At 46.9% G+C, this 72,089-nt stretch overlaps 1 long non-coding RNA gene across 2 annotated transcripts; it reads left to right on the plus strand.

Annotated features, from left to right (window-relative positions):
* The first annotated feature begins 40,692 nt into the window (after nucleotides 1-40,692).
* On the plus strand, nucleotides 40,693-44,285 carry LOC123052926 (uncharacterized). Of its 2 annotated transcripts, XR_006425176.1 has the most exons (4): nucleotides 40,693-41,107; nucleotides 41,289-41,463; nucleotides 42,649-42,746; nucleotides 43,766-44,285. It is a non-coding gene; the product is annotated as an uncharacterized lncRNA (long non-coding RNA). The 2 variants fall into 2 exon arrangements; XR_006425175.1 differs by having other exon boundaries at nucleotides 40,695-41,107; nucleotides 42,649-44,285.
* Nucleotides 44,286-72,089: the final 27,804 nt, after the last annotated feature.

The raw sequence follows: 72,089 nt of genomic DNA on the forward strand, positions 1-72,089 counted from the left end.
ACAATTCTTGCTTCAGTTGTGGGCAAAACGGACATTATGCCAGACAATGCCCCAAGAACAGCAAGGCGAATGCCCTATTCAGGCCACAAGTCAACTTTATGGAGTCATGCCCGAACTAGCAAAATTTTACTGGGCACGTGCATCACCTCTCCGCCGATGAAGCCCAAGAGAACCCCGAAGTCGTCATTGGTATGTTTTCTGTTAATAACATACCTGCAGTAATTTTATTTGACTCTGGGGCTTCCCACTCTTTTATTTCTCGGAGTTTTGTCGCCCAAAACAAATTTCCTTGTTCGCTTTTGGGCAAAAATATGCTGGTACAAACCCCGGGATTCTTAATCAAGAGCAATCTGGTCTACCGTAATATGGAAATCAATATCAATGGAGTCGGTTTCCAACTTCTTTGATAATTATTGAGTCCGCCAAGTTGGATGTTATATTGGGTATGAATTGGTTGACCGAATATCAAGTTTGCATAAACTGCGTGACCCGAGAAATCACTTTGACTAGTCAGAATGGGCAGACTACAAAATTCTATGCTCGCAAAAGTATACCCAAGAAATAAATGGTCTTCACCGCGGTGACTGGTGAATTGGAATTAATTCCTGTGGTCAGCGAGTATCCTGATGTATTTCCAGAAGAACTGCCAGGCATGCCACCAGATCGAGAGCTTGAGTTTGCAATAGATCTTGTGCCCAGAACCGCATTGTTATACAAGAAGTATTACCGGATGCCCTCATCGGAATTAGTGGAGCTAAAGAAACGATGAACTGCTCCAGAAAGGATATATCCGTCCCAGCTCTTCACCATGGGGATCACCTGCTATTTTCGTGGACAAAAAGGATGGCAGCCTCCGCATGTGTGTGGATTACTGTCAGCTGAATGAGGTCACCATCAAAAATAAATATCCGCTGCCAAGGATTGATGATATGTTTGATCAGCTCAGTGGGGCCAACGTATTCTCTAAGATTGATTTACGGACGGGATATCATCAGCTCAAGATTAAAAAGGAAGATATTCCTAAGACCGCATTCACTACTCGGTACGGTCTTTATGAATATACAGTTATGTCCTTTGGTCTCACCAATGCCCCTGCCTTTTTCATGCATATGATGAACAAAGTATTCATGGACTTCCTCGATAAGTTCGTGGTAGTCTTCATCGATGACATACTCATTTACTCCAAGAGTGAAGAAGATCACAAGGATCACCTCCGAGCAGTGCTACAACGACTCCGCGACCATCAGTTGTACGCCAAATTCAGTAAGTGTGAGTTTTGGCTCAAGCAAGTTGGATTTCTTGGACATGTACTATCTGCCGAAGGTATAGCCGTGGACCCGAGCAACGTAAAGGATGTGCTCGATTTGTTGCCACCCACGACCGTAACACAGATCCGGAGTTTCCTTGGATTAGCCGGATATTATCGTCGTTTCATTGAAGGATTTTCCAAGATTGCTAAACCCATGACGGAGCTGATCAAAAAGGATAAGAAGTTTGAATGGACCGAGGACTGTGAGAAAAGTTTCAATGAGCTAAAGATACGGCTGACAACCACACCTGTATTGACTCTTCCAGATATCTACCGCAGTTTTGATGTGTACTGTGATGCCTCCAGACAAGGACTTGGATGCGTACTTATGCAAGACGGCAAGGTAGTAGCATGCATCGCGATAGCTACGACCCCACGAGGGAAATTATCCTACTCATGATTTGGAATTGGCCGCGGTGGTTCATGCTCTAAAAATTTGGAGGCACTACCTCATCGGGAAGAGGTGCCAAATTTTTACCGATCACAAAAGTCTCAGGTATATATTTACTCAGCCGGATTTAAATCTCCGTCAGCGAAGATGGCTTGAGTTGATCAAGGATAATGATCTTGGATTAAATTACCACCCGGGTAAGGCCAACGTGGTTGCCGATGCACTCAGTTGAAAGCATGTCAGCCTAAATGTCATATTGAAATCCTTGCCTCCTGAACTTCAAGAGGAGATCGCTCAGCTCAACCTGGTCATAGTCGATGCTGGCCTCGTTAATATTTTGGAAGTTACCCCCACACTTGAGGAAGAAATCCGCAAGGCCCAGCCAGCTGACATCGATCTACAGAAACGTGTCAAGAGCACGATGGCAGGACAGACTTCAGAGTTCTCAAAGGATAAATTCGGTACCCTCCGGTTCCGTGGAAGGATTTGTGTACCCAATCAGTCGGACTTAAAGAAGAAAATCCTGTCAGAAGCACACGAATCCTCATATTCTATTCACCCTGGAGGTACGAAAATGTATGAAGACCTTCGACAAATATTCTGGTGGGATGGAATGAAGAAAGACAATGCCTATTTTGTAGCCTGTTGCGACATATGCAACAAGGTGAAGGCAGAGCATCAGAAGCCAGCCGGACTTCTCCAACCACTGCCAGTTTCGCAATGGAAATGGGATGACGTTTGCATGGATTTCATCACCGGACTACCTAAGACTCAGCGAGGCAATGATGCAATATGGGTCATAGTGGACACCTTAACCAAGGTTGCTCACTTTATCCCGATCAGAACCACATATCGAGCGGATCAACTTGCACAGCAGTATGTATCCAGAATAGTCAGTCTGCATGGAGTACCCCGAACCATCACTTCCGACCGAGGTTCACTCTTTACCTCCTCTTTTTGGTCACGTCTCCATCAAGCCTTGGGGACAGCACTGAAATACAGTACCGCTTATCATCCTCAGACAGATGGACAGACAGAGCAGGTAAACCAAATACTCAAAGATATGCTACGAGCCTGCGTCTTGGCCCAAGGGCCTAAATGGGAAGACTGCTTGCCGTATGCCGAGTTTTCTTATAACAACAGCTTCCAAACCAGTCTAAAAATGTCACCGTATGAAGCCTTGTATGGCCGTAAGTGCTGCACTCCTTTAAATTGTTCCCAAACTAGAGATAGCCGTACTTCGGAATAGATCTCATGATGGAAGCTGAGAAACAAGTTAAGGAGATCAGAGACAGATTGCAATTGGCCAAATCTCGATAGAAGAGTTATTATGATGCAAAGCACCGACAAATCAGTTTTGAACCCGGAGAACACGTATACCTCCGAGTCACTCCTATGAAAGGAGTCAAGAGATTCCAGACACGTGGAAAGTTGGCACCCAGATTTATTGGTCCATTTCCAGTTATGTCTCGAGTGGGTACTATTGCATATCAGTTGGAACTACCCCCTGAATTGTCGGACATGCACAACATGTTTCATAGTTGAGGCGATGCTTATCGCCGCCTGAGAAAAAGGCTGCTATGACTGAGATAGAGTTGGCAAGGGATTTAACATATGAAGAGAGACCGGTTAGAATTTTGGATCAGATGGAAAGAGTCACTCCCAGTAAAGTAAGGAAGTTTTACAAACTTCAGTGGGAGCATCACACGGAGTCAGAATCAACGTGGGAACGGGAAGAATTTCTAAGGGCACATTATCCAGAATGGTTTTCCCAAGCAACCGAGTCTCGAGGACGAGATTCATTCTAAGTGGGGGAGGTTTGTGACAGCCTGGTTTTTGCCCTCCTTTATTTGCCTGGTTTTCATTTGGATTGATTTTTAATTTGGAGTTTTTGAATCTTTTCATATGGACTTAAACACTTGGGTACCCCTTGTCTTTCACCCAAGTGCCTCATTTCACTCTCTAATCATCATTCCCTCTCTAGTTCACCCCAAAATAATATTTGGAATATTTTTCTTTAATGAAAAATATTCATTTTCCTCTCTAAAACCCTAGCTAGCTCAATGTGCTCCAAAGCAACCCCAATTTTTCTTGCCCACAAAAATCTGACAAAATTCACAAGTATTCTTCGAACCCTAGGCCACCTTCCTGAGCAAAAATATTGCATAAATTTTTGGAATATTTTTGCTACAGAAAATATTATCTGTTCTAGACAGAAATGGTGGTTTCTACAGCAACTACCATTTTACTTGCTCCAATGAGGCTGATCTTTCTTGTGCATCATCACCTTAGTAGATGATTGCTAGCCTCCAAAGCACATCCCCCAACTCCCAGCCATTTGACCTCAGTAACCTCTCAAAGTTACTAATCAGAAACTTACTTGGCTTGTGAAATCTTTTCTACTGCATCTAGATCCAAACCAAAGCGGGGTAATCTTCAAAACTACCACGAACAACAAGCCAGACATGAACTTTGGACGTAGGTCGGCCTGAGGGCAAAGTTCACGTGGTGACCACGCATGTACATGATGCCAGCCTGCGTGTCGACGCGCTCTGAGTGCCGCCGAGCGCTCTGTTTCGCGCGTGCTCGCTTCCCCGACTGCCAAAGCATGCCAAACCTCGCCACCATCCTCGTCCTAACCCCCTTAACTCTCCCTTGGCACTCGCCAACACCGGAGCTCGCCACAGCGAGCACGGGCGCGGTCCGGCCAACGCAACAGTGCGCTCTGCACTGTGCTCGTCGCCTTCCTCTCGATCCTGTGCTCGTCCCCGTTCGCCCACAGTCCCCGCGTGAGCTGCGTCGCCTTCTCCCCCTCTCACTGACGCCGCTCGTCGCCCGGCGCCGTGTCCAGGTGTCCACTGGCGGAGCCCGAACCCCCCCCCTCGGTGCTCGCCTATAAATGGAGCCCTCCCCAGCCTCCTCGAGCATCATCCTCCACTCCCACACACTCCACAACCTCGTAGGAAACCGTAGCCCGGCCGGGCAGGCCGCGAGCCGCCGTCCCCGAGGTCGAGCTCGCCGGCGATCCCCTCGGGTCGTCGCGGTAGCTCCAGCCCCTCCCTGGCCTGGGCGACCCTTCCAGAGCCTCCGCCACTCTTTGGTGAAGCCGTTTTTTCCACTTGGAGCCCCTGGAGTTGCCTCTGTTCGCCGTCGTCTTCGTCTCCGGCGACCACCGCTCTCTGTCTCCGCTAGAGAGGACGATTCTGACGCTGTCCGATCACCCCTAGCTACTCTACGGGTACGGGCAGGTGCGCCTCCGTCTCCTCTCTCGATCCCTCCCTCTCGTTTTGGCCAAGGAGCCCTCGCCGCCGGCATGAGCTCCGGCGAAGCCGCGCCACTCTCTTTTCCCCTCTCCCCCTCCACCTCACCTGACTAGCGGGGCCCGCTAGTCAGCCACTCAGTACGCGCGCGAAGCAGTACGTGTGGTGGCGCCCCGAGGCTTTACGCCTTCGACGTCACCCCCCCTAGTTTGTTTTATTTAAATTCAAATTTATATATATTTTCCAGAGAGCTTCAAACAGCTATAACTCTTCAACCATAAGTCCAAATGAATTGGTTCTTTTTGCATTGTGTTCTTTGCAAATAAATCTAGTAGCTCACCAAAAATGAAATTTTTCTGTGCTGTCTAGATTTTCTGGTGATTTTCAGAAGGGTTCTTGATATTTTCTTCTTGTGTTTAAAATTATTTTCAGAGGGTGAGGCTTGTCTTGAGGATCACCAGAAGGCTTGTGAACCTCATCTGCACTAAGGCAAGCCACATCAACATTTTCATGGTGCCATTTCAATATTTATGATTTTCTTACTTGAATGGAAGATTTAATCCATGGATTTAAATAACTATTATGTTATTTATATTCTCTTAAGTGCTTGTTTTAGTTAATATGCTTGATTTACAGAATGTTTGAAACTAACTTAGTTGGTAAAGAAACTAGGATTCATTTGTGGTGATGAAAGAATAATATTGTTATGCATATGAGTAATTACTTGAAGTTATTTTCTTGCATGAGTAAAATAATAAAATTTGCTAGAAAATATTCTGTTTAAAGTGAGGTTTATCCTAACCAGAAAAGTGGCATGAGTTGTTGATGTTTATGCTTAGTGTGAATATAGTTGACTCAGTCATTTCCTTTAATATGTGATGCATATGTAGTGTTGCATTTTCATGGCATGCGATGACACCGGTCATTTTTACTTTAAGTTGAACCTGAATATAACTCAACATGAATATATCGTTGGCCGGGTCATGGTGCCACTGAATCAAGTTTTTCCCAGTGCAACCACATTTGCCTTTATGGGAAGGCCTTGATTGGGCCTATTGTCATGCCTCTAGTCGGTGCCTCCAATTAGGGAAGGTTATGGGCATGCTTACCCTGGCCCGGTAAGCAGACATAACCTTGTGTGCCCGTTGTTGAGATTATGGTACCGGGTCCCCTTGTGGGATCGTTTTGGCCACGACGGTGGTCGTTGTGTCTTTGGTAGACACGGGGCCACCCAGGACTAGCCCGATGGGGAGTGAGTCGGAGTGGCCGGAGAGTGTCATGGCAATGGAGGGGTTTCGTCAGAATGCCGTTGGTCCACCCGAATGGGAGTGCGAGGCCATGGGTTCTGTGGTGTGGGTACAGTGTGCTACCTCTGCAGAGTGTAATAATCTATCGATAGCCGAGTCCACGTTTACGGACACGCTCGTAGTAGGTCACACCATGGGTCAACGTTTAATAAATTTTGCACACTAAGTTATGAACTTTGCACTGTTGATGGTGGTGGGAAAGCCATCGAGATGTTCGAGACCAAGTATTGGTCGTGGTTGTGATCGCCGTAAGGATCACGAGATGCCCCTAGTCAAGACCACGATGGTGGTACATATGTGATCCAAGAACGATCACGGTTGGTAAGCCAGTCCCGAGGGACTTTTATCACAAGAGCATGATCACAGCATGTTGAAACATTATTGCATTATTAATTGGTTAATTATCATGATATTGTTTGTCATTATGATTATGCCTGTTGTGAGCTTGCAAGTACATTCCATGTACTGACCTGGCGTGTCATGCCAGATCTCAGGGAAGTCTCGTTGGAAAGGAGTGCTGCTCGAGTCTAGTTCGTGTCCACATTGGTGTCCCTGTGCTACGGAGTTTCGGCTACGACGTTGTTCCGCTGCCGCGTAGTTGTTGTGATCGAGGCCCTTTTATGTTCGCTAAATAATGTACATATTGTTCAGTCGCACCGTGTGTGCCGCTTGGCCTCGACACCTGTTGTAATATAAACTTTGATCCGCTAGCTTCAATAAAGCGAATGTTTTCTGTACCAAGATGTTGTGTGTTGCTAGAAGACATGGTCTCTGGGCTGGCAATGCATGGTAAACAGGTCGCTCTGAGCCGGGGTGCCACAGTCAACTTAGTCAATATGAAAGATTCTAGCTCCCGTGACCGTACGATGTCCATCCAACGGCCGTAGTGCTTCTTCAACCTCTGGTCTTGTTGCTCCAGCCGCCCAAAGCAGCGCCGGTCGTGCCGCATGCTCCTGCCTCCCGTGGCCGACTGTGCTGCCGCGGAGGCCTCACCGCCCCCTACTATTCCCACCGCTGGCCAGGCCCTGCGCCGACGGCAGCCTTACACCGCAGACAAACCAGTGAACCCTCATACTCCTCGCCGTGCGGGCTTCCACTACCGCGTCTTCCCCGGCTCCGCGTCGTCCCCTTCCTAGGCCTCGCCGTCGTCCACCGCCCTGGTGCTCTCGGCGCGGCGCAGTCAACGTGGTCAAGGAACGGCTTCCATCGGATGTGGACTGTACGTTGAGAGGCTGACAGCTGGGTCCACGGCCGCAGCAAGGAAGTGCCTCCTTATTACGCGCAAAATAATTATTTCTCCACCTGACAGCGGGGACCCACCGGACGGGCCACCGTATTTCGTGAAAAAAACATTTCCCCCTGACTACTGGGACCCACCAGCTACATCTTCGCATGCAAGGAAGTGCGTCCGGGCAAAAACAAAAAAACGATTCGCCCCCCTGACTGCTGGGACCCACCAGCTATATCTTCGCTGCAAGGAAGTGCCTGACAGTCGGGACCCACCTGGTCGAAGCATACATAGCGTGGTCATTCTGGTCGCGAACGTGTACGTACATACTGGTCGATGTAGAGGCGCGCACATGTCGTAGTAGAGGCACGCATGTAGCATGTACACGTACGTACAGCGGCCAGTGTGCAAGAAAGAAAATACGGTGACGTACGTACATACGGGCGGGGTCTCGAACGCCTACTCACGCGTACGTACGGCCAGGGCTCGTGTACATGGATGGGTCAGAACAGAGAAACAGCGTCGTTGTCGTGTTCATGGGGAGCCAACCGGCTGGGTCGGAACGGAATGCATCGTCGTGTTCATCGGGAGGGCTTGGGCGGAACAGCCGATGGAAACGAGGCCTGGCGTACCGCAGAACGGAGGAAACGGCCTTGTGTTCGATCGGCCACGTTCGAAACGGGATCCTGTTCATCGGAAGGGGCCTGGCGTACCGCAAAACGGAGGAAACAGACCTCCTACAGTCGAAACGGGGGTCCTGTTGATCGGGAGGGGTGTGCCGTACCGCAAAACGGTGGAAACGGACTTGTGTTGGAGCGCTACGGTCGAAACAGGGGTCCTTTTCATCGGGAGGGGTGTGGCGTACCGCAAAACGGGACTCCAAGGGATACTGTTCATCTCCACCGTCGACCCCCTCCAGCCTCCTCGGGCTACTGTCCATCCACCGTCGACCTCCTCCAGCCTCCACCTGCGACTGTTCATCCACGGGCTCCTGTTCATCCAGCCTCCACCGCGCGCTACTCCACCGGCTACTGTTCAACCAGCCCTCTCCACGGGCTCCTGTTCAACCACCCCTCCACGGGCTACTGTTCATCCAGGCTCCACCGTCTACTGTTCATCCTGCCCTCCACGGGGTGGTCCTGTTCATCCTGCCCTCCACAGGGTGGTCCTGTTCATCCAGCCCCAACCGGCTCGATCAATCGGCGTCCTGTTCATCCAGAGGCAACACCACGGGGTCCTGTTCATCCACCCCCACCGGGAACTGTTCATCCAAACCCCCTAGCAACGCTCACTGTTCATCCAGAGGCAGCATCGATCGGATTCAGTTAGCAGCAGTAGCAAAGGAATCGCTCAATCGGGTTCAGTTAACAGGCATGGATCGATCGCTCGGGTTCAGTAACGCATAGCCTGCAGTGCAATCGCTCGGGTTCAGTTAGAGCCCAACGCCTCGCACCCACGCGCGTGCATGTATGAGAGAAACGCGCATCGCTCGGCCCCGACCACCCACCGTAACCGAGAACACCCTGATATTTTCCTCGCCCTCGCTTCTACCACGGTTTTTCCGTCATGGACGGCCCAAGGAATGTCATGCAGCTGCGTCTCCGGCCCGCCCAGGACGAAAAGCCCATTTTCTGTCATGATTTTTTCTCATAGAAGTAGGACCCCACCACATCTATGATGATACCGTGTTTTGTCATAATTATTGTCATAGAAGTGTCATAAGTATGACAGAAATTTTTTCGTTCGGCCCAAAATGTCACGGATGTGTCTTTTTTTGTAGTGGCCATGCGGGAGTCCAGACCGCTTCCAAGCCCGCTTCTGACCGCCCTGGTCCACCAAACCCCCCCCCTCCACCCCACCACCTCCCTGCGCGCGCTCCCCCTCAGACGCCAGCTGCCCCCATTCATAGCAAGTATTACCAGTAAAAACCTGGGCTATAAGGGCATGTACAATGGTTGAGAAGATAGTCTTATCATAAATCTTGCATGTAATTTAGAGATGACAAAAAAACATGTGTACAATGGATCATCTCTTAGCCTTAACTTCAATAACTAGTTATTCCTAAAAACATGGTGAAACATATTGTGCTAAGAGATCATCTCTTGTCTTCTCTTAAATAAGAGAAGACAAGCCTTTTCTTATGATTTCTCTTTTCTCCACCTCATCATTTATCCTATGTGGCATCCCTACAATAGAACCATTGTACATGCCCTAAGCCCGCTTATGTGGAGGAGAGAGAGGCATTGACAAAGTCAATGAGTGGGATCTGCAGGAGCCCGTCTCTACACGTGCTTCTAGGTATAAAAAAGCTAATTCTAAAAAAAAGAGGCATAAAAAACAATTGTGTCTAAAAAAGAAAGGTAAAAAACATTTGAGAGGAAATAGATAGAGAGAAAGTGATAAAAAGTTGTAACCTTATAGCCAACCTTATAGTCAACACTATGGTAGTGTTACATGAGGAAGGAGGGAGTGGTGCACATGCCAAGTTCACTGGGCTGCCGTGTTTCACACTCCTGCGTCGTAACAGTGGAGACAATAGCTTTCATAAAAAATAAACAATGAATACTCGTTGCTCGTCCACTATATCGGAAAGAATACTTTCATTCGCCGACATGTGGGACGTCGACCATCCTGGTCCACCTGCCATGCACAAAATTATCCTGGTCCACCCCGGTCGTAGCGCAGGCCCAACCTTTCCCACTATAAGTTGGTCGGACGAAGGAACCATCATGACTTCGTTGAATTCCGCTTCTTCAAGAAACTTACTGTACCCGCAGTACTGCTACCACACGCGAAGACTGGACGGCACTGTACCACGTCATATCACTGAAACCCACTAGGCCAAACTAGCCCGCCTAGGATTTGTACTCCCTCCGTTACAAAGTTAGTAGTACAAAGTTGAGTCATCTATTTTGGAACGGAGGGAGTACGTCTCTGTACTACTATGATTTTGTGTTGTACGTCTCTGTACTTTTGCTACGATTTTCCTACCCTATGAACCAAATGAGGCATGAATGTATCTGTGTCGACTATTGTCTGATCGATCACTAAGCCTACAATTTTAGGAGCTTGGGCTATTGGCCGATCAACGACGGATCAGTATAAGCGTACCACGAGCTCATCAGCCCCAACGTTTCTCTTCGGTGAGTGTTTTGCAAGTACTACAGCTTGCACAGTAGCTAGCCTACTAACACCAAGAATCATCAAACAAGCCCTGCTGATATGATAAACAGTTCAAACTTACATCTAAGCATGCCTTATATTACATCAAAAGCTGGTGAGGATACATCTGTTTCCACAACTCGGAGAGGGTTCGCATGATTCACTATCAAACAAAAGTAGCAAGTACCGCCCACACAAGATAATGCACTAACCCTAAGATGGTTTGATAACACGCACCGTTTTGGTAATTAAACACAATGCAAACTACCCTGAAGGATTAGCGCGACCAACTATTTCTTGTCATCGATTTGTTGGGAAATGACCATAGGACGGACACCGGCATGGGAATCGATCTCTAGGGCGATGTCCACCGCGACATCGGAATCGATCTCTGGGGCGATGTCCAAAGGATGGACAGCGGCATCGGAATCGATCTCCGGGGCGATGTCAACAGATGGACCGCAACATCGAAAACGATCTCTGGGGAGTTGTCCACAGGACGGGCTGCGACATCGGAATCATCAAGGACGTCCACCGGCACCTGCACAACCCTAACATATTAGCAAGCACATTGCAAATAATCAAAAACCACAACTATGGTAAGCCATTATTTTTTACCTTGTGCAACTCACCGGGGGATCCCATCCCTCCGGGGGCCATCTCCTCGTCCTCGATGGGGGCCATCACCTTGCGAGGGGAATACTGATTCTCAACGACGACTATCTCCTCAAACTCAGCCTTGAGCCTCGCATAGGTGGCCATTAGAGTTTCTGGGGTAGGCACGGTGGGGCCCTTGCTGTTCTTCCAACTTCCTTTGAGGAGTTCGTCCGCCAACGTCGTCAACTCTTTGGCCAGTGCTTGTTTCTTGGAGTTCTTCGTCTCCATGGGTTGGCCCACCAACATGGTCAACTCGTTGGTCGGTGCTTGCTTCCTGGAGAGCGCTGTCTCCAGTGGGTTGTCCGCCGGCAACTCTTTTCCTAGTGCTCCAGGATCCATCAATGAATTGACAAACAAAAAGCAATCAAAAGGAAACCACAATCGCAATGAAAACGGGAAAAGAATAGGCTGTGAGAACCGGTCGATGTTTCACAAAAAGAAGATTCTTAGAATGAAAATATAGTAGCGTCACTGATTCGCCCACCTTTCGTTCGTCGGTACAGAAGAAAAATGGTAGAAGTGAGTAGCCTGGAGTGAGGTTTTCTTCAAGAAAGGGCTTCAATGAGCGTTCTAGTGAAATGATGGTTGCTTCGTCCAGTCCAACTTCGAGGCCACTTTACCACTGCCGGTAAAGGTGTTGGTTTTGTGATATGATGGGTCATGACGGCCACACCGGGGTGACCGGTGAGTCTCAACTATAGCACCTCGCTGTGATTTGGTGGATGGCACGCGGGCCCGGATGCTTTAATGTCCCGCATGTAGATAGAGTGGCTAGTCATATAGGAGTACTCAATATTGTGCACCGCGACCATGGCGGAGAGGAAACGAGAGAACTACGCATTTAATGACGGTGTAGATTCACTCATTTTTGCTCTAGTACTACTCATTTAGGGTGTAGTCTAGTCACTTGTTGAAATATCTAGAAAGGCAAATACTCCTTTCCGGTTTACAGGGCTATACTAGCAAGTACTACTACAATAGTGGGCTCAAATAGCAATTTTTTCTCATGCAAGAGCCCGGCTATATGCGTGCTCGAAGCCCTTCAACCCACTTTTGGGTGTTTGGTAGGGTGTATGAAGAGTGCATGAGTCCACACTAGCTTAACACAAATACACTAGGAGCATGCATAAAGAGGGGTGCTGGGATGAGCATGCAGGAAGAGGGAACAACTATGCTGAGATGAGAATGCAACCAAACACAATGTGGCGAGCGTTCGCAACAGCCACATTCGGGTTGCGCTTGGCTCTTCGCCTCTTCGAGAAGACGAACGATGATGTTACTAATAAAAAAAGCATGGAGCCGACCCCAATGATTTTAGGCTTACAGGCATGATACACGCTATCCTAGACTACTCTACACATGGAACTGCCACACGAGCGTCCGGGCTGCGCTTGGCTCTTCGCCTCTTCGGGAAGTCGAACAATGATGGAGTACTACTGCAGTGAGGAGTACTATGCTATGCTTCTGGCCATCTGACACCGATTGAACTATTGCATGTCCACCGCGTGCGGGAGGGAGAGCGTGTAGCGAACGAAAGCTTCTCCTAGTCCTGCCAGCCACCACACTCATGGGCGAGGGAGGGACACATCTTCATTGACTTACTGCTCCTGCCTTTGCGTGTATGATAGGTGGGCCCAATAGGTGGGTGGCCCACCTATCATGAAGCCAAAGGCAGTTGCGGTTAAGGCGAGAGGGTGTTGTAGTAATCAAACTTCTTGTTGTACGAGTTGACGCGACACATCAAAGCACTGCACTCAATATATTTCAATAATTTGTGTTTACCGATGCATTAATTACAACGCATGCATGCATGCCGTGACTCTCCTTTTGATACTTGCATGTGTTTATTTAATGCACCTTGCCAAATTTTGACTATAAATTTAACTAACCAAATGTTCATGCATGTCACAAAAAATTACATAATTGAAAACTATGTTCAAATACGAATCAAACAATATAATTTTTGTTAACATGCACTAACATTTTGTCAGTTAAATCTTTGGTCAAAATTTAGCATCAATTACAAAGGGGCCCAATAAATATTGTACTCTCACATTTTTTTTGAGGATACTCCCACATAGAAAATATAAATAATAATGCATGTTGGGGCAGCCCACATTTCCGATAATTTTAGCCGTGGGCTTGTTCACAAATTTTACGAGGGGGTGGTTGTTCATTTAATGGAGGTTCTTGTACCAAACTTGAACGATACAAAGCGCGACCTGGCACACCATGACACCACTTGGAATAAGCGGGTAGCTATCTCAAAAAACAATCAACAACTCAAAAAAACGGCGACCTCGCGCGTACACAATTTTAAACGTTTGTTTTGATGGAGTGAAAAAGGAAAACTACCCCACTACGTATATATAGGCCGGAGCCTCCGCGCTTGCTTGCTAGGGTTGCTCTATTCACACACTCTCATCCTCTCCAGATCTAAACAAGATAGCGGTGGTAACACTGTCTTTCTCCCTTCAAAAAACACTGTCTTTCTATCCTCACCGCTGGTTACAGGTCCGGACGTATCCCCCTCTGCCGGTGAAGGGGAGGAGGGGCAGCGTTTAGGCCGTCGTCGTCAGCGAGGGAGGAGACCCACTACCAGCCGCACCATTATCTCTGGCCGAGCGCCGGCGCGGGAGGTCCTCCAAACCCTTCGTCGTTGCCCTAGTGTGGGCGGATCCGGCCTCCTACCGCCCACCTATCCACATCCTGACGACCTTCAGGTATATCTTCCTTCGAAACCGCCCTAGTTCTACTTCCCCAACTCACTACGTCGCTGCATGTGCATCATTTTCTACCTCTCAGCCCCTCTCGATCGGATGGTCCAACATATTTTTTTCTTCTATTGTTAGAGGTAAAGCTACTTCATGGAGTCGAATCTTGTACTTGGTTCAAACAAGAAATAAAGTGGGCGTGGGGGAATTTAGTATGTACATCGGACTTGGTACAGACAGGAAGGATAGGGGGTGAAAGTAGTACAGACTGGTCATCCAATCGGTCTCTTGGTCGAGAAGGGAAATATAGGGGAAACGCTGTACATAGTGGTATGACCAGGACTAGATTTTCTATCCACACATAAGATGGTTGCATGCATCATTATGATGCAGAGGCTGGGGGCACGCCTCCATTTCAAAAAAAATATAGGAGTAGGTGGCTAGAGTGAACAAAAATGGGACCAACCCAGATATGTTTCTTGGATGTTTGTTTCTTGGGGCAACAAACTCTGAATCACCACTTTATGCCCCGGTTTAGGTACATGGTGCTGGACTACTGGTGCACCCACTGTCCCATGCCCTTATACCAAATATTTAGTTGTTCTTAATCTAATGCCCCTGGTAAAATGAAGCCATGCCGCTGTTATAAGCCATGACAAGTTTAGCCAAATGTTTTTGCCTGTAATTGTTTGAGACTCTGACTGTTTCCTCTGTAGCTATTTGTGCAAACAGGGATATCCATTTCAGCTGGTTGTTGTTGTGACCTTTTGGTGCACTGCACAAAACACTTCTTAAAAGAAGTGACTTTTGTGTTGTTTAACTGGAATGTCAGAATGGAACAGTTGGTTCATTTCGGTGGAACTGCACAAAGGGAGATCTATGTTCCAATCCTCATCATCCATATTGGCACCATAACCTTCCTTAAGGTAAGAATGATATTTAATGCATGTCTTCATCTCTATTTTGCGACTGCCATGAGAAAATAATGCTATTGTTTACTAGTACACTTGTACTCCCTCACTGACAAAACCAATTCTGAAATAGAAGGCCAATCATGTACTTGGTTTCACCAACTGGTGAGGAGAAAGATAAATAGAGCATGAAGAGGAAAAAGAAGAAGAAGAAATAGTGCCAAGGTGATCTTGCTGAAGCCGAGGCCTCAGTCGAGGCCATTCAAGGGCTCCGGCAATGTCTACCTTACATGTGAGACGATCCTCCAGGGAGCCCTTCCACTTCTGCGTATTGTCCATGATGAATTTGATGCTACTGTTAGAGTAATATGCTAATGTCTTTATATCCTTTCTCACTAAGCTAATGAAGGTTTCACCTTGTTCCTACTTGTGCAAACTGGGATCATGTTGTGCCAATCATACATTTTAGTGGAACTACAAGACAATACAATGAACTGTATCCCAGCCAGTGCTTTAACTCTGCTGGAAGTTCTTGATAATCTTTCGATATAATCTCAGCACTGGTAAACAAGAGTGATTTCAACCATACATTTGAAGTGCACAAAAATATATACTATTGAGTGATTCCAGTGAGTGCTTTATCATCTCTTCTAGGACTACATGAATAAGATTTTTGCTTAGGTTGGTATCGGCCTAAGGCCTTCATCCATATTAGTTTGTTGTCATCTCTATTTGTATCGTGCTACTGTCATGAGAAACTCCTTTATCTTTGCACGTTAACGTTTTGCAACCTATGATACATGGCAATGCTTTGAGCGTTGAGCTAATTAGCAACCTATGATACTAAGCTAATACCTCTCTTTAAGCAAGACTACCATGTTGCTAACTTTACCCATTAAGATAATGAGGGTGCTTCTATTTGTTAGTGTATGTTTCATCAACTAGTCCCACTATTACAGTAATTCCACTCTGTCAATATATGTGCCAACAGGGATGCTCGATTTTGGTGGAACTGCACAAAAACTTTGGGTGCTTCATTGCCTCGACAGCTTCCTTCCTTCCCTGTCAGTCGCTAATCTGGGCTTGCTTCCTTCCTTTGCTGTCAGTCGCTTGGCTTATCTGGGCTTCCAGTCAAAGGAAATAGTAATTGATATGCTACCTCACACAGGTTGGTGCTGGTCTTTATCCTGATTATTGTGCTTGTCATATGTATTGGTAATTTGGTATTGTGCTACTGTTTCCCGATTTCATAAAGGAGTAACTTGGAGCCTGAACTCACAGGAAAATCATTACATTGGGTGATTTCAGTAGAACTACAGAAAAAGATCAGATGGACAGGTACTTATGCTGCTGCTATGTACTCCAAAGTTCACTCAGACAAGCATCGATGTTGACAAGAAGAAGTGCCTATATTCATTCGAGTATCAACCGGCGTCAACCAGTTGTCAAACTCCAAGTATTAGGAGAGTGAACGCCAAAAATATTGCTTGGCGCATAGCCCAGAAAAATGCAGTCCAGTCTTTGGTCCCAACTTGTGCCTTTTGGTTATTGGCACATATGGTAGCGAACTGTATGGCATGGAGTCTAAAGATTCCAGACAAGTTGGTTCACGCGTATATTCATCTGGCACTTAATCAGTCTGCACGCCAGGGATGCTCCATTTCAGTTGAACTGCACAAAAAATTTGGGTGGTTCATTTTCTCAACCGCCTCCTTTCTTGTCTGCAATGTAGAATTTTGGCGACCTACAGGACCAAGATGAGCCAGTAAACTAGTTGGATGAAAGTAGTGGCCAAGTTGCTCAAACCTCCCTCCACACGAGGCCACTATTTGAGGATAAACCTACAAGAAAAGTTCAGATTGTCTGTGCTGCCTCTTATGTACTCGAAAGTTTACTCGTACAAGCATTAATTTTAGCAAGAAGTACCTTCGACTGAACACCATTTACCAGTGTGTACCCTAGATAATTATAGTTCGTCCATGGATGATATTGGCTGTGATCTCAATCATTTGGTTGCATAAACATACTGAACATGTGTATATCTGAATCTTTTTGTGAATTATCTATGAATATTGTCGTGTGATCTCTCAATCATTTGGATGCATAGACATGCTGAACTTGTGTATATATGAATCTTTTGAGTTGTTGATAGTGAATGTTGGCTATGAATATGAACGTGTCCTATGAACCTGAGTTTGATACGAATGTTTACCTGTTCTGTTGTACTTGTGTGTGAACTTGTTAGTATGTCTACTTTGGGATTTGTGACGTGTGGGTGTCAACGGCACACCTTCTTCCCGAGAAGAATTGCACCTGCTTTGTTAGGGTAGCAACGGCGCATCAGCTCTTTTTAATATTTTTGCTCTATCTTCCCCCTCCCCCGCTCAACCCCTGCCGTAATGTTTTCGGCCTCAAAACAAGCATAGTATTGTGTTGTTTTTGGGGCTTGATGAAAAATCGAGTGCTGGTTTATGTAGGTTGGCCCGCCCAGCAAATGGGTTGTTGGTCCCCCACGGACTAGGAGGCTAAAAATACAAGTTGTATGGTGCAGAGGCAAGTAAAAAACACCATCAAGAGCCATCCACTGAAGAAAAAAATCGCGTCTGATGTGCTTCTTCAGTCGCGCCGCCGGCCCCCTCTTTAATCCAGTTTGCTCGGGGATCTAGCTGGTATCATTTTTTTCCAGAGGGCGAACAAGTATCACCTAGGCCTAGGTATGCGTAGCCCACGACATACGGAGACAGTGGTTTCAACTTATTTTTTGAGGTCCATACCGGCCTATGGGCCTCCCAGCGTAGGTTTTACTTTTTCTTAAAGATCGGCAGCCCAATGTATTTTCTTAATAAAACGCAGATCTCTGTTCTATTTATCTATATATAAGAATAATAATATTGTGTCCAATTTATGTTTTCCCTTCTAACCACATTATATATATTTATATTATTACTATTATCGTATATGTTATAGAGAATTATATATACATTATAAAAACATCCCACGTGTTATTTACTTTTAAAAGTAAATGTTTAACAGAAGTTGGCAAGGAAAATCTTGGTTGTTTTTGACTCACAGGTAGGAAAATCCTGGTGATTGCGTACAAAAGCTTGCGAAGATTTTAAGGACCAATGTAATAATAACGCGCTCATTTTTATTTTGAGCAATAACTCACTAATTTTTAATTTTATATATAAAAATGTGTCGCAACGGTTTATTTTTTGATATTAATTGCTCCTTCTAACCTAACATTATATATAGAACAAGCCCAGCTAATTTTTGTATTTCAAGAAAGTGCAAATGGGCTGGGATTTCTTACAAAATATTAAATGGGCCGCATTGACGTGAAATTATTTGTTCACCCAGCCCAGCAAATGGACTGTACATTCTAGAAAACATGTGTTAAATATATGCCACATTTTTGCAGGCTGACATGTAGGCCAATAGGTCGAAACCTACGCAGGGCGTTGTCAACTTGGTCAACAAATGATTATGACATCCACAGCCATTGGATTTATATCCAACGGCCGGCATGCACCTTCAATTTCTCCTCTTCTTCCTCCAGCGTCGCCAGGACCGCCTGGTCCGGCCTCCGGCGGCTAGCGGCTCTGCTTAGCACGCGTCGCTGAGAAGCGCTACCCCACCGCCGGCCAGGCTATCCCTCCACCCCTCCACACCTCCTGTTATTCTCCACCGACTGCAGCCCCACGCCGCACCAGAACCAGTTATAACCCTTCTACTCCTCTCAATCTGCGACTCCACTGTCGCATCTTCGCATCTCCGGGTCGTTCCCGTCCGGGGCCTCGCCGTCATCCACCGCCTCGCTGCACTTGGCACGGCGTGATCAACAAACGAGAGTCATCGGAAGAGGACTGTACGTGGAGAGCCTGACGGCTGGGACCCACAAGGTCCATGGTCGCACGCAAGGAAAGTTCCTCCTTATTTAGCTGAAAAAAATGTTTCCTCCCCTAGACAACTGGGGCCCACCGGTTGTATCTTCGCACGGAAGGAAGTGCCTCCTTGTTATGCGAAAAAACTATTCCTCCCGTTGACAGCTGGGACCCGTCGGATTTGGTGGCTGACTTGTGGGCCTACTAAGCGGACGTGTACGCAGGGCTTTGTCAACTTAATCAACAAATGATTCTAGCAGCTGGACCGTTGGATGTTAATCCAACAGTCGTGCTCCTTATTCAACCTCTGTTCTTGCTCCTGCCGCGCACCCGAACCAGTCAAGTTTCCCACTCCTCTCCATCTGCGACTCCACTGCCGCGTCTTCCCCATCTCCGGGTCGTTCCAGTCTGGGGCCTCGCCATCGTCCATCGGCCTTGGTGCTCGGCACGGTGTGGTCAACGTGGTCAACAAACGTTTCGATGACTGTACGTGAGAGGCTGACAGTGGGGATGCACCATGCCCATGGACGCATGCATGCAACTGCATCCTTTTTACCCTGAAAAATAATGTTTTCTCCCCCTGACTGCTGGGACCCAACAGCTACATCTTCGCACGCAAGGAAGTGCGTCCATATTACAGGTAAAATAAAATGATTCGCCCCCCGAATGTTGGGACCCACTAGCTACATCTTCGCACGCAAGGAAGTGCCTGACAGTCGGGACCCACCTGGTCGAAGCGTACGTAGCATTGTCATTCTGGTCGCGAACGTGTACGTACATACGATCGGTCTATCTATAGGCTGTAGCGATGAACCGTGGCCATGTAAGGAAGGGCACGTGTCGTAGTAGAGGCGCGCACGTAGCATGTACACGCACGTACAGCGGCCAGGGTGCAAGAAAGTAAATACGGCCACGTACGTACATACAGGCGGGGTCTCGAACGCCTACTCACGCATACGTACGGCCAGGGCTCGTGTACATGGCTGGGTCAGAACGGAGAAACTGCGTCGTAGCCGTGTTCACGGGGAGGCAACGGAATGCGTCGTGTTCATCGGGAGGCAACGGAACGCGTGCTGTTCATCGGGAGCCAACCGGCTTGGAAGGAACAGCCGATGGAAACGAGGCCTGGCATACCACAGAACGGAGGAAAGAGCCTTGTGTTCGACCGGCCACGGTCAAAACGGGATCCTGTTCATCGAGAGGGGTCTGGCGTACCGCAAAACGGAGGAAACGGACCTCCTACGGTCGAAACGGGGTCCTATTGATCAGGAGGGGTGGGGCGTACCGCAAAACAGAGGAAACAGACTTGTGTTGGAGCGCTACGGTCGAAACGGGGGTCCTGTTCATCGGGAGGGGTGTGGCGTACTGCAAAACGGGACTCCACGGGATACTGTTCATCTCCACCGTCGACCTCCTCCAGCCTCCACGGGCTACTGTTCATCCACCGTCGACCTCCTCCAGCCTCCACCTGCGACTGTTCATCCATGGGCTCCTGTTCATCCAGCCTCCACCACGCGGTCCTCCACCGGCTACTGTTCAACCAGCCCTCTCCACAGGGTCCTATTCAACAAACCCTCCACGGGCTACTGTTTATCCAGCCCTCCACCGGCTACTGTTCATCCAACCCTTCATCGGCTACTGTTCAACCTTCCCTCCAGGGGGTCATGTTCATCCAGCCCTCCACGGGGTCGATCAGGGTCCTGTTCATCCAGCGGCAACACCACGGGGTCCTGTTCATCCACCCCCCCACTGGGAACTATTCATCCAATCCCCCCAACAACACCCACTGTTCATCAAGGGAAGGAGGCAGCAGTTCGATCGCCTTCAGTTAGCAGCAGTAGCAAACGAAGGAATCACTCTATCAGGTTCAGTTAACAGCCATCGATCGATCGCTCGGGTTCAGTAACGTGTAGCCTGCAGTGCAAGTTCTCAGTTTTAGTAGGCGAACGCCTCGCTCGGGTTCAGTTAGAGCCCAACGCCTCGCACCCATGCGCGTACGTGTACGAGAGAAATGCGCATCGCTCGGCCCCCGACCACCCGCCGTACCGGGAACTCCCCGATATTTTCCGCGCCCTCGCTTGTACCACGGTTTTTTTCCGTCATGGACGGCCCAAAGAATGTCATGCAGCTGCGTCTTAGGCCCGCCCAGGACGAAAAGCTCATTTTCTGTCATGATTTTTTGTCATAGAAGTAGGAGCCCACTTCATCTATGATGATACCGGGTTTTGTCACAATTATCATCATAGAAGTGTCATAAGCATGACAGAAAAATTCGTTCAGCCCAAAATGTCACAGATGTGTCTTTTTTTGCAGTGGAAGGAGGAAAGGAAAAAGGGAATAGGATTCCCCCTTCCCCCTCTTCCCTTCCTACTCTGAATAGGAATAGGAAAGGGGGGGGGCGAATTGGGAGGACCTCAAGTAGGATTCCTCCTACTTGGGGCGCCCCCTTGGTTGCCTCTCCTCCCCTCCAACCTATATATATATGTGGGGGGAACCGCTAGAACACACACCAACAATTGTTAGCCGTGTGCGGCGACCCCCTCCACAGTTTACACCTCTGGTCATATCTTCGTAGAGCTTAGGCAAAGCCCAGCGCGGATCACTTCATGATCACCGTCACCACGCCGTCGTGCTAACGGAACTCATCTACTCCATCGACACTTTGCTGGATCAAGAGTTCGAGGGACGTCATCGAGCTGAACGTGTGCAGAACTCGGAGGTGTCGTACGTTCGGTGCTTGATCGTCGGAACGAGAAGAAGTTCGACTACATCAACCGCGTTAACAAACGCTTCTGCGTTTGGTCTACGAGGGTACGTAGACACACTCTCCCCCTCTCTTTGCTATGCATCTCCTAGATAGATCTTGCGTGAGCGTAGAATTTTTTTTAAATTGCATGCTACGTTTCCCAACAGTGGCATCTGAGCCAGGTCTAAGCGTAGATGATATGCACGAGTAGAACACAAAGAGTTGCGGGCGGTGATAGTCATACTGCTTACCACCAACGTCTGATTTTGATTCGGTGGTATTGTTAGATGAAGCGGCCCGGACCAACCTTACATGACCACGTTCATGAGACCGGCTCCACCGACAGACATGCAACTAGTTTTGCATAAAGGTGGCTGGCGGGTGTCTGTTTCTCCAACTTTAGTTTAATCAAATTTGACTATGGCCGATCCTTGTTGAAGGTTAAAACAACAAACTTGACGAAACACCGTTGTGGTTTTGATGCGTAGGTAAGAACGGTTCATACTAGAAGCCCGTAGCAGCCACATAAAACTTGCAACAACAAAGTAGAGGACGTCTAACTTGTTTTTGCAGGGCATGTTGTGATGTGATATGGTCAAGACATGATGTGATATATGTTGTTGTATGATACGATCATGTTTTGTAAAAGTTATCGGCAACTGGCAGGAGCCTTATGGTTGTCGCTTTATTGTATGAAATGCAAACGCCATGTAATTGCTTTACTTTATCACTATGCGTTAGCGATAGTTGTAGAAGCAATAGTTGGCGAGACGACCACGACGCTATGATGGAGATCAAGGTGTCCAGCCGGTGACGATGGAGATCATGACGGTGCTTTGGAGATGGAGATCAAAAGCACAAGATGATGATGGCCATATCATGTCACATAATTTCATTGCATGTGATGTTTATCTTTTCTGCATCTTATTTTTCTTAGTACAGCGGTAGCATTATATGATGATCCCTTAACTAAATTTCAAGGTATAAGTGTTCTCCCTGAGTATGCACCATTGCGAAAGTTCTTCGTGCTGAGCCACCACGTGATGATCGGGTGTGATAGGCTCTACGTTCACATACAACGGGTGCAAGACAGTTTTGCACATGTGGAATACTCGGTTTAAACTTGACGAGCCTAGTATGTACAGACATGGCCTCGGAACACTGGAGACCGAAAGGTCGAACATGAATCATATAGTAGATATGATCAGCATAGAGATGTTCACCATTGATGACTAATCCATCTCACGTGATGATCGGACATGGTTTAGTTGATTTGGATCATGTATCGTTTAGATGACTTGAGGGATGTCTAAGTGGGAGTTCTTAAGTAATATGATTAATTAAACTTAATTTATCATGAACTTAGTCCTGATATTATTTGCATATCTATGTTGTAGATAAATAGCTTGCGATGTAGCTCCCCGTTTATTTTTGATATGTTCCTAGAGAAAAATAAGTTGAAAGATGATAGTAACAATGATGCGGACTGGGTCCGTGATCTGAGGATTATCCTCATTCCGCACAGAAGAATTATGTCCTTGATGCACCGCTAGGTGATGGACCTATTGCAGGAGCAGATGCAGATGTTATGAACGTTTGGCAAGCTCGGTATGATGACTACTTGATAGTTTAGTGCGCCATGATTTACGGCTTAAAACCGGGACTTCAAAAATGTTTTGAAGGCCACGGAGCATATAAGATGTTCCAAGAGCTGAAATTGGTATTTCAGACTCATGCTCGAGTCGAGAGGTATGAGACCTCTGACAAGTACTTTGCCAACAAGATGGAGAAGAATAGCTCAACCAGTGAGCATGTGCTCAGAATGTCTGAGTACTACAATCGCTTGAATCAAGTCGGAGTTAATCTTCCAGATAAGATAGTGATTGACAGATTTCTCTAGTCACTATCACCAAGTTACTGGAACTTCATGATGAACTATAATATGCAAGGGATGACGAAAACGATTCCCGAGCTCTTCGCGATGCTAAAATCGGCGAAGGTAGAAATCAAGAAAGAGCATCAAGTGTTGATGGTTAACAAGACCACTAGTTTCAATAAAAGGGGCAAAGGAAAAGAAAGGGAACTTCAAGAAAGAATGGCAAGCAAGTTGCCACTCCCGTGAAGAAACCCAAAGCTAGACCTAAGCCTGAAACTGAGTGCTTCTACTGCAAAGGGAATGGTCACTGGAAGCGGAACTACCCCAAATACTTGGCTAATAAGAAGGATGGCAAAGTGAACAAAGGTATATTTGATATACATGTTATTGATGTGTACTTTACTAGTGTTCGTAGTAACCCCATGGTATTTTGATACCGGTTCAGTTGCTAAGATTAGTAACTCGAAACAAGAATTGCAAAATGAACAGAGACTAGTTAAGGGCAAGGTGACGATGTGTGTTGGAAGTGATTCCATGGTAAGATCACCATCGCACACTCCCTCTACCTTCGAGAATAGTGTTGGACCAAATTAATGTTATTTGGTGTTTGCATTGAGCATGAATATGATTGGATCATGTTTATTGCGATACGGTTATTCATTTAAGTCAGAGAATAATTGTTGTTCTGTTTACATGAATAAAACCTTCTATGGTCATACACCCAATGTAAATGGTTTATTGAATCTCGATCGTAGTGATACACATATTCATAATATTGATGCCAAAAGATGCAAAGTTGATAATGATAGTGCAACATATTTGTGGCACTGCCGTTTAGGTCATATTGGTGTAAAGCGCATGAAGAAACTCCATACGGATGGATTTTTGGAATCACTTGATTATGAATCATTTTATACTTGCGAACCATGCCTCATGGGCAAGATGACTAAACTCCGTTCTCCAAAACAATGGAGCGAGCCACTGACTTATTGGAAATAATACATACCGATGTATGCGGTCCGATGAGTGTTGAGGCTCGCGGCGGGTATCGTTATTTTCTGACCTTCACAGATGATTTGATCAGATATGGGTATATCTACTTGATGAAACACAAGTCTGAAACATTTGAAAAGTTCAAAGAATTTCAGAGTGAAGTGGACAATCATCGTAACAAGAAAATAAAGTTTCTATGATCTGATCGTGGAGGCGAATATTTGAGTTACGAGTTTGGCCTTCATTTAAAATAATGTGTAATAGTTTCACAACTCACCCACCTGGAACACCACAACATAATGGTGTGTCCGAACGTCGTAACCGTACTTTATTAGATATGATGCGATCTATCATGTCTCTTACCGATTTACCACTATCGTTTTGGGGTTATGCATTAGAGACAGCTGCATTCACGTTAAATAGGGCACCTTATAAATCCGTTGAGACGACACCGTATGAACTGTGGTTTAGCAAGAAACCTAAGATGTCGTTTCTTAAAGTTTGGGGTTGTGATGCTTATGTGAAAAAGCTTCAGCCTGATAAGCTCGAACCCAAATCGGAGAAGTGCGTCTTCATAGGATACCCAAAAGAAACTGTTGGGTACACCTTCTATCACAGATCCGAAGGCAAGATCTTTGTTGCTAAGAATGGATCCTTTCTAGAGAAGGAGTTTCTCTCGAAAGAAGTGAGTGGGATGAAAGTAGAACTTGATGAGGTAATTGTAGCTTATCTCGAATTGGAAAGTAGCTCATCACAGAAAACCGTTCCCGTGATGCCTGCACCAACTAGTGAGGAAGCTAATGATAATGATCATGAAACTTCGGACCAAGTTACTACCGAACCTCGTAGGTCAACCACAGCACGTTCCGCACCAGAGTGGTACGGTAATCCCATTCTGGAAGTCATGTTACTAGACCATGACAATCCTACGAACTATGAGGAAGCGATGATGAGCCCAGATTCCGATAAATGGCTTGAGGCCATGAAATCTGAGATAAGATCCATGTATGAGAACAAAGTATGGACTTTGATTGACTTGCCCGATGATCGGCGAGCCACTGAGAATAAATGGATCTTCAAGAGGAAGACGGACACTAATAGTAGTGTTACTATCTACAAAGCTCAAATTGTCGCAAAAGGTTTTTGACAAGTTCAAAGTGTTGACTACGGTGAGATTTTCTCACTCGTATCGACGCTTAAAGTCTGTTCGAATCATGTTAGCAATTGCCGCATTTTATGAAATCTGACAAATGGATGTCAAAACTACATTCCTTAATGGATTTATTAAAGAATAGTTGTATATGATGCAACCAGAAGGTTTTCTCAATCATAAAGGTGCTAACAAAGTGTGCAAGCTCCAGCGATCCATCTATGGAGTGGTGCAAGCATCTCGGAGTTGGAATATACGCTTTGATGAGTTGATCAAAGCATATAGTTTTATACAGACTTGCGGTGAAGCCCGTATTTACAAGAAAGTGAGTGGGAGCACTACAACCTTTCTGATAAGTATATGTGAATGACATATTGTTGATCGAAAATGATGTAGAATTTTCTAGAAAGCATAAAGGAGTGTTTGAAAGGAGTTTTTCAAAGAAAGACCTCGGTGAAGCTACTTACATATTGGGCATCAAGATCTATAAAGATAGATCAAGACGTTTGATAAGACTTTCGATGAGTACATACCTTGATAAGATTTTGAAGGAGTTCAAAATGGATCAGTCAAAGAAGGAGTTCTTGCCTGAGTTGTAAGGTATAAAGTTGAGTAAGACTCAAAACCCGACCACGGTAGAAGATAGAGAGAGAATGAAAGTCATTCCCTATGCCTCAGCCATAGGTTCTATAAAGTATGCCATGTTGTATACCAGACCTATTGTGTCGTGGTTTTGTCACGGCAGATGTCCTAAAGAAAGGACTTAGTCGTGGAGCCATCGCGACGGGTTAGCTTAAAGGGGTTAAAGCGGACAAGGGATGCAAGAGAGTTTTATACTAGTTCGACCCCTTACGATGAAGGTAAAAGCCTACGTCTAGTTGTGATGGAATTGATGGGGCTTCGATGACCAAGGGGCGAATACGCTTTGCCTGAGTCTCGAGTTGTTGTCTGTTGTCCCTGAACCGCCGCCGGGTCGTCCCCTTATATACATGGGTTGACGCCCGTCGGTTTACAGACTCCGAGGCCGGCTCATATTCGTGTCCGGCCCGGTCCCTGCTACTTCTATCTTACAACACAAGTTTACATCTCAATGCCGGTTTGTGTCTATAGGCCTTAAACCGGCATTGGGCCCTGGGCCTTCATGAAGCGTCACCGTCTGTCTTCATGGGCTTCAGATACAGATGAACTATTTATGAAGTTAACCCGGCCTCTCCTGGCCGGTTTACGCCCATTGGTAATATCTCCAACATTAGGCCCCAGATTGATTTGAACTGGTTCATGTCAATCCTCAATACTTAAGAAAATTTCTTCTTCAACATCTTCACACAATCTTGTAAACCGCCATGACATCATTTTCTAGGATCATGGTAAACCGCTGTGACGTCACCTGTCATTAACGAGCCTCCGACAATCGAGGCAACAGCATCACCTCATATCAAAAAGTCCGGCTCCTCGATTTTCGCATCTGTCGCTTATCTCCCTTATAAATAGGGCCAGGGGGTCTTTCCATTTTCCCCCTCGTGCCTCTTCGCTTCATCGTCAACCTCGCGACGCCCGACCCTTCGTCCTCGGCCGCCGCCGTCAACCTTCGACTACTGCTCCAACCTTGGCCACTGCATCGACCTGAACACACCAGAGCTCCTCCGCGCGCCGCCGCTGCACAACAGCATCCGTTAGTCTCCCCTTTTCTCTTACTATAGATCTGCACTTAGGGTTTCTGTCGTTCATCAGTGTTCATCGCCGCCCTTCTTTTTCCTTATTTATATCCATGGATTAGATCCAAAAGACCACGTAGATCTCGCGCAGTAGTAGTTTAAGCCACATAGATCCCGCGTGGTAGTAGTTTCAGCACCTGTTTGACATCCAACTCATCTGAACTTGGTGAACTTTAATACGCTGGAATTTAGGTCAGAATATATTTTGTTTTTCTACGCGCGGTAGATCTGAAATTACCATAGGAAGATGTGAAACTTGTTTCTTCCTTCACTTACACACTTTGAATACCAGATTGGCCGGTTTAACTTCACAAAAAAAAATGATGACCCGACAGATACCATTAGTCCCCTCTTGGACCGTCAATGCATTATACCGTTCCATTGTCAGACTTCGGTTTATGAATAACCAAATCCGGTTTACCAATATGCTTGTATCCTCATACCGTTGTATAGTTGTCCACTGCAAATCTTAAACCGGTAATAATCCTTTTTCAGATTTTCCTTGTCATGGCTAAACAAGTCTATGAGTGCAATTGGGCTCCCTCTCGAGTAACCGAGGAGCAGTTAAACAACCTTGTTAAAACGGGCACTTTAGCCAAGAAAGAGGTCATCCACTGGAAGGTCCCTGGCCCGGAAAATCCTCCTACACCCAAGGAGGAAGAGGTAGTCGTGTTTGCTGATCATCTCGGATGAGGTTTTAGCCCTCCCGGTTCAAAAAATTTCCGAGATGTGCTAGCCAATTTTCAGCTGCGCCCTCAAGACATCGGTCCCAACTCTGTTACCAACATCTTCCACTTCCAAGTATGCTGTGAAGTTTATCTGCAAGAGGAACCTACAGTCGAACTGTTTAGGGATTTCTTTCACTTAAACCATCGCACCGAGTTCTCAGATGGACCCAATATGGAACTGGGCGGAATGGCGGTTCAGAAGAGGAAAGAAGTCACCTTCCCCCATCCCAAACTCCACAGTCACCCCAAAGAGTGGAACCAAACTTGGTTTTACTGCATGGATACCTCTCCATCTGACGAAAACACCCTGCCGGGTTACCGCCCTGAACGCCTGAGCAACACACACCCGTTTCCTCAAAGGTTGACAGCAAGAGAACGGGCCAACTATGCTCCCCAACTATCAAAGCTTAGAGCCTTCATGGCGAACGGTTTGACAGGAGTTGATCTTGCTCGTTGCTGGATAAGTTGGAGCATTCTGCCCTTAAGCCGGCGCCCCGGTTTGATGTGTGAATACACGGGGAGTTTGAAGGATGCTCTGCGGCATATTGATATTCAGCTTACAAACGACGAAGTCACTGAGGCTGTAAAGAAAATACTGAACAAACCGGAGGTCGTCTGTGCCCAAACCGGACTACTCCCTTTCTGCACCTTCAACAAACCACCAGCTGTAAGAATCATATAATCCTTTGTATCTGAATTTGCTTCTGTCCAAATATTCTCTGAAAGTGTGATTATTTTCTGACAGGGTGATGATCCGTTTTGGAACAAGAAACCATCACAAGACAAACCGGCGAAGCCACAAGACAAACCGGTCAAGCCAGTTCGTCCAAAGACCAAGGTTGTTAAGAAACTTGCCAAAAGAAGGACCATCGCATCCTCCGATCTACCCGCTGATGACGATGTGCATAATCCGGAACCAGAGGTAGAACTTGACTCTCTTGGTTCATTTTTCGTACATCTCATTGACAATGATTATTATCAGGACGACGTTGAAGGTAGTCACGCTGAGGACGTAGAGGTAACCATTCTTTCCTCCGATTCAGATCCTCTGCCAACACCAAAAATCCGTCAATCAAACCGGAAAGTAAAATTTTCTCACCCTCTTGCTTACTTGGACCCAAACTTTCTTTTGAAGACGCAGCAGCACGAAGCTCGCCATACAACCCGGCACAGCGGCCAGGTAGTTACCTCCGCCGGTTTACCGAACAGTCCGGTTCGGAAACGCCGATCAGAGGTCTCTTATCCCATTGATACTTCATGCCCAAAAGCAGGTTGTTTTCGCCAACCTCTTAACCCGTCTGATTCAAATTATCAGGGTACTTCTCACTCATCCTCTGGCGAGTCATCGGCCATGCAGCTTCCACCCCTCAAAACAGTTCCTGGGTGAGCTATGCACATGTCTTTACTCTTGATGTGTTTTACATACTGTACTGATCCTTATGTCTATCTTTTCTCAGCGCCAAGCCAAGACCCAGCAAGAAAGCTCGGTTAAAAAAACTGGCTGATGATAATGTAGCTGCTGAACCGGAAACAGATCCAGAGGCGGAAGAAACTGATGTTGACGCCATGCTTCACGATCTGCCGCCTCAGGACCATGACTTCCTTGCTGAACAAGTGCAAGTTGATACTACCAGCCATGCAAACCGGCCAGCCAGCCCTGTCCGAACTGATGACAAACCAGCCAGTCCAGTTAAGGACACTGATAAACCGCCAACTCCGGTAAGGGCTGCTGATGAAGAAGATGGTGATATTATGATTACTGGCACTGGCCACACCACTCCTGGCAATCCTGTAGCTTTGTCAAAGCATACTGCCAAGGATGATCTCTCTGCTATCGGCAAAGGCAAATGGAATGCCGATTTATCAAGCTACGCCCATCTCAATGCTCAAGACATTCACTCTGGCTTCTTGAACCGTCTGTATACCAGCCGTGATTATGAAGCTAGTTTGGTAAACTTGATGAAGGAGCGATATGCGGTAACTACCATTTTTCTCTTTGGTCCAATTGTAGTTTATCAATTCCTAGTAGCCCCTAAGTGACGGTTTATGATACCGATCTAAACCGGGAATTTGTCATAATTTATCTTTGCATATTTAGCCTCCAGGGACCGGATTACCTCCATTAAGATGAACCGGTTTCTTTAAAATTTGCCATACTGCTCTTTCGCCGGTATAGCCCCCAAGGGCCGGTTTAACTTTATAATGATGAACCGGGACTGTAGAAGAACTCCCATACCAACAGCTTTTTGAGCAAATACACATTAGCCCCCAAGTGCCAAGATTAATACTTGTATTGTGCTTGGGACTTGTAGAAATTTCTGATCAAGAGCAAACATGCATTAGCCCCTAAGTATCAAGGGCATAACTTGTTATGGGCTTGGTACTTCAAATATGTAATGTCAACTCATGATACATCTGTCCCTTTACAGGCGGAGCTGAGCAAGAAGGAACGCAAAACCGCTGATCTGCAAGAGAACATCAAAACCCAGCAAGCTGAAGCCTCCAAAGCGAAGGAAGAGTTGACCCGCGCTCTAGGCGCTATGGAGAAACTGAAAGAGGGCTTCAACAAAGAGCGGGCGGATTGGGAGATTGAAAAAGCCGTTTTGATAAAAAGGGCTGAAAACGCAGAAGCCGCTCTTAAACCGGTGGTTGACGAGCTGACTGGTGTAAAGCGGCAAGTGCATGCTATGACCGCTGCTGTGTTTGGTAAGCATCCTTCCTTTATGCTTTCAACATATCCTCACATGCGTTGCCGGTTTACTGATGTTTGTAATGATACAGGAACTCGCATTAGCCATCTGGGCTCTGATGTGCAGAAGAAGTTGAAAGCTGCCTACACGCTGATAGAGCAACTGTATACCGGCGCACAACGGATTATCTGCACCACTTCTCACAATAAGCCACCCCGACGTTGATCAAGGATACCTTAGCCAGGCTATCTATGTTGCCTGCCCGGATAGAAGAGCTGAAGCGGTCTGCTGCAAGGGTTGGCGCTCTGACCGCACTAACCCGGGCAAAAGCATGGGTGCCTGATCTTGATCCGACGGACGTGGCTAAAGGCTACCCAAGCTTAAAAGAAGACGGATCAGAGTTTGGCACTAAAGATCTCCGCGCCATAAACCGGGAAGTACGTCCACTGGCTTGTCAACTTGCTGAAGAGGCTGATCTTTCATTTTACCAGGCGGGCTATGATACCAATAACAAGCGGGTTGCTGCACCAACTCCTGAGGCTCAAAACCTGATCCCTCCAATCCGTAAGCACACTTACGCCCCTAACATTGAACCGTCCACCCTTATAAGCGAAGAAGCTGTTTTCCAAGCTTTAACCGGGATCGACTGGACAACTGTTGACTTCCAGCCGCTGGGTAGAGACAAAGAAGATGAACCGGTGCAAGATGATCCGCAGCCGTCAGGTCAAGCTGCTCAGCGATCATAACCCGGGGGCCGGTTTAATCTTCCATACTGCGATGTTTATTGAGAAACAATTATTCCTTTGGGCACTGAAACGCCTTGTAATAGGCTAGTTAAACACTTGGTCTGTTATGCCTTCGTGCATATTTATCTGCAACTCATGCGTGTTAATCCGCCATGCTTGAGATATGATGTTCATAATCCATAGCTATTTATTCTAGTTTTTCCTGTAGATAAAAAGCTTAAAGCGCCCTGGAGGTTTACCACCGGGCGGGTCATGAGACCCAACTATATATATGACCAAGGTTTATAACCAAGGTTGTAAAAGCTAACCAAATATGGAAATATATGATACATGCGACCCTTAGGCATAGTGTTGGCTGACCAACCTTGTAATGAGGGTAATAACCTTAATCCGGAGTAAAATTATCTCCGGTTATATAATGCCGGTTTACAACAAAAACCGTTTCGGGTTGTGATAAACACCGGTTTATTCCATACTGGTGACTATGAGTCAAAACCAGACCGGGCTGATAGTCTCCGGATTACAACTTGGTCATGTACTGACAACTTGTAGTTGACAGCCTAACCGGGTTGATAAACATTGATTTGTAAACATCACAAATCTTAGCAAAAGAAAAAGAAACTTAGCAAAAGGCAAATAAAAACGTTGTAGTCGAGGCTTTTCACGGGCTGCCAGGCCCCAAATTTGATCAAGAGGTGTTGCTATGGTTCGGGTTCGACCAAGCCCCCAAGTGATGCTTTGGCATTACGCCGATCAAGAGGTGTTGCTATGGTTCGGGTTCGACCAAGCCCCCAAGTGATGCTGTGGCATTACGCCGATCAAGAGGCGTAGCTATGGTTCGGGTTCGACCAAGCCCCCAAGTGATGTTGTGGCATTGCGCCGATCAAGAGGTGTGGCTATGGTTAGGATACGACCAAGCCCCCAACTGATCTAATATCAAGCTTTAAGAAGCTAAATCAAGGCGTAAACAAGGCGTAAACCGGACGCCGCTTTGTAAGCTCCATGTAACCGCACGTGATGTAAGAAAACAACAGATACCCCGCTTTAGCTGAGGTTCCGGTTTATTATATTGATCATAATATATACAATGTCATAATATGTACATAAGCAGAGCCTATAGCTCAAGTATAGTAGGGCCGAAGATGAGCAATATTCCACGGCCGGTTGGTCTCCTCCTCCGATTTACGTGAGTCTTTGCACTCTCGAACATCGATTAGGTAGTACGACCCATTGTGCAAATCCTTGCTGACCACAAAAGGCCCTTCCCAAGGGGGGGATAGCTTGTGCATATCCGTCTGATCCTGGATGAGTCGAAGCACCAAATCTCCTTCTTGAAAGGTTCTGGTTCTAACCCGGAGGCTATGATAACGACGCAGATCTTGCTGATAAATCGCCGAACGGGCTGCCGCCATGTCACGCTCCTCATCTAACAGGTCAAGAGCTTCCTTCAAGTCATCAATATAATGTCTCCTTTTTCCTTGATTTCACCACAATATCATCCACATAGGCGTGAACATTGCGGCCGATCTGTTTATGAAGACAATTCTGCACACACCATTGATAAGTTGCGTGTGCACTCTTGTGCCCAAAGGGCATGGACACATAGCAGAAGGCTCCAAAGGGAGTTATGAAGGCCGTCTTCTCCTGGTCCTTAACTGCCATTTTGATCAGATGATAACCAGAATATGCATCCTAAAAACTTAACTGCTCACAACCCGCCGTAGCATCAATAATCTGATCAATATGGGGGAGGGCAAAAGGATCTGCTGGATAATCTTTGTTGAGATCTGTGTAGTCCACACACATACGCCAAGTGCCATTCTTCTTGAGGACCAGCACCGGATTAGCCAACCACTCAGGATGGAATACTTCAACGATAAATCCAGCCGCCAAGAGCCTGGCTACTTCTTCTCCAATAGCTTTGCGTCTTTCTTCATTGAATCAGCGGAGAAACTGCTTGACCGGTTTATACTTAGGATCAACATTGAGAGTGTGCTCAGCGAGTTCTCTCGGTACACCAGGCATGTCAGAAGGCTTCCATGCAAAGATGTCCCGATTCTCACGGATGAACTCGATGAGCGCGCTTTCCTATTTCGGATCCAAGTTAGCGCTGATGCTAAACTGCTTGGACGAATCGCCAGGCACGAAGTCAAAAAGTTTAGTCTCATCACCCGATTTAAACTTCAGGGCCGAATCATGCTCCGTAGTTGGTTTCTTCAACAAAGTCATATCTGCCGGATCAACATTGTCTTTGTAAAACTTCAACTCCTCTATTGCACAAACCGACTCAGCATAAGCCGCATCACCTTCCTCACACTCCAGAGCAATCTTGCGGCTTCCATGCACGGTTATAGTTCCCTTGTGACCCGGCATCTTGAGCTGTAGATAGACATAACAAGGCCGTGCCATAAACTTAGCATAAGCTGGCCGTCCAAATAGGGCATGATACGGGCTTCTGATTTTCACCACTTCAAAGGTCAAGGTTTCTGATCTCGAGTCATGCTCATCTCCAAAAGCCACCTCCAGAGCTATCTTACCAACAGGATATGCCGACTTACCAGGCACCACACCATGGAACACCGTATTGGACGGTTTAAGATTTTTATCTGTTAGCCCCATGCGACGGAAAGTTTCATAATAAAGGATATTGATACTACTCCCTCCATCCATGAGTACCTTAGTGAACTTATAACCTCCCACCTGATGTGCCACCACCAGGCCAGATGACCCGGATTGTCAACCCGGGGTGGATGATCGTCTCTACTCCACATAATGAGTTGCTCGGACCAGCGCAAATAACGGGGCACCGCCGGTTCAATGGCATTCACCACCCTTTTATGAACCTTCTGATCGCGCTTATCCAAGCTAGTGGTGAAGACATGATACTGTCCGCTATTCAACTGCTTCGGGTTGCTCTGGTAACCCGACTACTGCTGCTGATTGCCCTGATGATTATAGCCACCTTGGTTACCTTGATTACTTTGATTGTTATGTCCACCCTGATTGCCATGGAATCCTGAACCGGAATTTCCTCCGCCATAACCCGGCCCATGAGAGCAAGAGCCCGAACCGCCTCCTGATCCATGATCATACCGGAAAGAATCAGAATTTTTGAACTCCTGCATGATATAACAATCTTTCCAGAGGTGTGTAGATGGTTCCTCCTTCGTCCCATGCTTTGGACAGGGCTGGTTCAACAGATACGACAAACAGTCCGGATTAGGATTCGGCATGCCATTCCTTCGGGGCGGTTTACCCTTACGCCGCTGGCCCTTGTCGTGCGTATTAGTGTTAGCCACAAAGTCTAAACCGTGGTCCGCTTTACGCTTGCCGCCGTTTCCATGACCCGCCGGGTTGTGGTGCTGCCCCTTGGTGTTGCCGCTCTTCTTTCCCTTCCCTGTCTTATCATCGTCAGACTCGGGATCCTTGGTACTATCAGAGTCGGCATACTTCACCAGTGCAGCCATGAGGGTTCCCATGTCATTACAATGACGTTTGAGCCGTCCCAACATCAACTTCAAGGGTTGAAACCGGCAATTGCCTTCCAATGTTAAAACTGCGGTGCCAACGTTGATGCGGTCTGATGAATGCAAAACCTCCGAAACCCGGCGCACCCAATGGGTTGTTGACTCTCCTTCCTCCTGGACACAGGCAGCTAAGTCCACAATTGACATGGGCTGCTTGCATGTATCCTTGAAATTCTAAACAAACCGGGCTCTCAACTCAGCCCATGACCTGATAGAATTAGCCGGTAAACTCTTTAGCCAAGTGCGGGCCGTTCCTTCTAGCATCATGGTGAAGTACTTCGCACATGCCGCATCATCCACGTCCAGCATCTCCATGGCCATCTCGTAGCTTTCAACCCATGTTTCAGGGGACAAATCGGCGGTGTAATTCGGCACCTTGCGCGGGCCCTTGAAATCCTTGGGTAGGTGCACATTGCGCAACGCTGGGACAAGACATGGGACTCCCAAGGAACTAGAGGTAACTCCTGGTTCAACCGATGTGGTTGGACGAACTGGAGTAAGCTGACGGGCCTCGTGCTGCGCCGCTAACTCGGCCTCTCTGCGTGCCCGAGCCCGGTCCACCACCTCCTGAGCATCACCAGCACCACCCGCCGGGTTATGGCCACGGGGCGGATCACGGTTCCGCGCATTGCTTGATACTGCCGGTTCATCCATACGCCTGCTGTAACTCCGGCTTGGACGGGGAGTGGAATGAATCCGATCGCGGCTATATGAATAAGCCTCATGTTGAACCAAGGTTGTCTGAAGAAGCTCCTTAACCCGACGCGTCTCGACCGCTGTTGGAGAATTGCCTTCGATCGGGATGGCCGCCAGCCGTGAAGCGGCAGCGACAATGTTGTCCATTGGGTTAGAATAATGACCCGGTGGCGTGGGGACATGAGATACCACAATGTTGTTCTGACGAGGCGGATCCACCAAACGTGGCTGAACCGGCGCCCCTGCTCCGGGTGCCTCTGCCCGGTTTACCACCGGCGAATTACTGGTCCCTGCCCCTGGGGTGTTAAAGAGACATCTAGCGTCATAAACGGGCGGCAGGCAAGATCGGTGCCTCCTCTTCAGGACTTCGTTCGACGCACTCCGATCCAGCATAATCCGGTAAGCTTGTGCATCCAAAGCGGCCCGCTCCGCGGCTATCCTGGTATCCTCAGCTGCTAAGTCGGCTTTTGCCTGGGTGATATGATCTTTCACTTTCGCGACTTCCGCATTGTGTGCATCCTGATCCGCCGGGTTAACCTCCGCCATCAGCGTTGCCAACACATCAAACAAATCAGATAGAACCTGAGCTGGCGGTTGCACAGGGCCTCCTGCCCCAGCCGCTGCCGCGCTACTGATCCGGAAATCATCGCCGCTGCGGTCGAAGAGTGGAGCGCCGGTTGCGTGCCGGCCATGAAGATCGCCACCCGGTTTGGCAGATCAAAGGGGTCCGGAATACTGTCGCCATCGGAACAGCCCCCAATCCGGCCATCTTGTAACTGATATAACGACTCGGTCTCTCCAGTCGATGACTCGTCGCGGGAATAAACGACGGTCTCACCACTAGATTCCGATCTATCCTTAGATTCACCTCCATGGATAACTCCCACGAAGGCACGCTTCATGACAGGCTTGACCCGGGCAGATCTCGCACGCTGGGCCGTTTCGACGAGGTCGGTGCAGATGTCCGGCTCAGGGCCCGGTTCGCCGATCTTGCCAATGAAAACGTGTATGCCACCAAAGGGGACCCGGTACCTGTACTCGATTGAGCCGGCCTCGGGGCCCCAGCCTGCATCGTCGATGTAGAGCTTGCCGCGACGACTCTTGGTCATCCGGCCTACAGCGTAACCCTTGAGTCCTTCGAAGCTGCCCTCCAAGAACTTGAAACCATCGTGCGATAGCCCCACAGTGGGCGCCAACTGTCGTGGTTTTGTCACGGCAGATGTCCTAAAGAAAGGACTTAGTCGTGGAGCCATCGCGACGGGTTAGCTTAAAGGGGTTAAAGCGGACAAGGGACGCAAGAGAGTTTATACTAGTTCGGCCCCTTACGATGAAGGTAAAAGCCTACGTCTAGTTGTGATGGAATTGATGGGGCTTCGATGACCAGGGAGCGAATACGCTTTGCCTGAGTCTCGAGTTGTTGTCTGTTGTCCCTGAACCGCCGCCAGGTCGTCCCCTTATATACATGGGTTGACGCCCGTCGGTTTACAGACTCCGAGGCCGGCTCATAATCGTGTCCGGCCCGGTCCCTGCTACTTCTATCTTACAACACAAGTTTACATCTCAATGCCGGTTTGTGTCTACATGCCTTAAACCGGCTTTGGGCCCTGGGCCTTCATGAAGCATCACCGTCTGTCTTCATGGGCTTCAGATACAGATGAACTACTTATGAAGTTAACCCGGCCTCTCCTGGCCGGTTTACGCCCAGTGGTAATATCTCCAACATATTGTGTACCTTGCCATGAGTTTGGCAAATGGGTACAATAGTGATCCAGGAGTAGATCACTGGACAGCAGTCAAAATTATCCTTAGAGGACTAAGGAAATATTTCTCGGTTATGGAGGTGATAAAGAGTTCATCGTAAAGAGTTACGTTGATGCAAGCTTTCACACCAATCTGGATGACTCTGAGTCTTAGTCTAGATACATATTAAAAGTGGGAGCAATTAGCTAGAGTAGCTCCATGCAGAGCATTGTAGACATAGAAATTTGCAAAATACATACGGATCTGAATGTGGTAGACCCGTTGACTAAACTTCTCTCACAAGCAAAACGTGATCACACCTTAGTGCTCTTTGGGTGTTAATCACATGGCGATGTGAACTAGATTATTGACTTTACTAAACTCTTTGGGTGTTGGTCACATGGCGATGTGAACTATGGGTGTTAATCATTTGGTGATGTGAACTATTGGTGTTAAATCACATGGCGACATGAACTAGATTATTGACTCTAGTGCAAGTGGGAGACTGAAGGAAATATGCCCTAGAGGCAATAATAAAGTTGTTATTTTATATTTCTTTATATCATGATAAATGTTTATTATTCATGCGAATTGTATTAGCCGGAAACTTGATACATGTGTGGATACATAGACAAAACACCGTGTCCCTAGTAAGCCTCTATTAGACTAGCTCGTTAATCAAAGATGGTTAAGTTTCCTAACCATAGACATGTGTTGTCATTTGATGAACGGGATCACATCATTAGGAGAACTAGCAGGTGTGTTATATTCATATTTTTGATAAATAACTTTTGCTTTCGTTTGTGCCTTTATGGAAATTTATGATTATTGTCTATCGAAATTCATCATTTGAGTCATCTAATAATACAATAGATCTCTGTCTTTTTCCCAGCGTACATATTTCTCTAATATGATTACTTATTAAAATGTCTATTGATATATTTATATTTGTATGTCCATACATTTGCCTATTGAAAAGTCCTTCTACTTTTTTATCTAAAATTTAGATATACATTGAGTACTTGAAGGTCCTATCACTATTAGTGTGACCATGCTACTGTTCCATTTTTTTTTACTAAAAAGAGAAGTAGTTGCTTCATGGTAGTAGGTACAGTAATTCATTTTAGAAAATTAGATTTGAGACTATATGCGAAAGTATAAGGATCCAACGAATATTTACAAAGACAAACCTTAAAATCTTAGTTAGGAAGCTACAAAGAAGTTAGCCCGTCAAAAAATAGATCAATAATATGCCTGATAATGCCAGCCTTGTTTTGCAGAGTAAATTATTAGTTTATATCTCCATATTGATTTCATGACTATTAGAGTGTGTGTTTTGACTTGTATGTCATTGGCACCATATTTTTCGCAAAAAAGGGTCATGGCCAGTGGTTCGAAGTTGTCAGTGTTTCTCAAATAAAAGAAGCGACTCAAGAGAAGAGACACCTCAGGACATGTGAGAATATTTGTAAACACAAACTTTTAGATGTTAACTATTAAACTATTAAAATATTTTTTTTGGGGAAAGATTACAATACAAAAGAAATTAGTTTGTAATGCTTGCGGATAAAAGAAGAGATGAAAAATAATACCTTAATAATGCATATTTGATCTTGTCGGTTGTTGAGTATCTGCTTTGAGAGGGCGCGCAAATTTTTTTGTTTTCAGAGGGTCCAGGATTTTTGTATGTATTTTTGCTTTTGAATCAATATTAGTTACGGTACCTTGTAAGAAGCCTAAGTTTTTTTTTCGGAGAGCCTAGTACGATGGGATTTTCAAAAAAAATTGAAACTGGTATTTTTCTAATTTGATACCCAGAAGTAACTGACTTACGTCCTTTTTTTAGACTCGACTTACTTCTTTTTTTAGGCAACAACTTACTTCCTATATTTTTTTTTTGAGAAACACGACTTTACCTATGTACGGCTGGTAGAGGCGGGAAATTTGAGGATTTGCCACACCTTTCTCTGCATTTTGAGGATTTGCCCTCCTTCATTTTGACACTGTTGATTTGCCACAACTTTGCCAAAACTTGAGGATTTACCCCCAACAAGATAGGCCCATCATGAGATGACGAAAATACCCCTGAACACTCGGATCTCTCCCATTATCTCTCACCTATTGGGCGTCGCGTCGACCTCCCCTTCGCCTCTCTTCTCCCCGGTTGCTGCTGCTTCGCCGCCGGCTATCCCCAACCGCTGCTGACCTCTGTCAGGCTGTCGCCTCCCCCTGCCATATCTGCTCCTCGCTCGCTATCTCGTGGCACAGAACCTTCCTGTACCGCCGTTCGGGCCGGTGCCGCGCGAGGCTGCAGTGGCCACGCGGACGGCCTCGGCGAGCAGCATGACTGACGTTGCGAGGAACGCTCTCATCATCGAGGCGGGAGGCCAGCGAGCAGCATCATCAGGCGTACGCGTCGCACGGGGCAAGAAGCGGCTGCCGGCGACGCACGTATCCACTCTAATGACTCAATCCGGCAGGCAGGCCTCATCGCCGTCGAGCTCGCGGTCCGCCGTGGACAGCGGCGACCACTGGACGGCCTCCTTGAAAAGCATGTCGCGCCCGAGCCGGACAGATGGCGACGCCTCGAGGCGGGTGGCCACCGGATGTGTGCCTGGGCGTGAGTGCTCTATCTGCGCTGTGTGCTCTAGCACTTGGCCGTGCGCGATGTGTGCTAGGCGTGCGTGTACCTGGGCGTGCTTGTGTGTGTTAGTTAGTGCTGTACGTACATTTTGTGCATGCATGCTCTGGCACCTGGGCTTGAGTGCGTGATCTGTGCGTGTGTTGTGTGCGTGCGCGCTCTAGCACAGGGGCGCCCGGCCGTTGCTGCTGCTACTGTTGCATACACGGAGAAAACCGCCGTAGTACGAGCTCGCCCCCTGTCTGGCGCGCCCTCGCCGAGCTCACCATGGACAGACACCACCGTCCCCGGGCTCGGACCGTCGACGGCACCCTCCGCGCACCACATCCGGTACACGCACAGGAGCAGCAGCAGCTCGGCGACGTTACCGGAGCGTGGGGAGAGGAGCACCAGCAGCACAACACAGGGCGGCAGATGGATGAGGTAATCGAGCAGTCAGCTGCGGGACGAACAGAGGAGAAGACGTAAGCATCTAATTTGGATTGGTTTTGGCAAGAATGGCATTTTGGTCATTCAAACTATAGTGTAATCTCAAATCGGATAGAAAGGGCAAATCCTCAAGTTTTTGACAAAGTTGTGGTAAATCATCAACGTCAATAAAAAGGAGGGCAAATCCTCAAAATGCAGGAAAAGGTGTGGCAAATCCTCAAATTCCCCCCTAAAAAAACCTTTTCTCGAAGTTAAAGCACTGGTGCCTCTTCGTCTCTATCATCTCCGTCAATCCTCTTCTCAAAACAAAAAATCTCCGTCAATCCTAGCCTGCTCATGACCACATCCACATACACCAGTGCCTTAAATAAGGATCCGCCGAAGGAAGATTTCACTGCTGGCTTATGCGAAACTAATTCCCGACCTATCCAGGCGCTACTTCTTGTCTCTTATCTTCAATTTTTTTGTTTTGGCGCTGTCCTCAAACCCTAGCTCTGCTGATCTTAGGTTGGGCATAAAGCTGCGACGAACCCGTGTGTGTAGGTCTCAGCTCATTGGCGCGAGTTCTCGCCTTCCTCATTTCTGGTGCGGTCGGCCCTCCGCCAATGTAAGTCCTACTGCTTTGCATAGTTCCTGGTACAGATCGTCTGTTCTACTCTGTCCATAGCACTATACAGTACATTGTGTTTTATTTGTTATCACCATGCCCTGTCAAATTAGATTATTTATACATAAATAAGTGAATGCAAGAAGTTTGTATTTATTAATTCAGATTTTTTGGTCGTTAGAATGAAGTAGAGATGCCGAAGCAGATTTTGAAGAAATAGTAATACAGGATATGTGTCTGCTGGCTGAGCCCAGTTGTGGGCCTCCTCGTTGTTTATGATGTCGGGTTTCCACCTACGTAATTTGCTACAGCTTCACATCATTCCTACTTCCTCCATAGCAGGTGATTCTTCACATGTATGTTTTCCCCCTCTAACCAAGCTAAAAGGATATAATGGTTTTATTTGTTATTACCATATATTAGCAAGTGATATTACTTGTACATGTATTTAACGCGAAGCAATACACATGTGTTATTTGACATAGAATGGGTTTTCTATATGATGAATATAACGTTGGAGCTTTTCTAATGTTTCTCTCGAGCTGGAAAGACTGTAGTTTAGAAGAGTTGTTATATGAAGAACACAAACCTCATATTTCAAATAAATACTATATGGCTTGCTTCTGGTAGTGCTAACTTCAGAGCCTTCATCAACCTCTTTGGTATTTTTTTTGTGCTCTCCTTGCGGCTGCAGTAAAAGTACATATTATTTTGCCACAACGACAACTGACTCTTCATCTTAAAGCGGGGGGAAACCCTTTACCGTCTCTTCAAGCATCGTATTTTTTACTTTTGCTTCAACATTTTTCTTGTTCCCAGCGTTACAATTTCTCCTTTCTTTTTGGCACGCTTATCTCGGGCCATTCATCCTCAGAGCCATCCGATAATACAGTAGATCTTTATATTTTTCTTTTTTCATTGCAGAGTCCATGTGATTCTAACATTTTTTCTTCACACCTATCGTCATTTAATATAGCCTCATTAGTATTGTGGGGTTCTTCTTCCGTAGGCACTAGTTGACATCTTTTTCTGAGGTGAAGCTCTGTTGTTATTTGTCAGCGAAATAAAAGTACATTTCAAAGATTAGGCCCATCTCTAAAAATTGAGAAGTATGTACGCTGAGAAAATCAGTCACCCTTTTATCCTCCATGTCATGCTTCTTCCTTGATTTTTTTTAACATGGCGTCCACCTTATCACCCATCAAAATCTACGCATAATATCTGATGTGTTAGTTAGGAAATTACAAAAATAGTATTTATTTTGTAAAGAATTAAATGGAATTACCTCGGTTTTATCTTTCAAGTACAACATCTCAAGCCTATTAATTATCAGGCATAAATATTCCTCTACTGCCTAGTTTTTGTTCCAAAAGTGAGATTGCCATTGCGAGTTTAATTGAAAATAAGTCTTCCGCGACATTATTGTTGTATAATCTTTGGCGCTTCTTCATATTTCTCATCCAATGAGTTCAGCAAGTGGGAGACATAATTAAGTAAAATATGGTTCCATATTAACTGATATTGAATTGTTTTCACTGCAGGTATTAACATCATTTTTGTCGTAAAAAAGTGGCGATTTCATATCTTATAAGAAGTCTCATGCATTACCTCACTTGCCTAGTTTTTGCGCCTCATTTCAGTAAGTTCTTGCAATGTTCTCCTCTTGTAAAACACTTGTTCTTCTAGTGAAAAATTAGTTGATTAATAGTAAAAAATAGTCTCCCATGCATGTCAAGAATTTCCCAAGTTTTGGTATATCTTGATCTGTATGTATTTTTGTGGCACTGGTTGACTTTAAGCACGACCATGTTTATCAATGAAAAATCTGTTAGATATATCTTTGGTAAAAAAATAGAAGAGCTAGTAACATTAATGAACTTATTGAACTTCTGCACCATTGTGAGGTCACAATAAGGACAGTTTGGTTTCACATGCTTCATTTGGTTGAGTAATCCAATGACATCTGTAAAATTGGAGATTAATTATTTGAAAGTCTAAAATATTAATATTTTGAAATCTCATTTACAACTATAAATTATAGAGATACCTGAGCATTCTTCATCTTTCTCTATATGTTCTTCTAATATTTCCTCCGTAGCAAACTCGAAGTAGTAATCTGGGTAACCTTTGATTCTTTCACCTCCTGTACTTTTGTATTGTATGCAAAAATAATTATATTTCACTACTTAGCTGGTAATACTTTGTGGAATCCGCACTTAAAATTCCTAAATGCATAAGTTGATTCTATCAACTTCCCGATAGTATCCTGATTTGTTTGGCCCTGTTAGAAAAATCAAAATATAGTAAGTAGTTATTGTATAAAAAAATAGAAAAACTTGCAAGTCAATATGTAATGACAAAACCTTATCATCCATGAATATCATATCGGCAAAATATACTTAGTTGTTGTATAAAACAATAGAACAATCTGTAAGTAAATACGTAATGACTAAACATTTTTGTCCATGAATCATCATATCGAGGCTCCTAAGCCAATGACTTATAAAATTGATTGAATCTCATATTCCCATTACTTGCACTTGAATGTCAAGGTCGTTCTTTTGCTATGAACTCACAAAGATTGTTGTATGCCCTTGCTGCAAAAGGATCATACAATTGCTAGTCAATTAATATTGTACCTATGAATATTTTATCCAGAATAACAATTACAAACCTTGATGCTCCAAATGAGAGGCCACTCGAAAGATAGATTTGATCTAGAATAGAAGTTATGAAACCTTGATGATCTAGATGAGAGGCCACTCGAAAGATAGATTTGATCTGGCATAGAAGTTATGAACCTTGATGATTCAGGTGAGAGGCCACTCAGAAGGTTGCTTGGTGTGACTTCGTCCGACGGCGCGACGTTGCGTAGTTCAATTAGAAGACTTTGATGTTGTTGGTAGTGTGCTGGTTAGGTAGCAGATTTGGCTTACTTTGATTTTTAGGTGTGTGCTGTGAGCGGTCGGCCGTATGTCTTCTTATGTGTTATGGTTGACTTGGCAAGTATTACGTGTTGAGTAATTTTGGTTGAGTCCGTGTGGAGTTCTGTATGTAGTCCATGTATGTGTCTTATTTGTATCTGCGTGTTCACGTTTGACTCTTTGTTTTTGACGCTGTGTTCACGTTTGGAATTGGATGCACGTGAGCTTCCGTATCTTCAACGGTTTATCCCTAAATACCGTACGTGGTCATGATTGTTGCTAACAAAGCCTTGTTTTTTTATGAACTTAGCCTAGCCTCATGTCTTTCCTTACATGCACTTTACATATGCATATATGTGACAATGCGACGGTCCAATATGTTGTTACGTATATGTTCTCCTAACAAAACCATGTTACGTAAAAACTTTAAATCTTAGTCATTATTTTTCTAATCAGACGGTGCAAATAATATTAGCAGATGTGGACGAACGTGATGACTAATTTGTCTCTTGTCTTAATAATATAATAGATAGATGTGACATGCCTTCCTGTATTTAGTACATGGTACATCTGTCTATTAAGCATGTCCTCACATAAAACTATTGTTTTTTTATATCCCGCATAAATTAATATGACGAGACACCTTCAGTATATGCAGTGTGATATTAGTTGCATCTTTGATATGATTTATAGCATGCGCTGCTTCTAATTTGTTGAAATGTCATTTATGATGGGACATTTTTAACTTGGCAGAGTCATATTGGTTGCATCTTTCACGTGGTGTCTAGCTTGCATTGCTTCTTATTTGGTGAAATGGTTTCTGCTTAGTTTACACAAACAGTTGTGAATATGCCATGCCGTCCTGTTTTTCGTATTATTCCATCCTGGAATCAAGTGTTTGCCTTACATCAAAGTAGTGATTGTCAGTATCATGCACGAATGAGTTCTGAAGAGTGAATTCTATTGCTTTTTCTTGTCGGTTTTACTTGACAATTTAAAATCAATAAAACGGAAGGAAGTTAGCAAGGCAGCGGATGAAGGCGCTCCTTGTTAGGGAATGTAGTAATTTCAAAAAAAATTCTACGCACACGCAAGATCATGGTGATGCATAGCAACGAGAGGGGAGAGTGTTGTCCACGTACCCTCGTAGACCGAAAGCGGAAGCGTTAACACAATGCGGTTGATGTAGTCGTACGTCTTCATGATCCGACCGATCAAGTACCGAACGTACGGCACCTCCGAGTTCAGCACACGTTCAGCTCGATGACGTCCCTCGAATTCCGATCCAGCCGAGTGTTGAGGGAGAGTTTCGTCAGCACGACGGTGTGGTGACGATGATGATGTTCTACCGACGCAGGGCTTCGCCTAAGCACCGCTATGATATTATCGAGGTGTAATATGGTGGAGGGGGGCACCGCACACGGCTAAGAGATCAATGATCAATTGTGTGTCTATGGGGTGCCCCCCTGCCTCCGTATATAAAGGAGCAAGGGGGGAGGTGGCCGGCCAAGGAGGAGGGCGCGCCAAGGGGGGAGTCCTACTCCCACCGGGAGTAGGACTCCTCCTTTCCTTGTTGGAGTAGGAGAGAAGGAAAGAGGGGGAGAGGGAGAAGGAAAAGGGGGCTGCACCCCTTGTCCAATTCGGACCAGAGGGGGGGGTGCGCGCCTCCTTCCTTTTGGCCTCTCTCCTCTATTCCCGTATGGCCCAATAAGGCCCAATACTTCTCCCCGGCGAATTCCCGTAACTCTTCGGTACTCCGATAAATACCCGAATCACTCGGAACCTTTCCGAAGTCCGAATATAGTCGTCCAATATATCGATCTTTACGTCTCGGCCATTTCGAGACTCCTCGTCATGTCCCCGATCTCATCCGGGACTCCGAACTACCTTCGGTACATCAAAACACAAAAACTCATAATATAACCGTCATCGAACTTTAAGCGTGCGGACCCTACGGGTTCGAGAACAATGTAGACATGACCGAGACACGTCTCCAGTCAATAACCAATAGCGGAACCTGGATGCTCATATTGGCTCCCACATATTCTACGAAGATCTTTATCGGTCAAACCGCATAACAACATACGTTGTTCCCTTTGTCATCGGTATGTTACTTGCCCGAGATTCGATCGTCGGTATCTCAATACCTAGTTCAATCTCGTTACCGGCAAGTCTCTTTACTCGTTCCGTAATACATCATCCCGCAACTAGCTCATTAGTTGCAATGCTTGCAAGGCTTATAGTGATGTGCATTACCGAGTGGGCCCAGAGATACCTCTCCGACAATCGGAGTGACAAATCTTAATCTCGAAATACGCCAACCCAACAAGTACCTTCGGAGACACCTGTAGAGCACCTTTATAATCACCCAGTTACGTTGTGACGTTTGGTAGCACACAAAGTGTTCCTCCGGTAAATGGGAGTTGCATTATCTCATAGTCATAGGAACATGTATAAGTCATGAAGAAAGCAATAGCAACATACTAAACGATCGTGTGCTAAGCTAACGTAATTGGTCAAGTCAATCACATCATTCTCCTAATGATGTGATCCCGTTAATCAAATGACAACTCATGTCAATGGCTAGGAAACATAACCATCTTTGATCAACAAGCTAGTCAAGTAGAGGCATACTAGTGACACTCTGTTTGTCTATGTATTCACACATGTATCATGTTTCCGGTTAATACAATTCTAGCATGAATAATAAACATTTATCATGATATAAGGAAATAAACAATAACTTTATTATTGCCTCTAGGGCATATTTCCTTCACTCCTTCCAAATGGAGGGCCTCTACAGATTCTACTCCTCCATCCCCCAAGATGATTTCGAAGACAACACATGCATAGACACTCAACGTAGCTGTGTTGGTGATGAGCACGTCTCCCCTAGTGCACCATCACAGGTGCTCCCTCTAACTTGGCACTGTTATATGTGGTTGCATGTTATTTATGATGTCTAGCTTGTATTGCTTCTAATTTTGTTGAATTTCATCTGCTTACTTTACACATTATACTTGTGACTAAGACACGTGTTCCTATTTCTAGAACATACAATATCTGTCTATCACACCATGTTCTTACATCAAAGTACATTTGTTCTGAAGAACTAAATTGTTATTCGTTTTTCTTGTCGGCTTGACTTAACATGGCACAGAGAAAGAGGAAGCAAGACAGAACGACAGGGAAAGGGAAGCGGAACAATCCTGTAGATTCTGCTGGTACTGATGGTGCAATAGAAGGTCAAAGTCCAGTGGAAAATTGTACCGACAGGGTATACCGTGCTACACGAGCTGCAGAACAAGCCAAACAGAAACAAATAGCTGTCACCAAACAAGCAGAGACAACCCTAGTTGTTGCAACACCTTCCACAGTACCACCAGCTGCACGATTTACTCGTTCGTCAACTCAGCTAGTAGCACGTTCCCAAGCTCCCTTGCCACCTGACACTACTTCCGAAGCACTCTTGACACAAGATGAGTTGGCAAGATCAGATGAACTTTGTGAGCTTCAACAGCAAGAAGGTAGTTGCTGGAGTCAAGTTACAGTTGCATGCTTCTTTATATGTAGTCTCACGGTTTGATGTACACTAACACTTGCTATGTTTGTTGTTGGACTAGCACTTAGGCGCAAGAGGAAACAAACATCAGGGATAATGCTCGATAGGCTAACTAAATCTAGAGGAGGAAGAATGGAGATCCGTTTTGAGGCAGGTTTAAAAAGGCCACGTGATGCTACAGAGTCAGCCAAGTTAGTATCAGAGGTAGCGGTTGCTGTTAGGTGTCATGTACGTATCCTCACAACATGGATTTAGTACAGGAATGACAAAGACGAAACCCAGTTCAACACCTTCCTCGACCATTTATCTGTAAGTATGGTTATGTATGGAAACTAGTAATATCGTCTTGCTCTGTCCAATACTTTCTAGGTTTCTGATAATGAGACTCCCATAATTTTCAACAGATGAGGTTCAAGTTGGATAGCCAAGATGATGCAACCAGACAAGCTTGCACCCATGTTTTCAGGTCTGCTCTGCGACAGTATCGGTATAACTTGAGGAAAACTCACTTTAAAGGCAAGGCTAACAGTGAACTTGCCCAAACATCTCCAGTGGAAAATATATCTGATGAAGACTGGAGAGGCCTCGTTAAACACTGGTCCGATCTGAAGTATCAGGTACATTATATATATGTCATCAGATCACATGTTGAAGTCCTATTTACGCATGTGCCACACAAATCTATCTTCTTGTAGGTGAACTGTTCAAAGAACAAGGCCAACCGTAGGAAAGTGAAATTCCAACAAACAACAGGATCTCGTAGCTATATTGCACACTGCGAGGCTCTTGTAATTAGCTGCTGTTTCACTCTTTTCGCTGTACCATATTATCAGATCTATATTGACTTGTTCCAAATGCAGAGGAAAGCCCGCAAGGACCAAAAAGTACCTGAATCAAATGCTGTGGAAATCTTCAAGGACTATCACACCAGCAAGAAGAAGGGCATGGCTACACCAGTGAACGCCGCTGTTGTAAGTCCTTAATCCTCATGCATTTTAACTACTATTTACTCTGACTTGTGCCTTGAACTGCATGGTTTGCAGCCAATGTCTATTACTCTTTTCAATTTTATACACAATTGTCTTAGCGTATCATTGCACCTTACAAGGTTTAAAAGAGAGGAGTGATGTTCCTTTGATCTTGACCTATAATCTAGTTCCGTGCTGGACTTGCCCACACGATGTTACAATTGCCTGTTTGTCTGTTCTCAGTTGTTTTGTGATATGAATGATGTCATACTATGCTTACCGTATTATAAACTTCGTCTCTTTATCCTTAGCCCTCAATACAATGTGAAGAAATAGACAATACATTAGCGATGGTACATGGTCATATGTTTGGAACCTGATTTTATTATGTACTTTGCAATAAAATACAACTATTATTTTACATGGGTTCACCAGAATAAGTTCTGTATATAGACCAAAGCTATTTTGTTTGGTTTTGCTGCCTCCTTAATATCTTCTGTTCTGGTACTACTAATGTAAAACCACAACTTTTCGGCGAGCTATGGAAAAAATGGTGGAACCGCCATCTTCTGAAGGTGGCGAGGCAACTATAACCGCAATGTCAGCTCTTGCTGCAGTGGGTCAGTACCTGTCCACTAACAGTGCCAAAAGCATGTTCATGCGTAATACTGGCTTGGTTGTTAAGGCAATCTCGTCCAAACTGCCTCATGATCAAGATATGCAAGCTCAAAACAATGTTGTATCTGCGCTCCAGACACAAGTCCATTCCCTAACAGAGACACTTTGTGAAACAAGGAGAGACATTGTTCGATGTTGTCAAGATATGCATGGTTTTGAAACCAGACTATCAGACATTTGCTATGTTGTTCAGGAGCCTAGGAGAACTGACGGTGAAGGTTATGGTGCTCCATCGGACAATACAGCATGAAAACGTAACAGTCAGGTCAAATGAACTGAGCTTCTGAACTTCTGGTGGTGCATTTATCTACTAGACTGTTAACTTTTATGCCAACCTTCCTTTTGTTTTATAGTTGTAATTTGTTTTGGTGCGATACAAAATTTGTTCTTAACGTGCAGCCACCGGCTGAAGAAAGCAGCAAGCCATTTTTGTATAGTGTAGGGTGTTCCCTATATTTGCACTGGTGGCGAACTTTGATGCCCACCGGTTGTAGTTAACATGGACCTCCTACGGGACGTAGAAACAATGGGCCTTCTAAGGGTCGTAGAAACAATGGGCCTTCTACGTGGCGTAGAAACAATTGGCCTTATACGGGTCGTAGACACAATGGGCCTTCTATGGGCCGTATCATCAATGGGCCTTCTACGGGCTTATGATCGGTTGGCCAAACATGGGCCAATAACAGACCACATTATGGCCGTAAATGGGCTAGAGTTGAAATCGTCCGTTCATGGGCCGACCATAACGGGCCGTCGTTAATCGGCCGTATTTTGATGACGCTATGAAAATGGCCCAACGTATTAACGGGCCACAAACGGTCCGACTGTAACCACGGGCTGAATTTGGCCCACAAGCAGAAAATGACAGTAACAGGCCATAAGTAAACGAATGTGGAAATGAGCCCAAGAATAAATGGGCCCCGAGAAGGCCGAAAGATAACATGGGCTGGAAACGGCCCAACGGAATAATGGGCCGTTAATGGGTATAAAGTGATACACTGTTCATTACGGGCCAGTTTTACCACGGGCCGTTAATGGGCCGAGAGTAATAAGGGCCTCATATGGGCCAAAAGACTTCATGGGCCATACATGGGCCAGAAGTTAAAACGGGCTGGAATTATATTGGACGGCCCAGATGACGCTACTGGGCCTAATTCGGATAGGTCGTAAACGGGCCCTGGGTTAGCGGGCTGTAAATGGGCTATATGCGAATAGGCCTTTAACAGGCTTGACGTGGGCCGGCCCGCCACCTTTTGACCAAGTCAAACGGGCCGGCCTTTTCACAGGAATGGGCCTCTGTTGGGCCGTGCCACGTGTCGACGTATCATAGGTGCTTTGGGTCCAATGAGTGGATGACATCTGTCCCAACGGTGAGCCGACACGTGTTTCCTCCAGCCAATGATGATTTTACACATGGAAAATCCCCATTGGTCGGGGCTGTTAACGGGTTATCGGATCCAGAACCGGACCCGATAGCTTAACGGCGTTCCGTTACGGTGGATGCCACGTGTCGGTCACCCTTGACGAAAGCACTTCTGTGACGCGCGATTTATCGTCATGGAAGTGGACACTTCCGTGATGATAATTTTGGTAATGTCATGGAACACTTCTACGACAGCACAGGTATGACTATCTTGATTCTGTCATAAATTTGTCATGAATGTACATGCATGACAGAAAACGTGACCTACTGTGACAAACACGTATCATCACGGAAGTGTATTTTTTTGTAGTGGTTTATCACAGGCATATCATTTAGCATTACACACAACAGGTCATCAACCCACAACGACAACGAGGATACATTATAAATACTAAAGTTTTCATCACACAACAAATAACAAGCAATGGAATGAACTTCAGCTCAACCAATCCTCGACGTTGGAAACACTTGCTTTGAACCAGAAGAGCTTCTCTAGGAAGGGCCAGCTATTGTCAATCTCGAGACCAACGCAGGACTGATCATCCAGGCTGAAACGGCCTATTTCATGACCCATATTGTGATAGCCACGGTAGGGAACCATAGCAATGTCCGAGGTATAGATACAGTTGCTTCTCATAAATTCTAGTAACGTTGTGTCAACAGCAGCTGGATCGCCTTTCACCATCATTGGATAGTTTTGTCCAAGGAAGAGTGAGTTTCCTCCAAGAGTATCAATACTAAAGCAGGGAGAAGGTGTTGGCACTAGCACAGTAGTATCCATCCCGAATACCCTGCAATGGATGTTGGAATAGGTCCGGAGAGTGCGACCATGGGAGACAACACCTGCTTCCTTAGTAACATCAGCGGTGCCCTATATACAGACAAGAAGAGGTGATCCATCGGAATAAGTTGCCAGGCGCCACTGAGTATATGGGTCCTCATGCTTGTGATCATCATCATCGTCATCTCCCCCTTGGTTATAAATTTTTTCAAGTATAGGTGGTGGAATGTTCACAGGACCTTGGAAACACAAGAAGGTTAATTGGTAAAGGGAAACTAGCTAACCCACATGCATGTGGATGAAACAATTATAATTACGGTGGAAGACAAACGTACCGAAAGCACCAGGATTCCATGCAAAAATGGTGTCACAAGTGATGGCAGCAAACACAAGACCCTCGTATTGAATTGCATCACAGTACACATCTGTGTATAGAAACTGATTTTTGAGCAATATCCATCAAGTCATAGTATGAAGGACGGCAACAAGCTTGTCGAAGATAACGACAACACAAGCATTCCTATAACCCCAAGAGCGGTCGGGAACTCGATAAATTCCTATCTTCTATAGACGACAGTCACCATGATTGTAGTTGAACGTACGTAGAATACCAGTGTGCTCAACCTCTGGGCAGTCTGAGATTTTTGGAAGTGGAACCCGGTGACGAGTGTACACATTCACAAGTTCCCACTCGCAGTTGTACCCAATATAAACAACCCAATCTCCATTTGCACCTGTCCAAGCCTTATCCTCAAGCGATGGCATCTTAACATCACACGTATCATTATCAAGCGGCATCAACTTGCACAAGGCGAGACCTCCGTCGTCCGCGCGCCAGTCAGCAGGGTCACGGCGAAGAAGATAGGGGAGATCAAACCGCTCCTGGACCCTTGGGTTCCTTGTAATGATGTATTAGTTGAGTCGAGAATGGTCTTGAACGAACCTGCCATGCTAGCCGAGGTGATGACGTCGCACCGATCAATGAGTTCCTCCACCACGTAATCTTTCAGATCAGGGCAAGAATAACGGGGTCGTTTCCGGCCTGTTCCCTCCATGGAGAAGACGATCGACCATTGGCAGAAGGAAGGGTGAAGGCAAATGGAGGAGGGAGGAAGAGCGTGCGAGAACAATTCCAAATTGAGAGGGAAAGGTGAAGAGGCGGTGGACGGTTGCCACGGTACACGAAGAGGCGCCCCGACCTACATAGATGTCCGTTCAGAAATTGTACAAAAGGACTCGCCGTCGTCTCACTGACATGTTGGAACGGGACCACATGTCAACGAAACATGGTGTGTAATTTCTCGTGCAAAATGCGATCTGGCCGCGTTGGCCCGAGGTGCCACATTAGTTATCGACCTTTATTTTTTAATGGCGTGTCGTTCAGTTTTGAAGCACGACTAACTGGTACTGTATGCACAGAAAATATAAACTACTCTACCACTACTCCACCTCTAGTACTAGTATCAAAAAAGATATATAGGCTGGAGCTTCAGCGCTTTCTTGCTAAGGGCTGCCCACTTGCTTCTCACACTATCACCCTCTCTCCAGATCTAAAAAGACGGCCTCTCTCTCCCTCCTCACCGGTGGTCTCAGATCCATCAGGGAAGAAAAGGACGTGCAGCGTTGATGCACTTGTCGTCGGCGAGCGAGGTCACGCACTGACGACAAGGTCGTCCTCTCAGACCTAGCACCCGCGTGGGATGGCCTCTGTCCCCAAGCTCGCTGCCATAGTGTGTGCGGAGGACGATGACCACGAGCGAAGCCACTTCCCACCGACCCTCAAGTATGCTACCTCTTTTCGAACCATACCCTTGTTCTATTGCCCCATCTGCCACGTCGCTGCATGTGGATCTTTTTCCACTCCACCATCTTCCCAATTTGCTATCCTATGCTCTGCTGGTCACGCAAACAAAAACCTTAATTTGCACTATTAAGGGAAACCCTACTTCATGCAGACTAATCCATGTCTAGGTTGAATAAGGAAAGGAAGGGAGAAAGTACTGTCCAAGAGACTAGGCATCGAACCCGCATCTAGGTTGAAAAGGGCAAAATCAGTAGCTAAGGAACGAGTCTCGTGTCTCTTGGTTGAAAAAGGGTGAAAAAGGGTAGAAAGGCATGACAACGCAATAGAGAATGACCAGGTCGATCGGTTTGTTGTCCTCACATAGGAAAAAGGTGGCTAAAGAGAACAAAAATGGGGCGTTGTCCACATATGCTGCCTGGATATTTGTTGCTCTGGGCACCACTCTATGCGTCTGTGGAGGTACATCGTACTGGTGCGCCCACTGTCCGAATGGGCATCCCATGCTCTTATTGCCACTTTTTTGCTGTTAGTATAACGCCAGCAGTAAAGTCAAGCAATGCTACTGCTAAAGTGATGCCACATTTAACTAATGCCGCACTCAATCTAATGCCACCGATAAATTTAAGCAATGCCAATTAATGTCACTGGATTATTTCAAGGTTAGCTGTTGATTGTGGATGTATTAAAGATTTTTTAGCTAAGGCATTCTAATGCTATTGCACAGCCAGTATACCAAAGATGAAACTTGTTACTACCTTCAGATTTTTGCACTGTTACTGCTTATAGATTACATACCTGACATCATGATGTAATATTAAGCCATTTCTTTTTTGTACAGTGTCACTGAATTGTCAAGGCGGTGATGGCATTTTATTGTAGTTGAACTGCACAAAATATGCTTAAAAGAAGAGGAAAGGTCAGGAATGGTTCACTTTTTCAGAAAAAACTACATATGCCTTCCTGACATCAGCCGCCGTTGCCTTATTTATTCCTTCAAACAGGTGGTTAGAAACAGTCTTGCTACCTTTTCCCATTAAGAAATTGGAATGCTTATATTTGTGAGTCTATGCTTCAACTAGTGCCACTTTTATAGTAATCACACTTTCAATATCTATGCAAACAGGGATGCTCGATTTTAGTGGAACTGCACAAAAAGTCCAAATGGTTCAACATTAGGAGCATGTTTTCTTCCAAACCTTATATCCAATTGGTGGCACTATGAGCTGTTCATTACGAAGGTACATGGTTTGCTACTATCTTGCTACTCTTTTTGTAATGTCATTAGATAGTAATCTTAGTGGTTTGCATGTGAATTTATTGGCAGGGTGGACCTACATTGGAGGTGCATGACATGATTCAATGATTGGACGCTCAATTTCGGTTGTATCAATTTCACCTTGTCCATCACTGCGAACATGGATATCCTTGGTTTGATGAAGAATAGGTGTTATATTTCTGCTCTGAACCAGCAAATCAATTCAGTACGAAATTGTCCAGGGCCAAACATGATAGTATCAAATTGTCCAGTGCAAAACATGACAGATGCTAAGCGGAAGAGGCGTGTTTAAACCTAAAATACAAGGTGGGGTATATGTTTACTAGCTGGTTGATATTTGTGCAGACAGATGTCTGCCCGAACAAACAAAGTGACTGCAATTTTGATGGAACTGCACAAAAGAATAGTATAGTCACTGCATGCAGTGCCATTTGAAAATAGACACAGAAAGACTGGATAGTCACTTCATGGACTGCACAAAAGTAGTATTGTACTATTTATTGGCCAACACTAGGTGCTTCAGCGCTTTGGTCTGATTATACAATGTGCATCATTTTGCCTAAGTTAAAGTTTGTATTCCGAAAATAGTCTCGTCGTGTGATCGAGAGAAGACCAAATCATATTGCAGTGGATGTTCCTCCGTCATGTGTGGTTCATTCTCATGGTTCCATCTGTTGGTGAAGCCACTTACATTTGCAAGAGGAATTGTAGACTTCACAAACAAATTTGTCTTTCACTCTGTACTGAATGTCGGCCCAGAGAACCATCCATGTTAGTAGGAAGAATAGATGTTTTTTCTAGATCTTTGCTTTTGGAGCTACATATTTGTATATGATCTGTGAATCATTGAGATGCATTAACATGTTACTAGTTGGTTGTGAATTTGGGCTACTAATGTGAACATATTACAATGCCAGGCCTATGAGTCTCGTGTGAACATTTCGAACGGATCGGCTCTTACTACTATGCACAACATGTCCTGATTTCTGTGTTCTTAGTGTTTACAAGTTACTAGCAATTCCTTATTTCTATTCGCTCAGTGTTTACAAGTTACTTATTGATCACTAGCTAGCCTACTAATACGCTCCTGGCAGTTTTAGTTGCAACGCAAGATCCAAAGGTGGCAGTTTTCTGAATAAAAATGCCTACCTCTGAAGAAACTGACAAGCTGTCCTGAAGAAAATGCTATGCGAATCTGAAGAAACTGCCAACAAAAACGTTCGCAAATGCCTTATCTCCCAGCGAACGTTCATCAGCTAATGCGATCCTACACGTACACTATCCGACCTACTCGATCCTACACGAATAAATAGCGGATCATGCACGTACTATCTCCTTTCCGAGTTGCAGGGCTCAATTCAAATATCTCACCAACCAAGGTAGATGATGAGTGGTGGAATCATTTTTGACAAGGAGGGAGTACCTCATCTAGATTATTCGAGTGCACTCGTTTGACCGTCATGCCGATGTGCGACCCAGCACGAATGGGACGCACCACTGATGGGACGGGATGACACATCAGTTTTTCTAGTTTTCCACGGTAAGCTGGCAAGCTAAGCCATGCCTACTTATGCAATGAATTCCGATGACCATCGCGTTTCCCGCGACATGCTGCTTCAACTACCTTGGTTGGTGAGATTTTTGATGACCGTCGCGTTTCCCGCGACATGCTGCTACACGTACACTATCCGCCTATAATTACTGGTTCCCGGCGTTCTCCAGTAGCACCGTCACCCAACTCGTCCTATCGGCTCCCCTCACAACCCCCACCGGCCTGACGTCGCTCGCCAGTTGCCCTCGCTCTCGCCACGACCGTCATGCCCCCGACCGTCTGCAATAGGCGACGCCAGAGGCACTCACCGCCGGAGCTAGTGTTCAGTTATTCATCGGAAGGAAGATGGAGGGAGGAGGCATTCTATTGGTCTTTAGATGGCAATGCAGAGATCGAGGACTTGTTGGAGCGTGACCGCCTGGCGGAGGAGCAGCGTATGACCGATTTGCGCCGCCAGCGGGGCATGGAGCAGCAGTGCACCGCCGCTTTGAGTCACGAGCAGAGCGCCCACGACTGGGCCGACTACGTGGAGGTCGGCGCCCGGTAAATAGTCCTAGAGGATGTCGGGTACGCACGCGTGCGTGACGCCGAATTTTACTACCAGCTCGTCAAGTGGGTTTCCCGCTTAGAAGCCGAAGCTTCGGTGGATCACGCCGGCATGGAAAGGGCCAACGCGCGCGAGCAACGCGCCCTATCGCACCTCCGGCAAGTCCGAGGTGAGGAGGAGGACATTGGTGCCGGCATATAGCATGTACCGCAGATGGTGGCCGACATCGTCTAGTTAGCTAGGAGTAAGTCAGTACTTGTATACTATAGTATTAGTGGGAGTAGATAGTTAACTTGGCTATGATGGTTGTCAACGTGGAAGTTCAGTACTCTATATCTGGTCAGACTTGTTACTTTGCTCTGTATGTTGAACTTTATGTGTGAACGTATGGAATGGGCTGTTATTTTTTAAAATGGGTTGTATTTGTCCGCCACGGGTTTAGAGGCTGACATCTGGGCCTACTAGGTTGACGCGTACACAATTAGGAGATGATTGTACGTGGAGAGGATGACAGCAGGGACCCACCAGGGTCATGGCAGTACGCAAGCAAGTGCCTCCTTATTTCAAGCCAGAAAAATGGTTCCTCCTAATGGATTTCTGACATCTGGGTCCCATGCCATTGTCAACGTAGTCAATAAACGAGAGAATTGCACAACGAGCGGCTGCACGAGGGACCCAGTAGCTTGCCCAGTTTTTTTGAGGGAAGTAGCTTGCCCAGTTATCTTTTTTTAGACAGAAGCAGGGTGTCAACTAGGCTGTGCGGGGCACTCTTGCCTGTCTAGCCAGCCTTTTCTTTTATGTTTACCACAAGACCAGCCCAGTAGTTTTCTTCTCTCTAAATATGGCTAGCCCAGTTTTTTTGTTCTTTTGCAGAATACCCAACCGAGGCCTACTTGCTTTGTCAGCCCTGCTGGGCTACAGATCTTTCAAGACGAGAAAATGGGCTATCAGTAATGAGAAATGAGCCGTACATTTTTAAAACAAATCAAACTGGCAATTAGTTTCATTTTTTTCATTTCGACATTTTAAATTCCATTGATTTATATGCGTGGACAATTATTTGGATTTTATATTGATATGAATTTATTTTTCAAATTAGTTTGAATGTGACTTGAAATGTCGGGATTAAAAACAGTTGACCGCACCAAAATATGAAAAATTTCATATAATTTTTAAACGTGGCCACAGTATGGGCTGTAATGCTAACAAAAAGAAGATGGGCTCCAAAACAATCATTAAGAATTAGCGAATGGGTTGTAAATTATTAGAAATAATGGCAGATGGGTTGTATGTTGTTTTCCACACATTTGAGGCAGACTTGTGCGCCTACTATAGGTTGACGCGTACGCTTTCCTAAAAAAAGGTTGACGCACACGCAATGCCGTGTCAACTTAGTCAACACACGAGAGCAGTGACTGTTGGATGTCCATCCAACGGCCGTCGTGCTTCTTCAATCTCTGCTCTTCCTGCTCCAGCCGCTCAAACAAGCGCCGGCCTGAAAGTGCAACTATCCCTGGGTGGTTTTGGTAATGATGAACAACATATAGCTCATTGAGCTAACACTATTTCAAGATAAATATTTCAGGAAAGCTCAATGATTGGCATGGCATGGATTAGAAAGTGGACCCCTCAAAATGCTAAGGACAAAATATTGGCTCAATCTCAAAGCACAAGACTCTACATTTTATTTTTAGTGATCCAACATCACATTGAGTCCATAGGAAAAGCCAATACTATCAAAAGGGGGTGAGGTGTTGCTTAATGAGTTTCTTGCTCGAAATGCTTAGTGATATGCTCCAAAAACCCTCAACTACTTTCTCATATCCACATATGTCCCAAACCAAAAGTCAAACTCAGCCCCACCGAAACTTTCTATCCGGCGCCATCGAGTTCTCTTGACATAGCCCCACAAACCCTAGTCACTTCGGTCTCACCGATAGGGATCTCGGTCTCACTGAGATGGGATTGCAAACTCTCTGTTTCCCTTCGTAACATTTCGGTCTAACCAAGATGAGTGATCGGTCCCACCGAGTCTGCAATGCAAACTCTCTGTTTCCCTTTCGTAACGCTTCGGTCCCACCGAGACGAGCGAATCGGTCCCATCGAGTTTGCCTGACCAACTCTCTGTTTGGCTATTACCAAAATCGGTCCCACCGAGTTTGTGTAATCGGTCCCACCAAGATTATGTTATGCCCTAACCCTAATGAAATCGGTCCCACCGAGTTGACATATCGGTCCCACCAAAATGCCTAACGGTCACATTATGAACCAAATCGGTCTGACCTAGTTTTCGGATTCGGTTCCACCGAGTTTGGTGATTTGTGTGTAACGGTTAGATTTTGTGTGGAGGCTATATATACCCCTCCACCCACTCTTCACTCGTGGAGAGAGCCATCAGAACATGCCTACACTTCCAACATACATTTTCTGAGAGAGAACCACCTACACTTGTGTTGAGGTCAAGATATTCCATTCCAACCACATAAATCTTGATCTCTAGCCTTCCCCAAGTTGCTTTCCACTCAAATCATCTTTCTACCAAATCAAACCCTATGAGAGAGAGCTGAGTGTTGGGGAGACTATCATTTGAAGCACAAGAGCAAGGAGTTCATCATCAACACACCATCTATTACCTTTTGGAGAGTGGTGTCTCCTAGATTGGCTAGGTGTCACTTGGGAGCCTCCGTCAAGATTGTGGAGTTGAACCAAGGAGTTTGTACGGGCAAGGAGATCGCCTACTTCGTGAAGATCTACCCTAGTGAGGCAAGTCCTTCGTGGGTGATGGCCATGGTGGGATAGACAAGGTTGCTTCTTCATGGACCCTTCGTGGGTGGAGCCCTCCGTGGACTCGCGCAACCGTTACCCTTCGTGGGTTGAAGTCTATATCAACGTGGATGTACGATAGCACCACCTATCGGAACCATGGATAAAAAATCTCTGTGTCTACATTGCGTTTGCTCCCTCCAAACTCCTCCCTTTACCTTCATATGAAATTGTTTTACATTTCGCTCCTATACTCTTAGAATTGCATGTGTAGGTTGTTTACTTGATTTATGCTAAGTTGCTAAAATCTGCCAAGACTTAAAATTGGGAAAAGGCTAGATTTTTATTTGGTCAAGTAGTCTAATCACCCCCCCTCTAGACATACTTTCGATCCTACACGGTCGGATTGCCTGCTCCCTCCTCCCGTGCCCGGCTGTGCTGCCGCGCAGGCCTCACCGCCCCACCATACTCCCATCGCTGGCCTAGCCATCCCTCTACTCACCCACACCTGCTGTTATTCTCCGACGACGGCAGACGAACCAGTAAACCCTCGTACTCCCCTTCGCGTGGGAAACAACTGCCGAGTCTTGCCTGGCTCCGTGTCGTTCCCTTCCTAGGCCTCGCCGTCGTCCACCACCCTGGTGCTCTCGGCGCGGCGTGGTCAACGAACGATATCCATCGGAACTGGACTGTACGTGGAGAGGCTGACAGCTGGGTCCATGGCCGCACGCAAGGAAATGCCTCCTTATTACGCCAAAATAATGATTCCTCCACCTGACAGCTTAGACCCATCGGAAGGGCCTCTGTATTTCGTGAAAAAAAACGTTCCCCCCGTTGTCAGCTCGGACCCACCAGCTATATCTTCGCACGCAAGGAAGTGCCTCCTTATTACGCACAAAAAATGAATACTCCCCCTGCTAGCTGGGACCCACCGTAGTGGGAGGCTGACTTGTGGGCCTACTAAGTTGACGGGGATGGAGGGCTTTGTCAACTTAGTCAATATGAACGATTCTAGCTCTAGTGACCGTACGATGTCCATCCAACGGCCGTAGTGCTTCTTCAACATCTGGTCTTCTTGCTCCAGCCGCCCAAACCAGCGCCGGTCGTGCCCCGTGCTCCTGCCTCGCGTGGCCGGTTGTGCTGCCATGGAGGCCTCACCGCCCCTACTACTCCCATCGCTGGCCAGGCCATCCCTCTACTCACCTAGACCCCCTGTTATTCTGCGGTGATGGCAGCCTCACACCACAGCCGAACCAGTGAACCCTCGTACTCCTCTCCGCGTGGGCATCCACTGTCGCGTCTTCCCCGGCTCCGCGTCGTCCCCTTCCTAGGCCTCGCTGTCGTTCACCGCCTTGGTGCCCTCGGCGGCATGGTCATTGTCGTCAAGGAACGACTTCCATTGGAAGAGTACTGTACGTGGAGAGGCTGACAGCTGGATCCACGACCGTAGCATGGAAGTGCCTCCTTATTACGCGCAAAATAATGATTCCTCCACCTGACAGTAGGGACCCATCGGACGGGCCACCGTATTTTGTGAAAGAATGTTTCCCCCTGACTGTTGGGACCCTCCAGCTACAGCTTCGCACGCAACAAAGTGTCTGACCGTTGGGACCCACCTGGTCGAAGCGAACATAGCGTTGTCATTCTGGTCGCGAACGTGTACGTACATACTAGTCGATCGTGGCCGAGTAAGGAAGGGCACATGTCGTAGTAGAGGCGCGCACGTAGCATGTACACGTACGTACAGCCAGGGTGCAAGAAAGTAAATACGGCCACGTACGTACATACAGGCGGGGTCTCGAACGCCTACTCGCGCATACGTACGGCCAGGGCTCGTGTACCTGGCTGGGTCGGAACGGAGAAACTGCATCGTCATCGTGTTCATCGGGAGCCAACCGGCTTGGACGGAACAGCCGATCGAAACGAGGCCTGGCGTACCGTAGAACAGAGGAAACGACCTTGTGTTCGACCGGCCACGGTCGAAACGGGATCCTGTTCATCGGGAGGGGTCTGGGGTACCGCAAAACGGAGGAAACGGACTTATCTTGGACCTCCTACGGTCGAAACGGGGTCCTGTTGATCGGGATGGGTGTGGCGTAACGCAAAAACGGAGGAAACAGACTTGTGTTGGAGCGCTACGGTCGAAACGGGGGTCCTGTTCATCGGGAGGGGTGTGGTGTACCGCAAAACGGGACTCCACGGGATACTGTTCATCTCCACCGTCGACTGCTTCCACGGGCTACTGTTCATTCACCGTCGACCTCCTCCAGCCACCACCTGCGACTGTTCATCCAGCCTCCACCGCTCCTCCACCAGCTACTATTCAACTAGCCCTCTCCATGGGGTCCTGTTCAACCACCCCTCCACTTGCTACTGTTCATCCAGCCCTCCACCGACTACTATTCATCCAGCCCTCCACGGGGTCCTGTTCATCCAGCCCTCCACGGGGTCCTGTTCATCCACCCCCAACCGGCTCGATCGATTGGGGTCCTGTTCATCCAGCGGCAACAGCCTCTACTACTACGGGGTCTTGTTCATCCAACGCCCCACCGGGAATGGTTCATCCACCCCCCCAACAACGCTCACTGTTCATCAAGGGAAGGAGGCAGCAGGGGTCGATTGGCTTCAGTTAGCAGCAGTAGCGAAGGAATCGCTCGATCGGGTTCAGTTAACAGCCAGATCGGTCGATTGCTCGGGTTCAGTAATGCATAGCCTGCAGTGCAATCGCTCGGGTTCAGTAGGCGAATGCCTCGCTCGGGTTCACTTAGAGCCCAACGCCTCGCACCCACGCGCGTTCGTGTACGAGAGAAACGCGCATCGCTCGGCCCCCGACCACCCGCCGTAACCGGGAACTCCCCGATATTTTCCTCGCCCTTGCTTCTACCACGGTTTTTTCCATCATGGACGGCCCAAAGAATGTCATGCAGCTGCGTCTCCGTCCCGTCCAGGACGAAAAGCCCATTTTCTATCATGATATTTTGTCATAGAAGTAGGAGCCCACCACATCTATGATGATACCGGGTTTTGTCATAATTATCGTCATAGAAGTGTCATAAGCATGACAGGGAAAAAATTCGTTCGGCCCAAAATGTCATGGATGTGTCTTTTTTCTGTAGTGAATGCTACCGCCGTACTAAGCAAAATAAGATGCATATAAAAGATAAACATCACATGCAATCAAAATATGTGACATGATATGGCCATCATCATCTTGTGCTTTTGATCTCCGTCTCCACAGCACCGCATGATCTCCATCATCACCGGCTTGACACCTTGATCTCCATCGTAGCATCGTGGTTGTCTCGCCAACTATTGCTTCTACAACTATCCCTAACGCATAGTGATAAAGTAAAGCAATTACATGGCATTTTCATTTCATACAGTAAAGCAACAACCATAAGGCTCCTTCCAGTTGCCAATAACTTTTACAAAAAATGATCATCTCATACATCAATGTATATCACATCATGTCTTGACCATATCACATCACAACATGCCATGCAAAAACAAGTTAGACGTCCTCTACTTTGTTGTTGCAAGTTTTACGTGGCTGCTACTGGCTTCTAGCAAGAACCGTTCTTACCTACGCATCAAAATCACAATGGTGTTTCGTCAAGTTTGCTGTTTTAACCTTCAACAAGGACCGAACGCAGTCAAATTCGATTCAACTAAAGTTGGAGAAGCAGACACCCGCCAGCCACCTTTATGCAAAACTTTTGCATGTCTGTCGGTGGAACTGGTCTCATGAACGTGGTCATGTAAGGTTGGTCCGGGCCACTTCATCCAACAATACCGCCGAATCAAAATAAGACCTTGGTGGTAAGAAGTATGACTATCACCGCCCACAACTCTTTGTGTTCTACTCGTGCATATCATCTACGCATAGACCTGGCTCGGATGCCAGTGTTGGGAAACGTAGCATGCAATTTCAAAAAAATTCCTACGCTCGCGCAAGATCTATCTAGGAGATGCATAACAACGAGAGGGGGAGAGTGTGTTCACGTACCCTCGTAGACCGAAAGCGGAAGCGTTTGACAACGCGGTTGATGTAGTCGAACTTCTTCTCGTTCCGACCGATCAAGCACCGAATGTATGGCACCTCCAAGTTCTGCACACGTTCAGCTCGATGACGTCCCTCGAACTCTTGATCCAGCAAAGTGTCGAGGGAGAGTTCTGTCAGCATGGCGGAGTGGTGATGGTGATGGTGAAGTGATCCGCGCAGGGCTTCGCCTAAGCACTACGTGAATATGACCGGAGGCGTAAACTCTGGAGGGGGCGCCACACATGGCTAGGAATCAATGAGTGTGTTCTAGCGGTGCCCCCCACATATATATAGGTGGGAGAGGGAGAGGGGCAGCAAGGGGCGCCCCAAGTAGGAGTAATCCTACTTGAGCGCCTCCCACAAGTCGGCCTCCCTGAGGGAGTCATGGACTAAGGGGTCCTCTGGCGTCCGGCCTGGTAGCCATGGGCCGGACTGATGGGCTGTGAAGATACGAAGACCGAAGACTGCACCCATGTCCGGATGGGACTCTCCTTGGCGTGGAAGGCAAGCATGGCTATTTGATATGTAGATTCCTTTCTTTGTAACTGACCTTGTGTAACCCTAGATCCTCCCGGTGTCTATATAAACCGGAGGACTTAGTCCGGAGGGGAGATATTCATTACCATAGTCATACAGGCTAGGCTTCTAGGGTTTAGCCATTACGATCTCGTGGTAGATCAACTCTTGTAATACTCATATTCATCAAGATCAATCAAGCAGGAAGTAGGGTATTGCCTCCATAGAGAGGGCCCGAACCTGGGTAAACATCGTGTCCCCTGTCTCCTGTTACCATCGACCTTACACGCACAGTTCGGGACCCCCTACCCGAGATCCACCGGTTTTGACACCGACATTGGTGCTTTCATTGAGAGTTCCGCTGTGCCGTCCCCAAAAGGTTTGATGGCCCCTTCAATCGTAAACAACGACGCTATCCAAGGAGAAACCTTCCTCCCCGAACAGATCTTCGTGTTCGACGGGTTCGCACTACGGGCCAACTCGCTTGGCCATCTGGAGCAGATTGATAGCTACGCCCCTGGCCACCAGGTCAGATTCGGGAGCTTGAACTACGTTGTGGACATCCGTGGAGATTTGATCTTCGCCAGATTTGAGACCGCGGCAACCACTCCTGGTCACCCTGATGAACATGACCTAAATCTGTCATCGGACCGCACCCAGGAGACAGCTCCTGTAACCGCTCTGGCCTTAGATCCGGAGCAGACTACGCCATCCAAGGACGGGAAGCTCAACCTCGCCACAGAGGCCACAGATCCCCCGGCCTTGGAGCCGCATACAGACTTAATATCACACGATACCTGTGCCACTGGAACTCCAGACTCGTCTCCGTTCATAAATTCCGAACCTTGTGAGCCCGCGGACGCCGAACTTGATCGTTTATCGATCTTCGAATTCAGCGCCGCAGATATCTTCCGGCACTCACCTTTGGGCGATGTGCTAAACTCATTAAAGAACCTATCCTTGGCGGGGGACTCACAGCCGAACTATGTTCGGTTCGAACTAGGGGCTGATGATGGAGAATTTTGCTTCCCACCCGCCACCCACTTCATAGCCACTGTCGAGGACTTAACCAACATTCTTGATTACGGCTCCGAAGACATCGACGGTATGGATGACGATGCCGATGAGGAGCAGGGCCAAAGCCCGCCATTCACTGGACGATGGATGGCCACTTCTTTGTACGATGTGTACATGGTGGATACATCCAAAGCAACCAACGACGATGACAAAGAGGATCTAGTTGAAGGAAAACCTCCTGAGACACAGCCCAGACACCGGCGTCAGCGGCGCCGCTCTAAGTCACGTCGTGCAAAAGACAACAACACCGGCACTGGAGAAAACAATACTCCGGACGAGGCCGAAGACAATGAAGACCCTGTTGGGGCAATCTCCGAATAGGAGGAACAGGAAGACGGGCAAGTTAGCCCTGATGAACAGGCCATACACGAAGACTCGGAGGACGGTAATTATCTTCCGCTCTCCGAGGAAGAGGAGAGCCTCGGCAACGAGGATTTCATCGTGCCTGAGGAACCTCTCGAGTAGGAGCGCTTTAAACGCCGGCTAATAGCCACTTCAAGGAGCCTGAAAAAGAAGCAGCTGCAGCTTCAAGCTGACCAAGATCTGCTCAATGATAGATGGACCGAAGTCTTGGCTGCAAAATCTGCTCAATGATAGATAGACGGACTCCATCGGAGGTACGTCGCAGTGTGGCCCAATACAGAGGCACCGCTTGCTTCACAGACGAAGTAACGAAGCACGAGTTCCCAGACGTGTTTAAGCCCATGAATATCAAATCATACGACGGAACAACTGACCCCGCGGTATGGATCGAGGACTTCCTCCTCCATATTCACATGGCCCGCGGCGACGACCTCCATGCCATCAAATACCTGCCATTAAAACTCAAAGGACAAGCTCGATACTGGTTAAACAGTCTGCCCGAAAACTCTATTGGCAGCTGGGAGGACTTGGAAGACGCCTTACGCGACAACTTCCATGGAACATATGTCCGGCCACCAGATGCCGATGACTTAAGTCACATTGTCCAGCAGCCCGGAAAGTCAGCCAGGAAGCTCTGGACTAGGTTCTTAGTTAAAAAGAACCAAATCGTCGACTGTCCGGACGCGGAAGCCCTAACGGCCTTCAAACACAGCGTCCGGGACGAGTGGCTTGCCCGCCACCTCAGTCAAGAAAAACCAAAATCCATGTCAGCCCTTACCGCTCTGATGACCCGCTTTTGCGTGGGAGAAGACAGCTGGCTCGCTCGTTGAAGCAACAACGATAGCGATCCGGGCACTTCCGAAGTCCGAGACGGCAATGGCAAGCCACGACGCAGCAAACACAAACGTCGCAACGATAATGAAAGAACACGCGACACAGCGGTCAACACCGGATTCAGCGGTCCCAAACCCGGTCAACGGAAAAAGCCATTCAAGGCGAACAGAGACGGACCATCCAATTTAGACAGGATGTTGGATCGACCCTGCCAGATTCACGGCCACCCCAACAAACCAGCTAATCATACCAACACAAGTTGTTGGGTCTTCAAGCAGGCCAGCAAGCTCAACGCCGAACACAAGGGGAGGAGGCCGCCCGGTGATAGGGGCGACGAAGAGACTCACCAACCAAATACCGGGGGTCAGAAGCAATTTCCCCCCGAAGTAAAAACAGTGAACATGGTATATGCGACACATAACTCTATAAGGGAGCAGGAGAAGCACTTCCTCCAGACTGAAGATTATACTGCGGCAACTTCAGTACAAAACGGTCTTATTAAACCGCATACCTTGTTGGCCATTAAGCCACCGGTCTTCATTCAACAGGATCGACCAATTCCGGAGCGGAAATAGCAGTTCGGCTTACGCCGCCCACCTCATACCTGCGAAATTTGTATCGCGCATACATAACTACGCACTTAAGATACCATGGGCATCGGCGGAAGCATAATACGGACAAGCCTGCAAGCATTTCCGTAACATTTTTTCTCTAAATTACTCTTTCTTTCATCATTATCTCTTAAAAATAGGTGACGCAAAGGACAAACATCTAACTGACTCTATCAGAGTTCGGATCCGTACACTCACCTAGGGGGCTACTTCCATCCAGGAATCCCCTCACCGAGGACAGGCGGCGCAGACGTGCGACAGGAGGTCCAAAATAACTTTTTGTAGACCGCACTCTTTATTTCAAGCCTGTAATATGCCTTTTCCTCCGCCTTCGACCCCGGGCATGTCAAATAGCCGGGGTTGTGGTTATTTTATCTATAAAGTAACCATTGGCATACCACTCAGGTCCCAGTAAACATAATCCGCATTCATCATTTGTTTCTTTTTCAAAAATGAGTTTGGCTCCTATGGTTGTTTCACACACATACCTCGGCATAACCTGGCAGGGGCTTGGTAAGGGAACAAATGACTTGCCGACAAAGTCCGAACAGCTTTATAGCGTATTTCGGCGTCGCAAGTTTGGCCTTATATGCATCAGCTTCGAATCATGTCTTGGGTCAATAGTTGGGTTGCCCGGCTCCTGTGCTTGCTACCTTACGTTCCACTCTATCGGCTAGGGTACTAAAGGGAGAACTACTGTGATTGTGCTTCCGGTTCATCTGGTCAAGCACCTCAGTAGAGAAAGCTGAAAACCGACTGTCATGATGTTGCGAGAGCTGGTCAACCACTCGATGACTTATCGGAATCTTTCGCGATTCCCTCCGTATTACACGAAGGACCTTTTTCTTCAAGTCATATATGTAATGCACCATATCGGAATAAGCCGTACACATACCAGGGGCTATATTGTAGTCCCCCCTATAAAACTCCTATGGCTAAGTGAAAGTGTTAACGCCCTATAGTCCGATTGCCTCGTTCACCGCATTGACACCTCCTTCACGGACCAAGACGTTGGGTCAAGAGTGCTCAGATGCTTTTCCGAACACCCCTGTATTTCGTACGAGGGGGCTGAAGCCGACGACTAGAAAACTTTCAGATCATATACAAACGGCCACACAGGAGGAACAAAAGCCTTTTAGGCAAAACTATAATATAGACTGATTATAAAAATTGTCTTTTACAATTCAGATACACTTCACTCGAATATTATGTCTTTCGAACATTGACCCTCTATCAAGCGGGCAGCCTCTAAGACGTCCTCAAAATAATGCTCTGGTGCGTGATGGTCCTTGCCCTTGGGTGGACCCTTCACCGCAACATCGATGGCTTTCATCTTCCCCCAGTATGTCTTGACACGGGCAAAGGCCATCCGTGCACCTTCAATGCACGCCGACCGCTTAACGGCGTCGATACATGGCACCGCATCAGCAAGCCGCTGCACCAAGCCGAAATAGCTATTCGGAATAGGCTCAGTCGGGCACAGCTGGATTATGACGTTCTTCATGGCAGCGCCAGATATCCTATGAAGCTTGGCCCATTGGGACATCTGTTCATTCAGCAGCAGAGGGCGTTTTGATGCGCCAAACTGTGACCAGAAAAGCTTCTCCGTTGCATATCCCTCTTGCGCTTGGTAAAACCGCGCCGCATCGGAAGAGCTCTTCGGCAAGTCCAAAAACACGTCTGGAGAGCTCCACACTTGGTTAAGCTCAGCATAATTCGGATCGCCGAACTTAGTCTATAATAAAAAGGGCTTACCAGCCGCAATCTCCCCAGCTTGCCGGATCTCCTCACGGAGCGCTCTAGGTTCGGACCGCGCTTCTTTCGCCTCTCGCAAGGCCTTGTCAAGATCAGCCGTCTTGGCTTTATTCTCCTTCTCGAGGAATTCACAGCGGCTAGCGGCATTCTTTAGTTCGAGCGCCATCATGGATATTTTCTCCACATCTGGCGCCGAGCAGCCTGTTCGGCCTTTAACTCGGCCAATGCCTTTTCGGCAGCCGCATTACTAAATCGGGCCTGCTCCTTGGCCCGGGCTAGCTCCGCCCGAAGAATCTCAATGGCGGCGGCACCATCTGCAGCCATGCATATACCAGTATGCAATTTTCAGCGTCACGCTTATATTATAAGCACGTAATGACTACTCCGAATACATACCTTGCGACTCGTCAAGACGCCTATTGATTAACACAATATCATCCCCTGCCACATCAATCTTTCGCTGCAGCTCAACTTCTGTAGTCCGGGCAGTCGTCAGGGGCGACACAACCTGTGTTCCAATTAACCAGATTATTCCCTGAGCATATCTTTTTGATCCTCTGATCGCCTCCCATGGGAAGCCAACCCGAGTCTCAGGGGCTACTACCTATACACAGGTGCATGTTGCAAATAAAATATAGTTCAAAATATTACATCACAAACCTCGAAGCCTCTTAGCAGGCTCATGAAGGCTTCATTCAATCCGCTCTTCGCGGATAGAATCCTCTCAACCACTGTACCCATTAAGGTACGTTGTTCCTCCAAGACAGATGCTTTTCGCAGCATATCCCTCAACACATCCGGCGCCGCTGGGTCTCCGGAAGCCGCTGTAGGAGCACGACTATCCCTTGAAGGAACCTGTTCACTCGTCTCTAGAATCACCGCTGGTTGAAAGCCGGATAGTCCGGGGCCTCCATTGTTGGCCCCCGAATCCCGGATGATCGGAGGCTCACCTTCGGGTACTGCCTCCTTCATCCCTCGCGCCGCTTGTTGATCAAGAAAAACCCTCCGAGACGACACTTCGGAGTCATCCGCCTTATTGGGCGAGGAAGCCGGGGGAGGCGTCTCGCTTTCCATCATCTCTGGGAGAAGATCTCTGGAAGAAGAGGATCACTCAGGAACACTCTGCGCCGAACTGTTAAAACACATGTGAATATTACGTGTCACTCCGATAACAGGAAAGGAACGAGATGTGATTAAAGCACCCCAGATTTACTTACGATTTGGTCGAAGACCTGTCCTCATGACGGAGTTGTTCAACGGCGTCGCCTTCCAATCCCGAGCCGCCCGACGAGGGCATCTTGCCCCTCTTGGGAGTCATTTTCTCCCAACCTTCGGAGGCGGCCCTTTTCTTCCTGTATGGAGAAGGGATGCTTGCTTCTCCTTCGCCTTTTTCTTCGGGCAAAGAAATGTCAATTTCCCCGGACTCGGTGTCTGATTTACCTCCGGAACGAAGGCCATCCCTGGTCTTCCCACTCTCCACCTTGCCCCCCTCCGTCGGCGCCTGATACGGCGCCGGTGCCAGCATCCTTGTTAGCACGGGGTCCGCTGAGTCTTCGGGAAGAGGGGCCGGACACCTAATCCGTTCTGCTTTCTTTATCCAGCCCTGGAAAGAGATGGTTTGCTTAGTGTCTTACCACAGGATACCTGATTATGAGGTGTTCGGCGGACGGGTACTTACCGTGGTGTTCGGATGGTTACAGTCAAGGCCGATGTCTTCGGTAGTATCCGCCACTGCTTTCGTTTCTCGAAGAATAATTTCCACATCCCTTTGTACATAGTGTCGAAGAAGTGTTGAAGTGTCCGCGGTCCTTCGGGATTGAACTCCCACATGCGGAGAGGTCGCCTCTGGCACGGCTAGGTCCGATGGACTAGCATTACTTGAATAACATTGATAAGATCAATGTCCCTCTTGAGGAGGCTCCTGATGCGGCTCTGAAGAGTCTGTACCTCATCAATTGATCCCAAGTCCAACCCCTTATTAATCCATGATGCGAGCTGAATCGGAGGGCTGGATCAAAACGCAGGCGTAGCCGCCCACTTGGAACCACGGGGTCGGTGATATAGAACCACTCCCGCTGCCATAAGTCGGAAGATTCTGTGAAGGATCCTTTTAGCCAAAGAGCGTTATTAAGCTTGCTCACTGTGGCACCACCGCACTCTGCCTGCTTCCCCTCTATCACCTGCGGCTTCACATTGAAGGTCTTGAGCCACAAGCCGAAGTGTGGAGGGATCTGAAGGAAGGCCTCACACGTGACGATGAACACCGAGATGAGAAGGACAGAGTTTGGGGCCAGATCGTGAAAATCCAGCCCGTAATAGAACATGAGCCCACGGACAAAGGGATTAAGGGCGAATCCTAACCCTCGGAGGAAGTGGGAGACAAACACGACCCTCTCGCCAGATCTGGGGGTCGGGATAACCTGCCCTTCAGCAGGGAGCCGATGGAGGATTTCTGCGGTCAGATATCTTGCCGCCCTAAGCTTCGCAATATCCTCTTCTGTAACAGAAGAAGCCACCCACCAGCCTTGAAGGCTGGATCCGGACATGACTGAGGATTGGGGCGATCGAAACTTGGGTGTTAGAACTCGAGGTAGCGAAGGCTGAGGAAGAAGCAAGCATGGAAGAGAGAGACGGGTCTGCACCCCTTTATAAAGGCTGTATCGAATGCCTCCTCCTGGGCCTTAAAACTTACCTATTCCCAAGGAGTTGCGCCCAAGAGACGGTTGGGTTACCCACGTTCGTGTTGATAAGAATCCCTTAATAAGGGGACACGATCTCAGCTTGGATAAGACGTGCCAGTAAAACCGCGCCTCAAAACCCGGGGCTAACAACGGGTTTAAAATAATGTCCCGACGGTGACGAAGTGTCGTGCTATGAACAGTTGTCGGTGGATTGGATTTATAAATTATTGTGCCCTCTGTGGAAGTATAAAAAACTTATGTTACAGGTCCGGACACGTTCAGTACGTCCGAAGACTATCTTGGTGTTAGGAAGGAGGAACCCGCCTTGCAATGCCGAAGACAGATCTACGCGCCGGATACCTTGTCATTGAAGCCAGGTTCAGGGGCTACTGAGGGAGTCATGGACTAAGGGGTCCTCGGGCATCCGGCCTGTTAGCCATGGGCCAGACTAATGGGCTGTGAAGATACGAAGACCGAAGACTGCACCCATGTCCGGATGGGACTCTCCTTGGCGTGGAAGGCAAGCTTGGCGATTAGATATGTAGATTCCTTTCTTTGTAACCGACCTTGTGTAACCCTAGATCCTCCCGGTGTCTATATAAACTGGAGGACTTAGTCCGGAGGGGAGATATTCATTACCATAGTCATACAGGCTAGGCTTCTAGGGTTTAGCCATTACGATCTCGTGGTAGATCAACTCTTGTAATACTCATATTCATCAAGATCAATCAAGCAGGAAGTAGGGTATTACCTCCATAGAGAGGGCCCGAACCTGGGTAAACATCATGTCCCTTGTCTCCTGTTACCATCGACCTTAGACACACA

This window comes from Triticum aestivum, chromosome 2D (genome assembly GCF_018294505.1).
Source record: "Triticum aestivum cultivar Chinese Spring chromosome 2D, IWGSC CS RefSeq v2.1, whole genome shotgun sequence".
In the NCBI taxonomy this organism is placed as follows: domain Eukaryota; kingdom Viridiplantae; phylum Streptophyta; class Magnoliopsida; order Poales; family Poaceae; genus Triticum; species Triticum aestivum.